The 72,089-nt window shown below is 40.4% G+C and overlaps 2 protein-coding genes across 2 annotated transcripts; both read right to left on the reverse strand.

Annotated features, from left to right (window-relative positions):
* Positions 1 to 21,115: 21,115 nt before the first annotated feature.
* LOC102783979 (major facilitator superfamily domain-containing protein 6-like) lies at positions 21,116 to 41,358 on the reverse strand. The gene is made up of 7 exons (XM_087836439.1): positions 41,096 to 41,358; positions 37,591 to 39,094; positions 32,703 to 32,800; positions 30,522 to 30,683; positions 30,258 to 30,356; positions 29,206 to 29,492; positions 21,116 to 24,348 (listed from the first exon to the last, which is right to left on the reverse strand). The coding sequence occupies exons 2-7, from the start codon at positions 39,090 to 39,092 to the stop codon at positions 24,124 to 24,126; spliced, it is 2,373 nt and encodes a 790-aa protein (XP_087692565.1). The 5' UTR covers positions 39,093 to 39,094; positions 41,096 to 41,358; the 3' UTR covers positions 21,116 to 24,123.
* A 5,706-nt stretch (positions 41,359 to 47,064) lies between these two features.
* Positions 47,065 to 53,824, reverse strand: LOC102783692 (uncharacterized). Its single transcript, XM_087836375.1, has 2 exons — positions 53,715 to 53,824; positions 47,065 to 48,444 (listed from the first exon to the last, which is right to left on the reverse strand). Exon 2 carries the CDS (start codon positions 48,433 to 48,435, stop codon positions 47,368 to 47,370), a length of 1,068 nt encoding a protein of 355 aa, XP_087692501.1. The 5' UTR covers positions 48,436 to 48,444; positions 53,715 to 53,824; the 3' UTR covers positions 47,065 to 47,367.
* Positions 53,825 to 72,089: the final 18,265 nt, after the last annotated feature.

The raw sequence follows: 72,089 nt of genomic DNA on the forward strand, positions 1-72,089 counted from the left end.
GGCTGCACAGAAAGCTGACTGCTGCAAACAAATGCTGTTAATGTCTAAACTGGTCAGAAGTGTTCGTGGTTTTAGAGTTTTAAATGCGCATGCATGTTGAATATGAAAGCATTAAAAAATGGTACCGTTCAGAAATGTGTTGGAAATCTCGTATGTGCATGGAAACTGTGGTGGGATTTATGGTTAAGTATGGTGAAGGTCTGAACATTTAGTGTGTTAGAAAGTTGTATATTTGCACCTTAGGTCTGATTGATCTAGATGAGAGCAGATGCAAATACATATAAACTGGGTTGAGTCATTGTTTCAATTTAGTCATGTTGTTCTAAGCTGCAGTTCTTCTAAAGTCCACTTGAGGTTGGCTTTAACAGTGAGTCACACCACATAAGCTATGCCCAACTCCTAGGCTGTGTCCTTCTAAGGACCTGGCCTTCGCGGTCCACGTGGGCCGGGTCCTTCAAAATCCGAGAAGGCCGGAAGTGCGAGGCTGTGAAATGGGACAGTCTAACCTTCAGATTTGCGTCACCAGTTGTCTCGGTGGAGTTTAATAAACTCAGTCGTCTGCTCCTTGCTTCCTAAAATATAACACGAGTAAATTTTCGACCATCTCACACTTCTGTTTAATCAGTTTTCTGTTTGACGTTTGTTCAGTTGAACTTTAATTTAGCACATATCTGTGTCTGTGTGATGCACTCATACTGTTTATGCATTCAGCTTGCTAACCAAACTTGCTAGCATTACCCAGTATTTTAGCAAATCACATTATCGTCTGGGCACTCCTGGCTCTAGAAAAACCAACATCGCGACAGATTTCAGTGCAGAAGTCTACATGCAGAAGATCCTGTGTTTTACTTATAAGGTGTGGATAAGACCAAAATCCTTTGAGAAGCAAATATTTGTCAGCAAACCAGGTAATGATGTTTATGGCGAGTAACTTTGAAGTCCTGTTCAACAAGATATGAAAACAGTCCAACCAGTGGCAAGTGGTTGCTGGAAGTTGCTTATTATCACTGAGTGACACTGGTCGAAGAGGAAGGAGCTGCACCAAAAACCTCCTTGTGATGGCTTTGGTTGCTAGCAGATTGCTGTGGTCACATTTTTGCATGGGAGAAGCTGGCTTATTTGCAAACACTCGGTGTTTACTCTCTGTGTGTCAGGGAAGCTTGAAATAATACAACACAAACCGCAAGTGTGAAATGTTGCCTTTTAATGCAAAAGTTGCACCTTACTGCTGCCGCCAACAAATTTCAGAACGTTCATCTTTACTTTGAAGAAAAATGTTCTACATTTCTGGTTTGCACTGCAATCTTTAGAGTTTCACTGGTGCTTAGCAAGTTGTTTGTTTTGCACTACTTGCAACTGTGCTAATCTGCTAGCAACCTTGCAATCATGAGGTTTTCCATGCAGCACCATATACCTCTTTGCAATCTATTTGATATTAGCAACTACCAGCAAAAACCAGCAACCACTCACCAACTCCTGGGAGAATGGGCACTTTTCCCTAACAGGTTATGACTGCCAGCCTCTAAGACTGTGTGAATGAAGCATTAGCATTAACACTGTCATAGTGACTCCCAGCAAACTTCAGGAAAGACTCACCAACCAGTCAAATTTGTCCATAGCGGATGCTAATTGCAAGCTAGTCACCGACCAGACTAGCCTGTATGACTGAGGCCTAACTTTGCCCTAAAAAAAAACCTTTTTGTCCGACACTTATAGATCTAAATTTCAAAATATCACTCAAGCTCAGCACATTCAACAACTCTTGCTCCTCGCACGAGAACAAACATGATACTAAAATACAATGAATACAGTTTCCTTTTACTAGCCAAGACAGTTAACTTTACTACATTAACAAGTTGATATCTCTGCCACTGCACACCTGAAACTGGTGAACCTCTACCCTCAATCCAAGAAGGCAACTGACTCTTTGAGGACAGAACCAGGACAACCGCTGCCTTTGCCAAATTCTCTGAATTTCTTTTCAAGAGCTGTTGAGTGCCATCCTTCTCTCTTATACCGGTTTGCCATCATTTTTCACCTCCTTGACGTTATTGTTAGTTTTTCTGTGGTTGTTTTTGTCCGTCTGAAGACATCAAGTAATGCCGACAATAGCTTAAAAAACGGGACTCTGCCCAAGGTGACCTCACTTATTTCAGGTAGTTCATTAAAACTCTTCATAATTAACTATATAAATAGTTATATAGTAAATAACGGTTATATAGTATAAATAAATACACTATAATATTTAATATACTATATTTAATTCCTATAAGGGAGTCTTTCCTTTCCACTTTTGCCAAAGTGCTTGCTATGACTGTTGGTGTTTTCTCTGTATTATTGTAGGGTCTTTACCTTACAATATAAAGTGCCTTGAGGCAATTGTTGTTGTGATTTTGCACTATTTAAATAAAATTAAATTGAATATGTACTACAGCTGCAAAAGTCTCCTCCAGCTGCATCAGATACTTAGGTCTTTGTCCATTTTTGTCCTGAACCTGCAGAGGTGGGACACTGTAGGTGTAAAATCCAGCCCCTTTCTCAGTTCTGCATCATAAATCAATTTATGGTCTTTTAGTAACCACTCTAATGTTAAGCTTAAGTGTACGTGGGAAGGAGAACTAGGAATTCAAATACATGAGCAGTCTTGGGAACAGGCTATAGCGAGGGTACGATCTTCCACCTCCTGTGCTCGTCTTGGACTTATTCAATTTAAGGTCATACACAGGGTGCATTTCTCTAAGTCTAGACTTTCTGAGTTGTATCCAGAAGTGGAAAATAAATGTGATATATGCCATGGTTCTCCTTGTCACCTTAGCCACATGTTTTTTCTATGTCCTGATCTACAAGGTTTCTGGACAGGGTATTTTGCTATTATGTCAACTGTTCTTGGGGTAACTCTTCGTCCTTGTCCTCTGATTGCTGTATTTGGGATTCCTGTTCGCTCACTTACACTTGATTCCACACAAAAGGATATTATAGCCTTCACATCCCTATTAGCCAGACGTCTAATATTGTTGCATTGGAAGTCTGTTAAGTATCCTACTGTTTCCCGGTGGCTTAAAGATGTCATGTTTTTTTTAAAACTTGAAAAAATTAAATATACGTTGAGAGGTTGCACAGCCAAATTTTTTCACAAGTGGCAACCCTTTATCTCTTATTTTGCTAGTCTAGAGGTATTGCCTGTTTAAATGTACTTCTGCTACTGTTATATTCCTCTAATATGTTTGATGGTTGTGTTGATCTGTGTGGGACGGGGGGGGAGGGGTCTTTCTTTTAGAATGCGTTGGGTTTTTTTTTTTCATATATATATATATATAAGTTTATTTACTTAGAAAAATGAAGAAAGGTTGATTGTATTTTGGTAACTGCGAGTACTGTTGTTTTCTTTTTTCAATAAAAATATTTTCAAAAAAAAAAATAAATCAATTTATGGTCATCTTTATATTTTCCACAGAAATTCAGCTTCCAGCGTCCCCGGCTTCAGGGTTCTGCCTGTCACTGTTTCCTTGTCATATCAATGATCTAGGAAGTAAAGCAGAGTTACTTACTGGAAGTTGCTCCAGGTAAAAGAGCTCCAGCTAAGTGAGTAAAATGCAAATGTAAATGGGAACGTCCTGACTGTGGGGGATCAGTACATTTAATCTGCTTTCTGTTCGGTAGAGGAGCAGCGAATGACTAAAATGTAAATGCAAATGTGCCCGCTGCTTGTTGGTTGTGACGTTGGTGCTCCAGGAATGCTCACTGTAATGTCTTCCTCATTAGGAGCCACTCTGAATCAAAGAGTCAGCTGTAACCAGACGCCTAAATTACCCATTTAAAACTCCTTGTTGTTGTTAGATTGTAAAGCTTGTCACCCAGGAAAAGAAGCTTGTTCTGCGTAAAAGACTGAACTGTTAAATGTTCCAGTCACTTGCTTTGTGGCTTTTTCCTCCTGCACATTTTTTTAAACAAACTATAAAAACTATATGAAACAGAATTTAAATTTTTTTCCGCCTCTATGGTTCTCTATATAAATGACTCATTTATAAAAGTTTACACTTTTATGGCACTGCAAGGAAAGGCCATTTAAATGTCTATATGTTGCATGTTTAATTTTAACCTTCACCTATTCTCTTACTGTTTTCATCCACTAACAGATGATCAGTTCAGTGTCAGCAAGGTGCATCGAATACAAAGTTTTTCTGCTGCAGTTTTTTTTATGTTCCAAGACCTAAAATGTGTTTTTCATTATGAATCAAAGCTACATTTCTAAAAAGAAAAGAGTTTTGTGTTGAAGAATAAACATTTTTACAAGCAACTCTGAGATTTTGAGTGTGAACATCAGAAAATAAAAGAACGAATGAACATTAAAGCCGGCATAAGCGAGAAATCTTAAAAAAAATCATGTAGGAGTTCCCAAACTATGAGTGAAATCGTTTTTAAGCATTTTATGAGTGAAATCGTTTTTAAGCATTTTCAGTCTGTGTATAAAAGATGGACATAACTCCCGGGTCTGAAAAGTGAAGCTGACACTGTAGAGCTTTAAAGCTGTATTATTTCTAATAGTCATGAGGAGATGAGACTCTGTGGATGCAAAAGATTTCATACCTGCCACTTTAAGACCATTTCCATTCTTCTGTATGTGACCCTCTGTTACATCCTGTGAGGCTGTGGGAGTGTGTGGGCGTGGTGTTGTCCTCTCCCTCTCCTCCTCCTTTATTGCCCCTCCCCTGTCTCTCTCTGCCCCTGCCTTCTCCTTTTAGGACACACCTGCTGCTCATCTGCCCTCATTTACCACCAATTACCCTCAGAGGTGATATAAGCTGGAGAAGAGCAGTGTGGAGGTGGGAGAGGCTTCTGCTGGTCTTCCTCTGTGCTGGTCGGAGAGGCTTCTGCTGGTCTTCCTCTGTGCTGGTCGGAGAGGCTTCTGCTGGTCTTCCTCTGTGCTGGTCAGTGTGTGAGACTGGTCTAGGTATGGAAAAGGCCTGCTGTGTGTGACCAGCCCCACCGTGCGTGGCTCTTTGTGAGTAGTTCTTAACTGAGCGGTGGTTTCCCTTAAGTGACGGCGGCCTCCATTATTTTGTTTGGCCTGCCTGGTTATTGTTAATAGCAGCGTTGCTGTCTTTTTCTGTTGAAGGCTTATAGTTGTTTTCTTTGTTGAAGTGGTCACTAGCTCTTTGGGTTGACCTGATTTATCATGAAAGCAGCGGTGCTGTCTCTCTTTGTTACTATTTATATGATTATTGAGGTAATTGATTATAATAAAGATATATTTTGTGTTAACTACCTCTGCCTGGTGTTCTTTTCATTTCAACCCAGATCCAACTGTTACTGTCCCCCACTCTCATCGCCTAGATTTTATGTGGGGACGTAACACCCTCACACTTTATTATCAATAATTATAAAAGAGAATTAGTGAGTTTTCTGTGTTCATCTAATGCTACCATTAATTTCCAGTCTACACACTTACAACCTGGCAACACCCAACCCGATTCTAATGTGAGCAGACAGATCGGTGGATACTTAGCTGCTGTTTGACGATCCTAGGTCAGTAAAGAACAGGTTTTTGCAAACAAACAAAAAAATATAGCAGCTTTGATTCACTGCCGTGTGTGTGTGTGTGTGTGTGTGTGTGTGATGGAAGGGTTGTTGACTTTGGTAAAGTTTAATAGTGTCGCCTTGAGGCGACATTTGTTGTGATTTGGCGCTATATAAATAAAATTGAATAGAATTAATAGTGCAAAAAACAATGCAAATACAGAAGCAATGCGTCTTTCCAACCATAGGCAACAAGTGTTTCCATCAAAACTTTCCAACGTGTTGTGAGATGACTGTGAAGAGACAACGTGCAAGATTGTAAAAACTGACATGATACAAAAACAAGACAGCATGGTGATAATTTCAAACATCACTTAAAAGGCGTTTGCATATTGCATATTTAACTTTATTAAATACAATATTTAATAACTGCACAAGTGTAACTTTCATCAGGTCGGGTTTCTCTGTTTCCCAGCTCCACCCTCACTCATCATATCTACTTTTAAAAAGATGATTATGGTCAAATTGGTGATGACAGGATGGTGACGTCTTTCGTATGGTATATATTAACAGCATGGTAGTGAAGGGACCTTTAGATTTTCTTTGGCCAGTTTTCTGGAAATTTTGCTCTGTATTACTTGGAAATCTCTAAGCTATAAAGTTACATTTAAAGCCATATTTCACACTTCTGCAGCCTTTCCCATTGCTGAAAGTATGTCACTGACCTTTCAGTCTTTCATGATTATATTGTTTTATTTATAGTCTATTTTATGAACCAATAAACATATTTACAAAAGTAGAGAATAGGAACACAAGAATATGCAGCAGTACCTTTAATTAATGTATCTTTTTTTCTCTTCTCTGAAAGCTAAAATGCAATTAGAGTTTTTAACAGAGACCTTGTATCTTTCTCCCCCTCACATCTGATTGGTTGGGAGAGATCCCTCCTTCAGCAGAAACTAGATCACAGTAAAAGAAAAGCTGTCCTTCAGTGACTTTAAAGTTCACTGGAGTGCCAGCTGAAAGCTTTCAGATGTAAAGCGTGGCTCTCCTGCTGTGCTGGCCTTGCATGCTGCGGGGGCCGGAGGAGGGCCCAGGCAGGGCTGGACTGGGCTGGCCTGCTGGGCTGCTGGGCTACCGGCCGCCCACAGAGAGGCCTGGCTGGGTGGGCGTCATCTATGGAGCGATTGATCCCAGCCAGGACAAAAAGTCTCCCTGTTGTCCTGCTTGAGCAGCAGCAGCAGAAAAAGTGCTCAGAGTCACTGAAACAATGATATACGACTGCAGTATTTTGCTTACTGAGGTTCAATACCACTGCTAATGCTGCTTCTTTATAGGCTAAACCTATAAAAGAGTTTTTGGGTTTTTTCTACTATTAACAGTGCTATCACTAACATTAAAACTATTCATAAAATTTCCAGAAATAACTACCAATTTACTGTTTGATTGTTTTCTCTGTTGATATTTACTCGATTGCTGCTCATTTCCAGCTGTAAAATTTTACTGTACTCTACTAGAGTAGCTTTGCATGAGTCACAATTCAAAACAATCCTTAATTATCTTATATTGGGCAAGTACTATATATACCAGCTCCTTCCTTTTAGGTTTGAAGCCCCACAAACAGAAAAGATTTGAGCTGAGAGGAACACATAAGGATGTCTCCTCTCAGTGACATGATGCAGGTCCAAGACTAGAAAAAACTGTGTGAAACTGACCATTTAGATCGGTCTGAAGCTTTAGCCTTAAGCTTAATATGCGTGCACACACTGACCTCATTCGTTATTTGAAATGCTGACCTTGTTTAATATAAACTTCCACCAACGGAACAGTTTTGACAGAAAATGAGAAAAAGGAAAGTAGGTCAACTTTAAATATCAGCAGTGAGTTGAAAAGCGTGAATCGAGTGGCTTTTGCCACGTCATAAACAGAGGCAGGAGTTCCCCAGGGCACCTGTTTTAGTCCTCTTGGATTTTATATCTTTTTTTGTAAGACTTCTTTATAAACTGGTTTTGGCTTGTTGTAACACTTTTATATTTCCACTTCCAGCAAGTTTCATTTTGTTCTTTGTACATTTTTCATCACTATGTGGTTTATTTTGTCCTTCTATTCTTTGTCTTTGCTTTTATGATTTTATTTTTGATTAGCACTTTCAGACTTTCTCTATTTATACTTTGCAGGCTTCTTTTGTGTTGTCTTTGTCTTTTTAATGACATGTCTGTCTCCTTCTAAATGCAGAACATCCCCATTACCATGAAGTATGTAATTAGTATTAACATGATTAAAACTGCCAAATGACAGCTGGGATAGGCTACAGGCCTTTTGTGACCCTGAATCGGATAAATAGTTAAGAAAACTGATGAATGAATGGGTAGATGATTACATCAGAAATGTGTTGTGATGCAGTCTCTCATGTTCACCTCCAGTCACCCATCCTTAAATTTACTGACCTCTTAGGGGAAACCTGGTTTGTATCTCATAGATATAAGATTACAAGCGCAGCAAAAGATTTTGCAGCCTGATTGCATTTGTGCGAAACCTCAAAAACAGTACTAGCCGTACAGGTCGAAGGTGAGAAACTTCAGCAGATGGAACAAACTGCAAACCAGTTAATACCCCTTTTGCTAAGATTAACGGTTTCCATTAATGTGGAAAGAGTGAAATGAGAAAGGAGACACAGAAGGTAAACTTTGTGCTGCAGTGCGACTTTGCCATCGCGCCACTCTTCCTCCTTTGAAGTCCAGGCAGCTGTGCCTGGGGAGGTGGGAGGGTGGTGGCTGCTGTGAGTACGGTGTGGAGGTGTTTGCCTGTACAAGGGGAAAGGTCACAGCTACAGAGCTTGCATCTTTTTGCACTTTCTCCTGCACGTCAGAGGTGTTTGTTTAGCTGCTGAGAAAAAAAAAGCACCCGTAGTTTTTTGGCGGTGTGGGCTTTTATGCACTGACAGAGTTTTGGAAACTTTAGGGCAGGAAACTAAAAGCAGCTTGTACAGTCTTTATAAATGACTTATCTCATTTTCTGTTTGCAGGTGCTTTATAATTAGTAAATTATGTCACGGTTTACTCATGTCACACGTTTAAAAGCCTTACCTTTCCTGACATCACCACGCAAAGCACCTTACATCATATCCTGTCTCTCTGCTAGATGCAACCAGAACCTCGACCCTTTTATCCCGAGAACAAAGAAGCCCTGTAATCTGACAACTGACTGTTCAGTCTTTATGTTACCTGTTTGACTAGCATTTCATTTGAAAGAGTAGTCGATTATTATTTTTGCATGTCTGTTAATTGCTTCACTTGATAATTTTATATTATTATATTTTCTTAAAGCGGGTACTCAAGGGTCCACATCAAAAGACACTGGCATCACTAGACCCCATTTACAATAAAATCTCAGGTTCAAGTTTAAAATGTGCTGTGGATTCATTATTAGGATAGCCCTGTGATAGGCTGTTGACCTACTGACCTGTCCAGGGATAACTGGCCTATCGAAGCTGTGACTGAGGCCCCCCACCTGAATTTTATAAACTGATAGATTGATTATCAAAAAAGCAATATTTCGTTTGTGAAGCACAGATTTCTGCAGGACTGTAGGATTATTACTTAAAAGACATTCTAATATAACCGAGCACTCCTGCCCTCTGGACTTCATTTTTTTCTAGCAATTTTGGTCATGTTTTTGATAACACAAGTTAAGATGAAAGAAACTGTTAAATTTTTTTGCGCTTCCAACAGGTCCTCTGCTCATAAATGAATGGAAAACCAAAGGAAAAACATGCTTTGCACCTGATCCGTGAAGCTGGTAAGCCTTTTCTTGATGCTTTTATGAGTTTTAAGTCTTGCACGTAATGTTCCTATTTAGAATATAGTATGACACAATCACCTAACATGCAAAAGATCCCTGGTTCTCAGAAAAGACACAATCCCTGAGAAGGTTTGTGTCAGGAAGGTCATCCAGCATAAAAACTGGTGCCAAATCAAATATGTGGTTCCATCTCACATAGCTACACCTGTGGCAGCAGCTGAAAGCAGCTTTTCTCCAAGTCACTATGAGCTTGCAGTGTCCCTCAGTTTCTTAGTCAGGTCTCCCACTCGCCTCTTACAGCTTTCAAATAAAAAGGTGAACTCAAGGCTTTAAGATGGAACTTTACAAACCAACAGGTGGCATGGTGACTACATCAGATTAGTATTAGCATTAGCATTAGAAAAGCCACTCAAACATTAGATTCCTACACTGGTCAAACTTCATCCGCCTCAAATCCACAGCCAATTTGAAATCACCATGGCAAACATGGAAACTCCCCACAGAAAGGCCCTGAGTCACCACCATGCTATCCTTCAAGCTCTTATTTGCAAAAAAACTTGCAAAATGTAATCACACAAAGCTACGAAAATAAGAAACAATTTGCACTAAACTTAAATGAGAGATAAGCTGAGAGACATATTTTAACTAGAGCGGGATAAAAGGCTTTAAAATGTGGCATGTATTAAGGTAATGTTGTAGATACACTAGATATTCCCTTTTGATGATTCCACTTTTGTGCAGATGTGGGTCATGTACTGCGTCTGACAGCAGCATCTGTTGGAGGCCGCAGATGTTGATACATCTGGAAAACAAGTTTTTTGTCATAATTAGTCCACTCAGTGACACTATGCACTCTGCAGGCTCTTTAAAGCACTTCTTTCTCATCTCAAGTTAATTACTGCCATAATCCATCATTAACCAACCCATTGAAGAACACTAAGCTCACAGGCAGCCTGCTCTAACTGATTTTTAATGATTAATAGTGCATATCCATTATAAGCACTATGTCTGCTCTCTAATCCATATAGTCAGGCTATATCTAAATGGCACAAGCAGCAAAGAGAACAGAAAATGTGACTCTGAATCATTACATTTCAGCTTTTCTCTGCTACTCCTCTGATCAGCTCACAACAATCAATATAAAATGGAAAGAAACAACACTGCCTGAAAACATTAATCTGTTAAAGGTAGAAAAATACCACCAGCCTGCAGCTACATGCCCGTAACGTCCCATCCCAACGAGACTGCTTTACAGACATCACATTTGGCTGGTGAAATGGTGAAAGGCTCTGGCAAAATTTGGAAGGCACCAACTATTGTGGCCGGTGGATGAGAATGTTAATTTCCTCCCTTGATAATGATGCATGTCGTTCTCAAATGTGATTATACAGACAGAATGGTGTGCGGCACGCTCGTAATGTGCTTAAGATGTTTTAAAATACACCATCATGCCTGCACACTGTGAAATATGAAAGGCCCCAACAGAAACCTTTAAGGTTCTCCAGATTAAAACCACAGGGGTACCGGGCCAGTTCCCTGAGGAACTCCAGGATCAAAGGTTTAAGAGCATAAAGGGAATTTGTGGCATTTGTAACACTTAAGAAGATTATTATTACGTGCAGGGTTAAATTATGAGAGGAAGGGGTGAAGAATCACAATTTTTACATGAGTGTACATTTTTACAGCACCTCAGTCACAATTTGTCTCTGGCCAAGAAACAGAACAACCAACACTAGTTGGTTTTGTGGATTTTGCATCTGATTCCAGTAGGCGGGTTTTGTAAATGTAAAATTCCCTTCTTTTTAATTTCATTACAAACCTTTTGGGACAGACAGAAGGGAATGAGGACAGTAACTTCCTTCATGTTTTTGAAGACTGTAAGTCAGCAAGAAAGATTTATAAGCCTTATAAATAAGAATGTATCTGCCTCATTTACGATTATTATTACACATGTAAGAATATTAAAGTTGATATGATTTATTGGACACAGTGGTGCTGAGGTGCAAAATGCAATAACACAGAAAACATAGTTCAACTGTTTTATTCTGTTTTGTTATTGTTGTGTTTTTTTGGTTTGTTGTTTTCTTTTAAACTGTGTTATCTGTGTGTGTTTCTGAAGTGTCGTGTTTTCTAAACTGTTACGCTTTTGATTTGGTTGTTATTTTGTGGTGTATTGTGCTTTTGTTGTTGGGTTTGTGTTTTCTGAAACTTTCCGTCACTGGTGTTTTGTTGCTCATTCCTTTTTGTTACGTTTCTGAAATGTTGCTCTAATGGACACTGTGAACATCCACGGTCACCACTTCATGCATAATGGACCTTCCATGTGTATGGACATGTGCAGGTATATATGTCTGTATATCTATACAAATGTATATTTAGTGTGTACATGTGTGTGTGTACATGTCTATAAATAGGAATAGTAGTGGTACAATAGTTATATCAAGCTATATAGTTTATGTCTTCCATATTTCCAACCATATCCATAATCACGTACTGTGTATGCTACCATTGTATATAGTGTATTATCTTACTTTTTTTCACTGATTGTACTTATTTGTATTTTTGTATTTCCTTCTGATATCTGTACCTGAGCTGAGGTGATGCAAAAATTTCCCCGTTGTGGGATCAACAAAGTCTTATCTTATCTTATCTTAATGTTTTGGTTTTGTTGTGTTTCTGAAATGCCCGGTTTTGTTGTGTAGTTCTTGTGTGTTTTCTTTAAAATGTTGTTGCTTTGTGTTGTGTTTTCTGAATATGTTCAGTTTGTGGTTTTGTTGTTGTTAAAATTTTGCAATATTTTTATTGTTATGTTTGTGTTTTCTGACACTTTTGGTATTTTTTATTTATTTGTGATGTGTTTCTGTCGTTGTGTGTAAGTAGAAGTAGAATTAGTGGATACTGTCTACAAATGTAAAAACATGTGTAATCTTTAAGTCACTGGATGACTTTGACAAAAGAATATAATAACAGATGAACAGAGGTGATTATTAAAAAAAAAATTTATAACAGCAGGCTAATACTGCATACACACAAATATACAAAAATGTATGTCTTCTAATATCCAGTATGCATGTAGATTTGTGAAAGCTGGTTATATTTGCTCAGTCAAAATGGGTTTAATTTAACCTTAACCTTTAAACCAAGCAGCATTTGTACTAGTAATCCCACCACAGTGATTTTACACAGTAACTGTGTGAATCCCAGGTTTGACTGGAATAAACACCTTAAATAACTGAACCATAACCTCCAAAGTAGAGATGACTAAAAGACTTACCCTCCATTTGGCCCAGCTGCAGTCATGAATATGATAAACTGCTTGACTATAAAGCATCACGATCACCCAAAGCCTCCCTACAATAAGAAGACAACCCAATTATCATAACATAAGACTCATGAATTTGACTTTGGGTTATAGAGGAGCAGGGGTGTGCTCTCTGGGGACAGGTAACACTGCTCTGCCCTCACTTTGTGTAAACAGAGGCGAGGTTGTGTGAACGCAGCCAGTGGGTTGATGCCAGACCAACCATGACAGCTGTCTGCTCTTATATATCGTAGTCTGCTGCACCCGGTTCACACTACAGCGCTCTCACTGCTCTGCACACAGATACTGTTAATGTTACAGTAACAGGAGGCGCTAATGATGTTAAGGGTGGGGGTAAATGCCATATAAACACAGGCCTTCAGTTTCATTATGGCAAATGTTTTTCCAGCAAACTGTGCTCATAAACTAGAAAATTATCCATTAGTGAAAGAGACACAACCAACTGTCTGCTTAAAAAAAGCTGTGGTGGATCCACAGCAGTAAATGCCCATGCTGGTCCACTAATGGTAGGCGTGGGTTTTCTGTGGGGCAGCATGGTAGGGAACACCAGATGTACCCAGTGGGCCCAAACATTAACCTCAGCCTGCACACACTTGGTCCGCTTTGAGGCCCAGGTGTAGCCCTAAGTGTGGGCCTACACTGTGGGTATACGGCCACTTCAGAGCTCCACAGTCACATGTCCTTAATAATTGGTGGTAACATTGCTCAATATGGCCAATTTTCTAGCAGCAGTGGCTCCACAGGGGCAGTTAATCTTTTGTAAATTTTTACCAGTACTTCACTAACTACTACTAATACTTGTGTTTTATATAATAAATATTGTAATATATCAATTTATATGTGAAATCACAGCAGCCTCCTAGCAGAGGACCAAAAGAATTCTTGTTAGCAAAACGTCCAAGTATTTTATTTATAGCAATCATATAAAAACCATAATATGAATAACTGAAAGTAAAACAAACAAAAAAGCAAATATTAACTTTTTTGTGTGTGTTTGCTTTTTTGTATAAAAAAAGATACAAAGCATTTGATTCTTGCTTGTAATAAATAAATATTTATTGTAAGATATTTGACCCCCTTTTCCCTTCAAACCAGTTTAAATTCTTCATGGCACAGATTCAACAAGGTGCTGGAAACATTCCTGACAGATTTTGGTCCATATCGACATGACAGACATCATGTTGCTGCATAGTTTGAGGACTGCACATCCATTATGTGAATCTACATCAAAAGGTGTTTAAATTATGTGCAGTTAGTAATAATGGGCCCAAAAAGTTCACCCGTACGATTACACCACCAGCAACCTGAACGCTTGATACAAGGCAGGGTGGGTCAGTGCTTTCCTGCTATAAAAGTCAAATTTAGACCCTACCTACAGTTACAGGAGTGGCATTTAGTGTGGACTTCTGAGGCTGTAGCCCATCAGCTTCAAGGCTGCTAATAATGTGTCATGAGTGTAAATAATATAATATATAATAAGCGACTTCTCTAATTCATGTCACTTTCATTGTATCAGTGCAATATTTACTTTTTTCTTTTGGACTAGACTTTCTCGATTGTTGTAAACTCAAGAAGGAATTGATGTAAGTTTTATCAGCTGTGAACTCATTTTTCTAGTTTATTCCAACACTGCATAAACGCAAAATAAGCCAACCTCTGTCTTTTATTGATTAGTTGATTAGCCAAGCCGCAGGATGAGGGAAAAATCCCTTTGGGATTGTGTCAGGAAGGCCATCTCAGTTAGCACTGGATTAGCTCTATAAGCTGATACAGAAAAAAAGTGCTGCTGCCTCAGGGAATCCCATGTTAAGCTAGTAGATAATGACTAAAAATATTGAGTTAATTAACATTTCTATAATAGTAAGGTTTTAATAATACATGAATATGATAAATGTTTAACTTTATTTTCAACATTTGACAAATGAATGGTGACACGTGTTTAACCTCCTAGGACCTGACGTCCACATATGGCGACATCACATTTTGGGTTGTCTAGACCACAATACTAAATTTGTTCTTTCAAATGAGCCATATTGCTTAAAAGGGGCACAATTGTTGTTTCCCATTTTGTTTTTTGTACTCAGGAAAAATGCTGCTGTGTTCAGACACCCAATAAAGAGGTTTTCACATCATTACTCATTTTTTTTCTAAATGTTTTACTGAATTTCATAAATATTTTCTATATAAAATACTGCAAAATTTCAAACACATAAAGCTGACTGAAGCAGACAGCCTCTGCTAAGTGTTAGCTAGTTTATTACCCAGCCAGTAGTTAAAGCAAAAACAGATAAAGTACAATAATAATTACAAATAATAGATTTAATATTTATACAACATTTAGCTATTAATAGTACATAAATTTGATGAATTGAAGAATCAGAATTTAATTTCAATGACTAACAAATGATGGTAGATATATATGATAATATAAAAGAGAACGATGGCTAGCTCAGCTAATTCTATTACAAATTACTGTTTACATTAGCATAAATTAATAATTCTATTACTTTAATATAGACACATCTTTGAAGGAAATTAATTTAAAATTAATCCTTAAAAGAGTCAGAAGCACAATAAAAAAATGTAAAATACACAAAAATGTGATTTAAATGCTCATCTTTTTAGTTTTAGTTTTAGTACAGTCATCATCTTTATATTTAAGTATTTAGAGAAAAGGGAGAGATTCAAGGTGGACTTTTTAAAAGAAACTGTACTCCGTTTGATCAAATGAGCTCCAAACATAAAGACTATAGAGGTGCTGCTTTGCATTGAAAGAGTTTTCTTTTCTTATTTATTTATTTTTGCTGGAGATTGGTCGTCGTTATTTTCTGTGTAGCATCACATGGCAAACACAAACAGAAACTGGGATTTTCTTGTTATGAAATTTTCTCACGATAAAGAACTGTGGTGCAAACTATACGGAAATTGACCACCTCATGGGACTTCTTTTTGTGTGTAGCACTAAAATGAGCCTGTGTTCTAAAATAGGCACAAATTTCTCAGTCTAAAAAGAGAACAAGAGGCATGCAGCCATGTGATATTTTGTCTGCAACATCCTGCCAATAACATGACTGGCTGTGGTCTTCAGTCTGACTCAGACTTGACTCAGGTGGTCCCGATCACATCGCTGCATGAGGTCTAACCGGGGGTCGTCTGGGGGGTTTTGGAACGGAGTCAGCGCCGGGCTCATCTTTAGCCCGTGACCTACTCTTCTGTCTGCTCAGTTACACTTTACAGTTTAGTCATTTAGCTTGGTGGTCTCCAGCAGTTTGCCTCGCAGGGCCAAGAGTCTGCAGGTTTCTGTTGTGAGCAAACACTGTAGCAGCAGCAACAGCAGCTAGTTTCACTACCTGGTACAACTCAGAGAGCCTCGAACAGTCAAAACAAGACGTGATGGTGTAGCTGTGGCTTTGGCTTGGAATAAATGAGAGCAGTTACTCATTATATGTTTAAGTATCATTAAACCACATTAAAATGTGAAGATTATGAGCATATTTTATAACTGGTAAGGATATTGTCTTCTTCTATTATCTCAACAACATTCAGTCATTACTAATTTTTAGACTTTTCCTTAAATACCAAAACCTGTTCCCTTATCAGGCCTAAAAAGTCCTTCAAATTGTGCCAAATTTTGACAAAAGACGTATTTAATGAGCAGATCTTGCTTTACCTTAAAGGTCATGGACTAAAAATATGCTACTTTCAGCACATTGTACAGTAGGTACTGAAATAGGGTTTCAGCTCAAGATTCCCTCAGAGGATTCCCAAACAATTTATTTCTTCTCTTCGCCCTTCAAAGTTTGCTTATTATCTTTCAGTTTTCTCTTACATACCTCTAAAATTTATATATATATACTGTGTGTGCGGAAATTTGATGAGGCGTTAGGAGCAGATTTTGCTTTATTTTAAAAGGCCACAGGGTTTAAAAAAAGGACCTGGTGCCTCACAGAGGTCGAATGCAAATATAATCTAATTTCCTCAGGTTTCAGTGCATCAAAGTCTGCATTTCTGAAGTCTAATGTTTACTGTGTTCATCAGCAGTGTGCTTGTTTAGGCATATAAATACTGTTGTAGTGAATCTTTGTGCTACGACCCCGGTTGGATGGCTTGATGAATGGATTTTTGGATGAATGGTCACTCTTTGATCACTTTTGGGGAACTTTGATGCGTCTGATACAAAAATGCGCTGCTGATGGTTTCTAACTACAAAATCAAGAGTGGCTGGAAGAATAAAGCATGATCAAACACACTCCAGTTCAATGCTGTAGCTTGGTGTCATTTTCGAGCTTGAGTTGATTTAACTGAAATATTTTAGGGTCTTTTTTGGGGAGGGGATTACTTTCAGGTGTTTACTGTCGTCACTGTTAATGAGAAGCAACCCTACCGCACTACTTCTATGTTTTTAAAAGATGTTTTTTGGAGAAAATCCAGAAACTGCATGTTCTGATAGCATACGGATACAGAGACCTGGTATTTGTCCTTGATCCTTCTAAGGCAGGAGTGTCAAACACAAGGCCTGGAGGCCTGTATGCCCTACAAAGACACTAGTCTGGTCTCTTGGACGGCTTTGGAAAATGTGAAGGATGGCATAAATATTGGACTTAACTATATTTTCATGAGTTCTACAGCTTCCTCTATCATTAAAGACCTCTCCCATGGTCATTTGACACCAAAGCAACATTTTCTGTCTGTAATTATAAAACTCTCTGTTTTATAATTACAGAACAATCTGAGCAATGAGCTTCCAGAACTTCTTCTGTAATTTTACACGTTTATTTATGTTTATAAATATTAAACGCAAAGTCATGCGTACAGATTTCTTTCATTTTCTATTTTGAAGAAAAACTGAGACATACTCTTGAAATTACACTTGTTCGTTTATAATTATATATCTCAGATATCTAATTGATCAAATGATCAAAGTGGACCTTATGTGGAAGAAGGGTATGCCTCTCTTCACTAACCTGTGTAATCAATACTCTTCAGCTGTGAACAGCTGTGCAATCGATAAAAACGCTACAACACACACAAGCGCATGCGCGCACATTTATTTATGTTTTACACTGTTTTTTTGTTAGAAACTCTCTTGTTTTATTTGTGTACTAAGAAAAATGTTTTAATAAGATAATGAGACTGCTTACTCACACTGAATGGGACTCCACATGGGTTTGTACTTTTTGTATAATGACAATAAAGATTGTGATTCAGATTTTTCTGACGTGGCCCATGATGTATAATCAGTTTGAGAGACTGAAACTAGCCAATTAGAAAGCGATAACAGTAAAGGTGACTCAGCATTCGATCACTTTCTTCATTTTGATTTTCAGAGCCTTTGATGCATCTACGATGCCTCTCTAATGAATTGCACCACTGATGGTTTACAACCACTAAAAAGAAGAAAATCAAGGGACTGAAATAAAAATAGTTTGGGGGTAACTCAGATCTGTTTTAGCACCTTTCTACGGGGGCCTTAAAACCACTTTCGAGAGCCTGGTAAACTTCCTTGGTAAAATCATCATAATGATGAGAAGCACTGCTCACCCAAACACTAAACCATAAATTCTGATAGCTCAGGGTTAGAGGCACTAAATGTATTTGCAACCCTCAAATTTCAGGACTGGGTATTTGTCCCTGGTCTCTTAAAGAGGCTGGGAGGACACTGGCTGCACACACTTCATATTTTAAAATGCTGGAAACTAGAATATGAGAGCAGAAAAAGGGGAGAAAAAGAAACCTAAATTAAAGCAATGACAGCCAGCGTGACTCATCCTCTCATTACTTTCTTCACTGCGATTTTCAGTCTCTGATGACATCATATGATGCTTGTCTCACAAATCAAACTGCTGATGGTTTCCAACCACAAAAATCAAGAAAGTCAAGGGACTGGAACAACAAAGATTATGGGTTAATGTGTTCATGCTTAATCCCATGAGGTCTAAGTCACCATCGATCTTTTCTAACCCTGACATGATTTTATTTATTTATGGCTCTTTTAAAATTGCTCTCCAAAGCCTTGGCAATCAGGGGACACATAACCTTTTCTCTCTTTTTTTTGCTTCTCACTAACACTCAGGGTTAGGGATAGACTGCACTTTGATCTCATTTTTAAACTCGGGTTTATTTAAGCCAGAACTTTTCAGAAGATTTTGAGGCTCAAAACTCGATTCATGTGTCTGGGAAACCTCCTTTAACCCTCTGGAGTCGTCATAACAATGAGACGCAACAGTAATCCTAACCCCTAACTCTGTGATTTACAGAAAAATAAAATAAAATAAAAAGAAAGACAATATTTTTACTACTGTTGTACTGATAGCACAGGGTTAGGGTTACTGAAGGCTTGTAGCTTTATTTGCAACCCTTGACCGCGCACTTGTCCCTGATCCCTCAAGGAGTCTCGGTGGACATCGGGCACCGTCGTCACCTTGACTCAACAGTTCCTCCTCAGGGTGTCTGTCTCGCCTCTCTGTGCCATGACAGTGAGGCGAGGGAACTAAAAATAGCTTCAGGTTGTATCTCAGCAGCAGCTGGCCAGGACTGAATGCTCTTTAATATCAATGGTAATTGGTACAATTAAGGCTCTGGATGAGGCTCTGTAGCATGTAAATTAACGTTAGCTTTTGTTCTTCAGCTCAAATGGAACAAAGAAAGGGCAAAGGAGCAGGTTAGGGGGAAAAGAAAGTAGATGCTAAGATGGTGAGGCGGTGGAAAATGACCTTCGGGGTGTGAGGGCCTTATTTGACTCCTGATAATTAGGAGAAAGCTGTTAGTTTACAGCAAAATGTGTTTTAATGTGGCTTTTAGGGACCAAAACTAAAAATTGGCAGCATTTATTTGCATTTTTACCCCCTCCTCCCATTAGTCAAATAATCAAGTTGCAAGATGCAGTAATGACCAACATACACGACTCTCTTTGTTCGACTAATTGGAAACGTCTGCAGGTCAGCGCTGCAGTAATTCCCTGCAATTTTCAGAGACATGTCAGGGAACAGAAGAGCCGGCCTCTTCTCGACCTTCCGCGCCATTTGAATTAAAATGTGTGGCATTGTTCTGCAGCTCGCGGTCATGACACCTCAGAAGAAAAACAACACCATTATACTGTTCATTATTAAGGACCACGCAAGACAAAACAACAACAACAGCATCAACAGCACCGGGGCTGATGAAATTTCTCCACGGATATCAGACAGGCTGAGCGTGCCAAGACGGGTTTTGATTTTATTATTTCTTTTTTTCTTCCTTTCCTTTCCTTTCTTTTTTTTTTAAACAACAGCACATAGTCTAGTTTTTGAGGAAGCCTATTACTGTCCTCCCACACACACCCATCAGTAGCAGGCTCACCACGACCTCAATAACCCTCCACACACATATAGAGGCTGGCAGAGTCCATTTAAGACTCTGTAAATGCACCAAAGCGCTACTGCCATCAAGTGGCTGCTTTAGCACACAAACGCTGAGCACCAGTGCAGAAATACCTCAGTGTGAATCCTGCACACTTACACAGATGAACTATGAAACATTAAAGTATTTAAATGAATCACAACTCCCCTCATTTAAATAAAAAAATAGTCATATAGATTACACTGGAATAATGTGGGCTTTTACCTTTGGGGTACTTTTTACTGGAGTAGATTTCTGAATATACGTTTCTACTTTTACTCACATGAAACCTACTGCAATAAAAATTGCACTCATTTTAGCCACATTAAGGCATGCTCCTTAGAGGAATGTTTGGTTTTTCAGGTGATGTGGTCTTTCTGGCTTCATCAAAAGGTAGATCATCTCCAACTCAGTCAGGGCGTCAGGTCAGCAGCAGATGTTGAGGTGATGGTTTTCAGCCGGATTAAGTGTGGCGTATCCACTCTAGGTTGGGATTAGCTGCTTTCGCGAGACGAGGAGTTTTTGTATCGTTGGGTCTTGTTCATGAGCAAAGGGGAGGTGTAAGTTTTGATTTACTGGTGGAGTTATAGTGCTGTGCAAAAGTCTTGAGCCACCCCTCATTTCTTTATACTCAGACTTTCCTGTCATTGTTTTTTAAAGCGGCCTTGAGCAATGGCTCCGGAGGTCTTTTGAAGTTATTCTTTGGACATTGGCTGCTTTTCACTTATTTTCAGTCCAGTCCTTTTACCCGACCAGTTTCAGAGAAATGACTTGTTGATTGTTAAGCCGTTTAACACTGACCTATGAGTCATTTAAGTATTTTTAAGACTCCTAACTTAACAGACATTCACAATTTGACTCACTCTCCAGTTTGTGTCTTTAGAGAAATTTGGGGCTTATTTTCATATCTGGTTTTTGATTCAGTGCAGTTCATATACATGAACAAAAATAAAAAATACCCCAGAATATTTCAAATTACTCAACACCAAACACACCTGTGAAAGAAAAGCAATATAAGGCTTTGTTTTTAATAAGACAACACACTCATTTAGATCAAGTTAATTAAAACTGGATGATTACTGTAATAAAGGAGTGATATTGGCCTTTTCAAAAAGTCCTTTAACTGACTGCACATCATTACAGTACATCGAATAGCTTCATCTTTAAGGCTTTCCTACACATACGGCACAAAAACACTCAATACTGAAAACTATTTGGCATGAAAATAAGGAAGCAGAGAGCGTGTCAGCTGTTGGCAGTGTAGTGTAGCACAGTAAAGGGGTCTTTGCTCAACATCGCATCATAAGAAGTTAGAACAATAATGATGATTAAGAAGTTTAAAGAGGCACTTCATCGTCACAGCTCCTTCAGTGAGCTCTGACGAGAATTAACAGACTCAGCAGTTCCTCCCGTGAGACTTCAAAAATCTGATTTGTCAAGGACCAACAAAGGTAGAGGATGTAACGTCTTTATGTGGACCAATTCTGCTTTTCCTACATTTTTGCATCCATCTTCTGTTCCAGTGGCCAAAACTCAAGTTAAACATGGGCAAAACGTATGTACAAGCAACCCTTTTGAGCCGCAAACTCCAAACGCCATCTGATCAGTTCTTATAATAGTAAGAGCAGACGTCCTTACATATTGTCATCCCTACTGGGGATACACTAGGTTTGAGTGTGGGATGCTGCAATGTCTTCAAATCACATCAGGAGTGTTTTAGAAATGTAATCTTCAGGGTCTTTTATTTTGAAACTTTATCTGATTTCTATACCCGAGCATAGAGACACTTCTGAAACACGTCTGCTGGAATCAAAGCGCTTAAGTGAGTGCAGTGTATTCCCAGGCTGGTCAAAGGGAGGAAGTGAGACCCATTTTAAGATAAATACGGATTATTTTGAACTGTGAATCATACAAAGCTACTCTAGTAGAGTCTAAGAATGAAAATATTCTTGCCATTTCCAGCTCTGTCCATTTTTAAGGTACCACAACAATTAAGGAATTTGAAAAATACAGTTTTAAGTATTACAGAGATTCCCAACAGACAGACCACAGACGTAACCAAATTATTGCAAGCTTATGTAAAAAATACATTAACAACCAACAGTACTTGTTTTTGTAATAAACAGTTTTTCAGATAGTTCTTCTAACCACATTATAGCTACATCAATGTCAACTGTCATATGAGGGGCAAAGTAATTTACCATCCACCTGAACGTGACGGAGCTCGTTCTTGTTTTCTTTTACGTCTCGGTTATTCGCTTTATTCCCGCGACATTTGAGACATGAAATATGGAGATCGTGTTGACACCACACATAATAATCTTGCAAATAATACGGTGCCATTAACTACCTGAACTGTAATTATATTTCATGTGGTTGCCTTTTCATTAACCTGAATCATTCTCATTGTACAGTTATGGTTACAGACTGTCTACACTCGGATTTTCAGTCGGAGGTTATTTTACGCTTGAATGAATTAAACCCAATTTTAATAAGCACCAGTTTATATATTTGCATGTCAGAATCAGAAAAGATCGCACAGGAGAAATCATCTTGATATTTTCAAGAAATTTCACAAATTAATCTGGAGACAGACATTTACTCACGCACTGTGAAGGTGTGTCGTCACAGGCTGTGCATATTATTATTATTTCAAATTTTTTATCACCAAGGTATTAGAAACTATTTTGGTCCCGCAATTAGCAGTTAGTAAAAATCAAATTTATTTTATTCTTATACTTGTCCCTAGAATCACGTTCTCTTTAATAAACTGTATGTATTTTTACCTATTTTACTGCAACTAGATTTGCCTGATTTTTATGCACTTTTTCACCAATATATTTGCAGTATTTGCAATTTGATTCATTATTTTATGCAACTGTTTTATTTCTGTTTCCTTTTTTTGTGCAACAGTGGAAACGTAGGGGAAGAACACACACAAAAAAAAAGACAAAACTTTGGTGAAAGTGTGCACATGTAATGTATAATTTACTGTTTGTTATTTACCTCTAAATTTACATTGTTGTGCCTCATCATGACTCTACAAAGACAAGGAAAAAGGAGAGGTCATTTCTATGAGGAGGGAAGAGAAAGGTGACCTTTTGTTTTATTACAGAAATCTTTGGGGATCGTAGAAAGAGCTTCAGAACAACAGACATTAGTTAACTTTTAGAGAAACATTAAAATGATACATTAACTTAAATGGGTTAAACTTCCCCAAGAAAAAAATAAACACTGATTTTTAGAAAAGCAGGCCCTCAGTAGAAAAGATAGCCTCTGTTTTATGTGCAAAGAAAATGTTTCCGATTTTATTTATATACTAAGTAATCACAGGTTGAATTTAAACTTGTTGTAAAGCTTTTCTGTTTGCTGTATTTCTCATTCAGTATGTGGTAGTCTTCACGGTTAGTTACTTATGCTGCTGCTTCAAATTAAAAGCACTCAGCCAGACACAACTGAGAGGCTTTTATTGTGAATTTAGCTCCACACATTCGAAGCGTGGCCATGAAAATGATCTACGGCACAATCAGATTGGGAACTCTTGTATTACAGTAGAATTAACAAAAAAAAAAAATCCCTGCCACAAGTTAAAATCCCATGAAGTCATTTGTGCTGTCGTCCAGTCAAAGCTGCACGTTGTATCATTACTTCTTTTAAAAACACTTCAACAGTTTTCTTCCCATTTTAAACGTAAATTAAGTTAAATAACATATCAAGAGGCACATTTACAAATGAAGGAATTTCCTTCACAGTCCACCGGAAGGTGTTGCAGTGCGCAGAGATCAGTTTCAAACCTGCTGCAAAAACCATCCATTAATGAAGTTTAGAAACCACTCCACCTCCAGAATTAAACCATTTCCAGCTTGCTTCCAGTTTTCAAGGATAATCCCCCATTTTACGATCATATGTACACACTACACTAGCTTTTAGAATAATCTGGACACACAGTGTTTATAAACTGCAGAGGAATCACTTCACCACACAATAGGATTTTAACACTGAACTGGAGGACAGATGAACTTGTTTAGACAGGTCACTTTGCAGTAATGAAACACACCACGGTTAAAGCCCTCTGTGTGTGCATTCAATAGTTTTTAAATGAATACTCAATGTGCGTTTTCTTCTGTGAAGACCGGATTGTTTTTGGGCGTTCCTCCGTCTGACGCAGGGTGCGTTTGGTCTTTGTCAGAGTCTGTGTGTGAGGTGTGGGTGGTGTCTGCTTGCGTGGGAGTTTCCGTGGTGGATTTCGGCGGGTGTGCGCCGTCATCGCTCGAGTTTCTGTGCGAAGTTGCCACCGCCTCGTACTCGGCCACCGCCCGCTCATTAGGCACCTAGCAACATGAGAAACAAAAACATTGAGAGCGGCTGGCAGGAAGCCAGTTGAACATGTGGCACAATTGCCGAACAACAGTTTAGGTTACATCTGCTAGATCATGTCTAACTGCTTCCAACAAAATGCTAGCAGGAAAAACCTGCCTGAGCTGTTACTAGCCAACAAAGACATGGATACAATGGTGCTAATGCTAACACTAGCTGTTTACATAACGTGTTAACTATGACAAGTATTTAAGAATTGGGTAACCTTCCCTGAACTTCCTCTGCTACTCTGACTGCTTCCAGGTCATCTTCAGACCTCAGCTCTCTCGTCCTGGCTCTGTTCCAGGCGCTCTAAGGAGCCTGCGCGGTTCAGGCTGGACGCCAACATCGGTGCAGTCTGAACGTGTTTGTCGGTGGTTAATGAATAAAAAGATTTCCTGCTCTGTTAGCGAGGCTGCACGACCGCAACCGACACCTCTGTGCTTAAATTTTAAAGATTTGAACCAAATTTCAACCTCGATGAGTTTCTCGAGTGATGTTAAAACTATTATATAGAACATGTCAGTACTGATGTTGTTTCTACATTTTAGAGCCATAAGCAATGCTCAGTGTGTTCAAATATGACTACATTAGACATTTATTCTGACCCAGGAGGAAAAAAACTAGAAGATGGGTCTGGTACCAAAATGTAGGTAAAAAAGAGACCCTTCAGATGCTAAAGACCCTTTAAAGTTTACCTGAAACTTTAAAGGGTCTTTTTGATATTTTCTCTGTTAAATTATTGGAAAACAGATCAAACCTCCAGGGTACCAGTTCTGGTTCCTGTTCCCCTGCTGGACACACATTACAATGTTGTCATTTAACTACAGATGATGCTTTTCCATGAGATCAGATTTTTGGCTGTGGATGTAAAATTGATTTGGCTTCAGTTTTTAAAAAGGGCATAAATGTTTTTTTTAATAAGTAAATCTCATTTACTTGAATGTATTACAAATTGTGCATCTGTATGTATATTGAAGGCCTGTAACTCACCAAATAGTCATAGTATACGCAACTTCATTAAATAGCCTGAAGTTATTGTACAAAAATGACAAAAGTGGCTCCTAGATGTGAGCTTGTGTTTACTCCCAGAGCTTACTGCAGTGTTTTACAGTTTCATAACTTCAGTATTGCAAACAGACTCTCACTCCCACACTATTTAACTTGTAAAAAAGACATTGACTTGTAACTAAAAATGCTAGCCCTTCATCTGGCAAAGAGAAGCTGTCTTAAATAAGAAGCAGCTGCAATCACACAGCCACTGAATACTGCACACAGGTTTAATGTAACTTAAGTTTATCAAGGACGGATTAATATAATTTAATGAAATGCTGTCATATGATAGTAAATATTGTGGAAAAATGATTAGTAGCAGCTTTAAACCTCCCTAAAAACCGGTGAGGATACAAAAATGAACAAATTTAACTGCATTAAAAAAAGGATCAATATATTAAACAAAGCTAGCTTTTCATTATAAAGTAAATATATGTCCACCATATGTTTCCCATTATTTTTAACATCATTACTGTTTGTTTTCGCAGATGTGGGTGGGTTTTTTTTTTTGTTGTTGCAGTTTTACAGATTTTTTTTATATCTGTTTGTAAAAATATTTTAAAAACTGTTAAAATTGAATTTAGTGATACAAAAGCTGTTATAATTTTCATCCTACATTTGTTTAGCAGCTTTAATGAAAATCTTGTGTTTTATCCCCTTATAGGGGATTTACTGCTCAGCATGGCTTTTATTTTTTTATTATTTTACTGTGTTTAAACTAAACTCAGAGCAAAGTTCAGCTACGAGCTCATTTGCATCTGCCATACCTTGGCAGGTCACATTTTTACCTACTTTTATGGTCACACAATAAAAAGTCTAAATTGCTTAAACAGTATGTGAGTGAAAATGCACCAACGTTAAGAAAAGAAGCATGCGATTTTTATAACACAAGAAAGAGCTGCAAAGCAAAAAAAGAAGGCAAATTTTATTTTATGCATATCATCTTCTTTTCTCAGCAAAGAAAATGATATAAGTATTTTTTTAACTATGAAAATTATTAAATGCATTTTGGCCAGAAAGTCTATAACAGTTGTGTTTTAAAGATATATTATATTTAAAAACAGAATATATTATTTTGGGAAATTCTGCAGACACCAGTAGTGCCATCAAAGCAACAAAAGACTGAAGTAGCTGCTTTACCGAGCACAGATTATCTAAATGCCTCATCAGTCAGGGGTAAAGCTCAGAGATCAGCTCCCGGCCACAAAAGCAGACCTCAGACCCCGCCCCCAGAGGGTGGGGTTGGAGGTGACATCACCGGGGAGAAACCCATACATGTAAGCGCATCACATGATGTCAAGAGTCAGGTGTGGGCGGTTCACAGACACACACAGACGTACATGCATGTACACGCCCACAACCCACACATACACAGGTATGCCTGAGTCACTGTTATCACCCCATGCATGAAAAAACACACACAGAGAAAATCCTGAACTACACCTCCACCTCACAGACGCACACACACACACACAGTAGTTTTCCATCAACCTTTGCACGCAACACCATCTCACCTTTCTTCAGTGTGTGTGTGGGCAGCCAGTCAGGAGGAAGTGTCAGATTAGTGAGTTAAAGCATGAAGAAGAGACATTTCAGACACAACAGATGGAAACAGTGAGTTACTATTACACAACGCCTTGTAATACAGCAGCTACAGCGGCATGTGGCTATTAAAAAAAAATTACACACTGTGTAAAATGTCCACAAATCAAAAGCCTGCCCTGATTTAAATCGTGCTGATGTCTATAACGGACCAAGCTCATTTCTAACCGTTTTCTTATTTTTATACTTGTTGATCAGTCTGATTTGTTTTCACTCCTGTTTGGATCGCCAGTAAATTCATCATCAGGAATATCCTCTTTTATCCAGACAGGCTGGCTGCTATTTTTAGATCTCTTCCTGAAAGTCCCAGTCTGACCACTTACACACTACAAAAAGCAACTCGTGCCTCGGGCCGACCCGGATTGCATCTAATAATGAATGCCAGGTCTCGGGCAGTTTTCAGCTTAAAAGTCAACAGTTTAGAAGCATTAACGCTGGCTTTTGGCTATGTTGAGTTAAGGACTGTTCAGTTCTCACAAAAACAACAGGGTATAGCAGATGGTGATGATAAATCATGCAGATAAGATGCTGCTGGTTTGAAAATGTGCTAGAACAAGAGCAAAGATCACCCGTGAGGGGAAGAAACATGAACAAAACATGAATAAATAAAACAAGCTCCGACAGGCTTCAGACTTTTAGGTTCTTGTGAGTTTTTAAACATGTAAACTGATATACAGAAAATATAGTTTTGAAATTTGCACTGTTAAAATGTTTATACAAGTTAATTCTATAAGAATTCGGGACCTGGACCCTTTAGTTTCTTTCTTTTTTTTCTCTCCACAACGTTTCTAATATTTACGGTAAAATAATTTTAATCTGCACATCTTTTTCCTTTGTTTTCACAGGAGTCAACGTATGCACACAGGAAACACACTGACCAGTCGTATGCTTTGTAACACAGAGCATGTGTGAAAACAGAAACCCTGAGGAGACGAGCTGCAGAAGTCTGAAGAAAATCAGGGGACAGGACATAAAAGAAGTTGAAGCTAAGAGTCTTTTTTTAACTACATTAAACTAAGTTCAATTAAAAAAATAATAATTAAAAGGTGTAGTTTTAGTTTTGTATTTTCTTGACCCTCCAGGTCAATGAGAAAATTAATAATAAGCACTGCTGAAAAACTGCTGGATTATACTTTCTTTGTTTTATTTGACAGCCAGTTGCTGGCTTCATACAGACACCCATGTCCAACTGTTAGGTTACTTCAGTTATACTACTTTGAATATGCCTGCTGTAGGCTCAGATGCACTTTAACAGGCTGAGTTGGATGATAATGACAATCCTTTTGGTTTAATTCTTGAGGATCAAACCATTTGAGACCAAAATTGAAACCCAATTTTTCTGCTCAGAATTCTTTTGGACTTTTTAACTTGGGTTTAGCTGTTAAAAACACTTTCAATTGAAAATGAGTTTGCTTAAACATTTCATCACAACATTTAAAGTCAATGTCATGAAGCTTGGATAACTTTCATTAGTGAACTATAGGACACATTTGAAAAGCACAGACGCAGAATTTAAACTGTATTATGGTGGAGGAGGTGGTGGAGGAGGAGTGAATCCATGAAATGAAGACCTTACTACAGCGGCAGCTGATTGGTGCTCCACTATTTATTATCACTAATTAACATCTACACGGCTACATGCAGATCCTGCCTCGCCAACAAAAATGATCTACTTCTCTGGGAAACACATATTTGTTATATGGATGTCAAATTCTCAACTATGCAATCACTGATTTTAGTTTTTCTTTAATGTGGAAATCTAAACGCTTCAGCTCACCTCACTGCTGACAGAGCTGTTGCTACATTTAGCCACTTTTCTGACCCTTTTTGCTTCGTCTTTCCTAAAAAGACTGAGCTAAAAGTCTATACACTCTCTGAAGCCTCTATACTGAGGCTTCAGAGAGTGACAGACCTGCTGTGGCTTTTAGATTCTGTCAGTATAAAGTACCTTGAGGCCCCTGATACTGCGATATGGCGCTCTACAAATAAAACTGTATTAAATTGACTGCAGAAGACAGAGAGTCCCAGTTTAATATTCCCACAACTTGAACCAAACATAACATTACTGTAAGTCTTCCGAAATGACTAGTTCTCACATTTTTAGTTCCTAAATCAGATTTTTGTTTTTCTTTTCATGTGCTCATGACTAAAACTCTGCTTGGCTACTGTCTGTTCACCTGCAGTGGGTGAGGGTCTCGAGTGCTGTTCTTTGCCAGGCTGATCATCTCTTTGATCTGGACGAAGGCGAAGGCAATGGTGACCCAGGGGGCACCGGAAAGCATCCAAGCCGGCCTGTTCGGGTCCTCCTGATCCTCCTGATGTTTGGTCTTCCTTACTGGCAACAAGGGAGCCTGTCGCACTGGGGCCGGGCTGCCGTCGGGGGCGTGACTCTGCACCAGGTCGATGGTGGCGATGGGGACTGGACTAGAGGGCACAGGGATGTTCTCTGCTAGCATTTTGTCCTCTGGAAGAAGGTGCAGAGGGAAGAAACACGAAACGACAGGCAGAAAAATATTGATTTTAAGGATCTGAATGTGTATCATGTCACAGCAAAAGCATCAGTTAAAACAGTTTGTTCTGCTAATCTAGAGCAGGATATTCCAGACATACTTTTCCAGTTTTTCCTCCACCTCTCTTGGTCACTCTCCAGAGCTCATGACCACTGGTGAGGGTTATAATGTAGACCTACTGGTAAATCAGGAGCTTTCCTCTCGATCAAAGCCCTCTCATTACCACATTATCTGTAAAACTGCACCAATCCACGTGACTCATGAACATCCTGACACACTTAGACCCAACCCCGAGGGACAAACCCAGCAAAAGCAGTGGAAACATGACCAGCCCTGATTCAACATCTGGCTCAAAATATCAACAGGAAGCACAGCTTTTGTTTACTGCGGATCACATAGTTTTAGCTTTAATTTTTAAGCTGCTCCTTTATCCACAAGGGGCTAAGGTCAAGGCATTAGTGTTTCCTCCTGGGATCAAACCAGGAATCTTTCACTTGTTAGGCAAATCTGTACACCTCAACACTATGGAGCTACTTTTCATCGATTTCCTTTTAGAAGGTGATTATTATGCTGTGTTCTTACACTTCTTATTAGACAAGATTAGTTAATGCTTTTCTAAATATTGCAGATACTATAAACCTGCAATCTACTTAGTGACATACAAAACAAGCCTAATGTGCATATCTGCGATCTTGTTTATTTGTATGCATTTTTCCAACCTTTGCCTTCAGTGTCTCTGGTCAGACACTGGATGAAGGAGAAGATGAGGAGGATGACGAGGGAGGCCATGCCGATTCCTCTGAACGTCTCTGCGGCACCTGCAGAGCAAACAGAGAAACCATTAGCAAGGCGAACTCATATTTTTCCTGTGTTTCCTACCCTAAAGCAGCTCAAATAAAACCACTTACACTACACCGGTACTCCATTTAAACATTAGCCAGTGTGCTGCAAGGCAATCTCCGCCTCACATGCTCGTTTCATACCAAAATAATTGACGAATACTCCTCCGACCATGGCTCCGCAGCCGCGGCCCAGCCCGAGGTGCAGGCCCTGCAGGATTCCCTGTGCAGACGTCCTGAGAGCCGGCGGGACCGCGGCGCTCAGGAAGGAGATACAAGCTGCCCAAACTGAGGCGTGGGTCACACCTGGAGGACAAACAGGGACATACAGAGGGTCATAGCTGAATCTGGATCTAAATAAACTCAAGCATCCTGACGTATTCAATTAACTCCAACATCTCAGCTTTAGAGTCATTACATCAGCAGCATGTGTTGAACATATACAGGCAGAGCCTCTGAAATTGTTATGTTTTTTTAACAATTGGCCAGATTTTCAACTTAAAAACACTTTCAGTTGAAAATGAGTTTGCTTAAACATTTCATCACAACATTTAAAGTCAATGTTATGAAGCTTGGATAACTTTCATTAGTGAACTATAGGACACATTTGAAAAGCACAGACACAGAATTTAAACTATATTAAAGCTACTAACACCCCTATTAGCAGACCTGCATGAGTGTATGATATTAAACATGCAGAGTGTTGCCTCCATAATGCATTTGTGTACCTCGCAGCATTAATGTTCACACATTAAAGCCTCCTCTTAGACAAAGATTGGCTCTCTGTGCTGCCTCCAAACTCCAGTCAAGAGTCAATAACCTGCAGCTATTGACTGCTGCATTCTTTCTTATTTATTTTTCTATTGTTATCTATTATCTAAATCTATTTCTAATTCACCTTTTTCTTCCTGGCCCTTGAGCAAGTGAATTGCTCTACTGTGGGATTAAAAAAAAGTCTATGAAAATTTGGCTTTTCATGCATTGCAAGGTCAAATATCACAAGTTAAATTATATTTCCTTACTTCTCCACTGCCAAGTGTCAACCATTTGTGGACTCTGGAGAATAAATAAATGCTGACATATATGTTTAATTAACCTGCAGTGACAGTTTTATTTCTTCACCTCAGCTCAGCTTCCTCTCTGCAGACCAGCTAATCGCATCAAGGTAAAAAGCAGGCTGCCTCAGCCCTCCCTGTTTTTACACCGCATGTGTTGCAAATGCTAAATCTACTTTTAGACTTTTTGAAACTGTGTCATTCTCAGTGTAACGCTGGACCAACAGGTGGAGCAGTCAGAACAGAAGCCCCGATGCAGCTTTCACGTGTTTATTCTGCGAGACTTAGGTGTTTTCTCAGGGCGGATGTCTCATGCAAACCAGTGAGCCACAGAGAGCAGCTGTTCACTGCTCAAGTCTTCACTGTAGTTTTATTGTACTATAACTATTAAAAACAGAAAATTAAAAAATGTAAAAACATAAAAACACAAAATAAAAAAATAAAATTTAAATAATTATATTTACGAAAACACAAATAAAAAAATGGTAAAATTAAAAATATAAAATGTATATTTAGTAAAAAAAAATGTATTAAATGTATGTTCAAATCCGTGTTGCTGCTAACTGTGGCTTTAGTTTCCACTAACTGTGAATCTGAGCACACAAAGGAACTGAACTGACTGAGTGAAGACTGAAAAGCTCATTAATGTGAACATCAGAAAGACAGAAGACAGATTACTGCTAAGTGTTCTGTAAACCGCAGCAGCTCCTGAACAGGAAACAAACCGCTCATAAACAGGACCTATGACATAATATAATCAGTTTTTTCCTTTTTAGAACTGATCAGCCCTGTTTTGAGAAAGCTGCTGCTTGCACAGAAAAGCCAGCGTTCATTATCCAGGCTGAAAAAAGTGACACATGGTTTGCAAGTTTGCATTCGACTGATTTGTGACTCAGAGAAAGAGGACTTTTTCTCTGTTATTTTTAAGTCCGGCAGCGCCCTGCACATGTGCTTTCTGACGACACCTCTGTTAACATCCTCTCTGTATATTGCAATGCTGCTACAATAAAGGAAATAACACAGAGTAATACAGATCGCGCGGTTGAGAATCCGGGCCGTTTCCCTTCCCTTCAGTTTTTTTCTCGTACTTTACAGCTTTCTGTCATCTGCTGCAGCCCTGACAGCCTTCTGCTAACCAGCGATACTGCAGGAAGAGAAATGCTGTCTGATAAGGCGCCATGCTGGACAAACAAAGCCATTTCCTGGCCTGTCCTGTCCTCTGGGTCCTGAAGTCCCAATACTCCCTGCAGACACAGACAGAAAGGGTTACCTTGAAGGATCTCCATGGGCAGGACGATCCAGGCGTTCTCCAGGTAGGAGATGTACAGGTAGCGAGCTGTGTTGCAGGCCAGCCCGATGTACAGCACTCTAAGGAAGGAAAGAGAAGCAGCATGAGACTTGTTGCAATGAATTACCAACTCAGTCCTGAGCTGTTGTTTCTTTGCTTTAGTGATGTTTGGTAAGACTGATATGCATTTTTAAATCCTAATAACATCTTTCCAAGCACTGAAGAAATGTCTTCAACTGTTTCTATCCTGTAAGCATCCTGATTCTTAGTTTTACTGGAAGTATGACCATTAGGATGAACTGGTTGTGATAAGGCCACACCTTCAGTCAGTATAATCGTTCATCATTTGAATCTTTGTTTAAGCTTTGCTCTCTTTTTTTCCACATCAGCAAAGACAACAAATTCATCCTGTAACTAAAAATGAGCAACAGTTCGTCTGGATCTGCTTGCCTTTCTTCTTAAACCCAAACCTGCTGCAGTTTGTTTATCAGACAAAAATATTTTGTGCTATTTACTGTTTCTTTATTGCAATAAATATTGAAGTTATGACCCAGTGGTACAGAGCATAATGCTGAAAAACTGACAAACACTCAAGCTGGTAAAAAGTCTTTAAAGTCAGCTGATTGATTTATTCTGGTGGTTTTTTGTTGCTACAAAAACAGGAAAAAGTATTTTAGTTATATGAGCCTGTATATAACTGTTCGCCTCATTAATCTTTCTGCTCTTCCTCTGTGGTGCTGTTCGTACCCGTCAAGGAGGCTTTGTGCTGCTATTTTGAGAACAATACAGCACAACACGCACCGAGTTCATCGCGCTCATCACCGGGATTATTTTAATGTTTGTTCATCAGCTGAAGCGTTACTGAACACACAGACACACTCTGTTCTTTGGGTGTGTGAACACTGAGCTCGACAAGCTCTCTCGCTGAAAACAACGTTACAGGGAAAAGTCGTGTTGTCAGTATTTCCCAAAGAAAATAACAACGAATGAGAGCTGTTAGGCCTGATAGGAGATTGGACCGTCAGTCCTGGCAACCTCTGGCTGATGGGGAAAAATGTGTATCCCCAAACTGGTTGGCCGCCTTTATTATGAAACTAGTTATAAAGAGCGCGCTACACCAAAAATCTTGTTTCGATTGCTTTGGTTACATAGATGACACCAAATAGTCTGCATTTCAAAAACATTTCAAAGGGGCACAACTTTTATTTATTTGCATCTCCTTGTATGGGTCGCTTCATACTTTTCACAGCTTCACGGCCGCTTAGAGAGTAGTTGGCAAGTTTTTGCAGACAAGTCGGCATCTTCCATGCAAACTACAGGCAACCACAGTAAACTGCTGGCAACCAAAGCAATTACAAAGAAGTTTTTGTTGCAGCACCCTCTTTGTGCGCAATATCGCCTCTAGACAGTAATGCATTTCCTGCACACAAGCACAGGGATCTAATAACGTTCAGCGCTTGCTGCAGTGGTGCAGAGCGACCGACCAACATCTGACCTGATTAACATTTAGCGTCTCTCTCTCTCTCTCTCTCTAAGAGCTTAGAAACTGACTAGCAAACCCAGACATGTTTTAAAGATGTGAACTTGGAAGTATTAAAATGAAGAAGTATGAATTTTAAGTTGTGATGATGTTTTCAGGCTGCCTTGTTGTCTGATAATGATCTAAACCTCCAAAATATTTCAAGTGTTACAACATAGCACAGAACAGAAACTTTAAAAATAACAACAACATTAAATACATAAAGCTAATATTTACTGCACCTCTGTTTACAATGATTATCTGATTTGGTGTGGTGGGAAACTGCGATAATCCTCACAAGAAAGATTCTGGACATTACAAGTTAAGTCTGTCCTCTAAGATGGACTCCATTAAGTGCTAAACTGAGCACATCTGAGCAGTAGCAGATGGGCTCTCTGTGCTAACAGGTCGGTTTAAAAGGGTCAACACATTAAACCTTCAGCCTGAGGTCACTTATTGACGTGCTCTCATCGGTTAAAATGAAAGAAAGTGACCACCAGAGAGGAAGCTGCTGCTCAGACGTTGCAGTGAAGCAGGAAGTGTGCTTACTAGACTGAGTCACATCCTGAAAACACACAGGAAGATGAAGGGCGTGTTTGCATGAGACTGAATATACACACACAGAGTCATTAATGCAAATTAAGAGGAACCAGACAGCCTGTGGGCCTGTAAAGGCTGTAACTGTCTTCTGCTTTCAAAAACAGGTGAAATGTTCTCATTGCTTTAAAATTCATAAAGGTTTCAATGCACATGAACAGAAAGGAGCTACTGTTAATATATTTAACCAGTGTGTCCAGATTTTACACATATAATGAAATAATAGCACAGCAAGCTGCTTTTGATTGGCTAAAATGAAACATGGAAAATGATATTAGGCTTCACAGCTTCAAGAAGCAAAGATGACTTCCAAAAACATTTCTGCTAATGCTTCTAGTCACTTAAAAATTTACCATCAGGTCTGAAAGTGAACTAAAAGTCCCCACTGTGATCACAGAGAAAGTTATGGTCTGTCACATCAATGCAGCCGCATGGTGGCCAGCAGAAGTTCCCAAGGCGCCAATTCTGGAAAGTGCTTACAAGCGTGGACATTTGTCATAGGACTGTATGAAGGAGGAAGATGCTGATCTGATCTGAGGAATGAGTTGGATCAGAAAAACGACAAACCGATCCTCAAACAGCTGAAGCTCTCCCTCTCTATCAGCTTCCTACTCCTCGTCTCATGTTGATGTAAAAATTTGAAAACTATTGGTTTTAAATTGCAAAGGCTGAACAGAAAACACTGCTCTACAACATGTTACAACATTTAAAATCTGAGATAGCGAGCAGCTGGATGGTTTTTCATCCTATTGTTGCTTTTTTCCCTGTTTGTTGACATTTACGGCGATGATGTGCCCGATTTGTCTGTCAGAGGCACTGAAATCAAACAGCTTCTGACCTGTGTCCATGTAAAAATCCCCACTGATGTCTTGCATAAGCACCTCTTCATAGTGAGCATTCCTGTTCAGTTTATTTAGATTTTTGCTTCTACTTTGAAGTTAAATCAGTCTAAATATTCCCCAGTTTTAATCTTCTAACTCCCAGTGTAGAAACAAAGACATTACTGCTTTCATGCCCTGTGTTTTGCTCATGTACTAACTTATATTACATGCTGTATTTTTGTTATTCTAAATAAAGGAACAGTGAAAAGTGTGTAGTTTAAGATAATCAGCAGCCTTGAGGGGAATAGAAATACTCTGAAACATTATGAATAAAAGTTTCGTTGCTAACTGGAGGTCTGGTAACCACAGTCAGTCATTTCAGTTAGAGTCCCACTATTTTCTTTTTGCCAGTGAACAGGTGAGTAAATTCTTCTCTTTTGTTTTACTTTTAGAGGCCTCAAAGGACAGAAAGTACTCCACGTCTGACACCAGAGAAACGGTGCTCATCATTCATTATTCAGTTACATTATAGACCTTGTCTAGCTTCTACGACTGCCTCATTTTGTCTGAGTAATTGCTGCATGCTCCCAACTATCAGTGGCTTCGTACAAGGCTTTTGATTAATGCGAGGAACAAAAATATCAGCATGCCCAGCAGGTGTATTTATTAAGTACTTCAGCTAAATTTGCTCCATCTTCACCTTGCGTAGACTTGAGAGCTCTTTGAAAGTCAACAGCAGAGATGGATCTGTGAAATCTAACCCCTTGTTCTCAGATGTCGAAGCTACCCGAAGGGTCCGACCCTGAATTCAATGGCCGCATTGTCCCAAAGAGGAGCGCTCACTTGTCACGGCTCTGACACCAAACACAGCGAGGCGGTGACTGAACAGTTTGGACCCACCATTAATGCTATGAATGCACAGTTTAAACGGTTGATCAAGAGTTTTTGCTTTTAAAAAGTCTTTAAAGAAAGCATGGAGGTTGTTTTTGGTCATTTATTTGAGAAGATGGATTTTTTTTTAAACAGCTCACAGATTTCTTTGATTTTATGGTGGAAGAGTTAGATCAGAGGCAGCTGAACACGAGGAAAAAGGAACTCATGCTCCAGCAATGGTGATACAGATGAACTGGCTCTTTAAATAACCCAGAAGGAGAGATAGTACTGTGTATCTAAGGGGGAACATCACCTATGTGAAACCTGACAGCATGATAATAAATAATTAGTAAATAATTCATTAGTTCATTAGTTAAATACCAGATGTTTCTGTCTTGGTTCCCATGATTATCAAAAACAAAAATATTTGGGACAAAAAAGTCAGAAAAAAAGTTCAAAGTAAACGTGATCTCCAAGAAGCCTTAACCTCTTAGGACCTGGCGGCCACATATGTGGACATCACATTTTTGGTTGTCTAGACCAAAATACGAAATTTTGCTCTACAAGGGCCTGATATCCACTTACGAGGACGTTATACTGCCACTGTTCTATCAAAATTATAACGAATGTCTTCATATGTGGATCTCATTTATTTTAGGTAAAAAAATTTTTTAAAAAAATCTGCTAATTCTTTGTTTTTACATTCATCATATCCCAATCAGCCCAAATAGCAAAGAAAAATTAAAAAAGCATGCCATGAATGAGTTTGGGTCTTAGGAGGTTAAGGGATAGCAACACAGGAAGCAGCTAGCAGCAACATACAACAGAAAATGTCAATGACAACAAGCCACACAACCACTGACGACGCAAAGTGTGCACAAGCAACAACCAATGAAAGTGAAGGATACACTGGCAGTGAGAGAGTGGTATTACGGTTAGCCAGGCAAGTGGAACCTGGGATGCTCTTTAGCGACCAACTACCAGCTACTAACTGATGTGTGATGAGAAAATCTCTGTATATGTAGGAGGAGCTTTGGTGCTTTGTAGTGTTTGCTCTTACCTGATGTGTCCCACGAGCTCGATGAACTTGTGGCTGGTGAAATACGCAGCGAGCTCTGAGATGTGGCTGAGGACGGAGCAGACCCCAAAGAGCGTGGTGGTCCCACCCAGGTCCTCCAAGTGCCAGTACAGGAAGCTGAAGACGAAGCCGTAGCCAAAGCCCATGAACCAGGCGACGAAGAGGACGGAGCTGTAGCGCACGCTGCACAACAGCTTGAGGAGGTCACTGTAGTGGAACTCCTGGGTGGTGTCGGGGTTGCTGGGGGTCTGGTCTGAAGCGACTGACTCCCTGTCAGTGTTCGCCGAGTCCTCCACCACCTCTGGAACTTCCTGCTGGTATTCACCGCCTTTCTCAAAGTAAAACTGAGTGGCCACAATCAACGCCACACCCATCAGAACACCAAAGACAATGAAGGCGAGCTGGTAGTTGTGAAGGCGAAAATCGGGCACAGCGCAACCAGTGCCTTCGATCGCCACGGTGATATGAGTGTGGTCAATCCAGATGCCCACCAGCAGCATTGCCAGACCCCAACCCAGGGAGCCCCACATCCTCTGCAGGCCGTAGCGGTCGCGGGCTTTACCGAGATACTGCAGGGTCACCGTGTCCACGATGGTGACGGCGGGAGCGCTGAAGAACTCGCCCACGATGATGACAAGTAGGATGAGCAGGAAGATGGACTCCACCTGGTCCCTGTTGTAGATGATCTGGTACTCTTTCTCAGGTGCTGGAGCAGAACTGGTGGTGGTCTGCAGAGTGGTGTTTGGTACAAGCTGGGTGGTGTTTAGTAAATTAAATGGAGAGTATGTTGTGGTTATGTTGGCATCCACACTACGTTCTAGCCTGTGGAGCACGTGGGAATGCTCCACATGCAGCTCCAGTACGTTTCGCCGACTTCTGGTGTGGTTGGTGGAGTTGCTTGGTTGTGTTACGTTCTCCTGAGGCTGGACCGTTACCGCGGGCGGAAGCGGCGTGGTGAGAGAAGCTCCCTTTTCCTCACATATCATTTCTGCAGGTTTGACAAACCCGATGCCGCAGTTGAACATTAACCAGCACAGAACGGAAAACAGCAGCACGACTTTTCCTTTCTTGAAACGGTCCGCCACTACACCCCAGAAGGGGGCGCTGCAAAATTCAATGAAGTAGCGGATGCCAACGAGCAGCCCGCTGCGGCTGGCTGACATGCCGAGCTGCTTGTAATACACGGCCAGCAGGGGGTGCAGTGAGCCGTAGGCGGCATAGAAAAAGAAATAGAAGACTTTGGAGATGAGGAGGTGGCTGTTGATGCGGAGGCACGTCCTCTCGCAGCAGTCCATGGAATTTGGCTGCGAGGCCGCCACCGCTGCCGCCTGATCATGTGCCATGTCAGAGCCGGGTCCTGGTGGCGCTGTGACAGCCTCTTGCTGGGCCATGGAGAGGGTGTTGAATGGCTCAGCGAGGACATACTTCCTCTTCTGCTCCTCCTCATCATCTGTCAGGATGGCAACCTTGTCGTCAGCTGGCATATCTGGAAGATAAGAAAATGAGGGTTAGGGTAACGCCACAGTAACCAAATGAGGCTAAATTCATCCTGTAACTACTTCACTGTGAGACATCATTAGTAGTTTCCTGCTAAAATATAAGTTATACCAGAAATCTGCTAATAACACCCAGAAATAACCCAAAAGATTAAGAGAAATGTTTTAATATTAAATATTTTTAAAACAGAAAAAGAACATTGTGGATAACTTGTTTGACTACGAGAGAAAACAATAAAAAGAGCAAACCTTGATCACGACATGTCTTTGTCTTTCTGTGAAAGGGCTGAGTTCTCTGGAGACTTTCCAAAAACAATACTTGTCTGACTGTGGCCAAAATCAAACAACCAGTATAAATAGATCTGCCTCTGGAGGAACATTTAGGCAGTTCTGAACACTGTAGACAAGCTGCTTTAAAAAAAAACCTCATCTATTCAGAGTGGCATTATGGAATATTAACTTAAGGATTACGTCTTAAACAGAGCTCCTAACCTGAACCTATGTGGGGTAATATAATCCAGATTATGGCTGCCCTCTGCCACCCCTGTACACCATCACCAGGTCCTCCTGTCTCGGGAAAGCCAGGACCATCACAGGTAACCCCTGCACCCCACCCACCACCTGTTTGACCGGTTGCCCTTTGGTAGTCACTCAGGTCCCACACCACCAGACTCACAAACAGCTTCTTCCCCTAAGCCGTTCGGACTGTCAGCTAACACCATCCCCCCGCACCCCATCCCTGCACACTCACCTCACCAGCCATGGTCTGAGTAGCCCTCATCATTCAGACCACTAACAAATGGACTCTATACTCAGACCAAGTCCTTTGCACTACTTCTATGCACTTTGTTCTCTAACATGTAGTCATTTTTGATCTACACCTGGTGTCAAATACAACCAAATGGTTAAAAGCTATCAAGTAATCTGGTTCCAGATGGGACAAAAGTCTCACAGAATCTGAATTTGAAACTCTCCTGGATGTTTTCTTGATTACATAATCTATAGATTAAAAGAGTCTAAATGCAGCAGGTGATGGTCTACATCTAGTCTCATGTGGTCCAGGAGCCAAAAGAAAAAAACCCCTCTATAATCACATTTTTGGGTTACAGACATGTCTGAAACTGTTTTTCAAAACATTTATTGAAACGGTTTGGTAATGAATGATAATCCAGATTAGAACAGTACCAAGGTAGTGGTCCATGGTGTAGACATGGTGTTGTGAGGTCTACATGATAGAAAAACTGTGAATCCAAGCATGCTGAGGTTCAAAGAATCTGATTCTGTGTTTTAAATGGCCCTGATGGGTGCTAGGTAATATAATCCATACTAGAAGGGGCTAAATGTGTAGAGTATGGTCCAAATTGGTAAAAAGCAATGAAATCATCATATTTCTGTGTCACAGTATTCACATATATTAAAATAATATGTACACTCTCCCTTGTCCAAATTAAATGAGTCTAAATGGACGAGTTCCTGGTACTATAATCCGACCTGTGTAACGTCAGTGTTTGTGGATGTACTTTGAAGGTGCTGCTATTTTGTTTTTATACAAAGACGGCCAGGTTAGACTCCCTGACGGTCCCTAAGCCTTACTTTGAGATCCACTTGTGTTTCGTGACAACAATAAAACTGAAAGCTGAGCAGCAGTCACCAATACAGATATTTCAGCAAAAATACGACCTCTGGAGGTCCTCAGACCTCCGTTTGTAAGCCGTCCATCTATCAGTGATGGTCTCCGCGGAAGTGTCAGACATGTTAAACAAAACTACGGGTTATCTAAATTGTATAAAACAAACCAAAGTCGGAACGTTTAAGGGGCAATTTAAGGAAGTGCTGGCGCTCATTTAAACCCGGTTAAACACAAAGGAAGTGTCTCCGAATGTCAGGACTTCTACCATGTAACCTAAATTAAACGTTATAAACATGTATTTCACGAGACTTAATTTAAAATAAAGGACAAATTTAAAGACAACGCAAACTAATGTTCTTACCTGCTCAGGTCACCGCTCCCATTAAACTATGACTGCGCAGTTTCTCTTCAATTTTCTCTCTTCTCCTGCGGACATTTTTCACCAAAAACGTTCAAACTACCGCTTTTATTTTCTGTAAAATATTTATAGTCTCCGACATAAGTTCATGTTTTAATTCGGGGGGAATTTCAGGTCTTTCTCGTCTCCGCCTGTCTTTGTATTGAGAACAACGGCAGCTCGTCAAACCGGAGCTTCCACCTGTCCAGAAAACAGAGACGCCGCGGTCAAGCCCGCCATTGGGACCTCTACGACAGCAGGCCGAGACTTCCAAAATAAAGCTCATGCGTATGCGCTACCTTATTTTGTTTTATTAAATTGTATTTATTTTTAAATTATTGAATAGTTTGGACTAATTCCTCTCAGAAATATAAAATAATAACCTTTAAATTAAATTTCACAATTAAATGAAAGACTCTGAATAAAGTTAATTTTTGTTTTTCTATAATTTACTGTTTGTTTTGTTTTTGAATTATTAAGTCTAAAAAATGTTGTAATCTGTTCAAGTAACACATAATAAAATTTTACCATAAGCACATTGGTACAGTATTTAGAAATAAGGGGAAAACACTTTAAAATTAGAAATTAAAAATTTCTTAGTGGATCTTGGGGAAGAAATTGTTTTAGAAAAGTTAACATGTTCGGTTTTAGAAAGTTAAAAAAAAAAACATTTGTTCATTTTATTTAACAAAAATGTTGCTACTTTTGTGGGTTTTGGGAGCCTACTTTTTTTCAAAGCTGATGGCACCGTTGTGCTTTTAAGTTTTCGTCACATCCGGTAGTTGCCTGGTGTAAATTCTGGCAACTTGATACCACAAAGCGACTCCGCCTAAACGTCTCCAGTGCCTCAATTAAAGGGGAAAGTGCCATTAATCGCAGTGAAAACATACAAAAACACAGCAATAATTCATTTTTAAAGAGACACAGGCAGTTCAAAATGACTGTAGGACTCCCTGAAGGCTTATTAGTCTACAACAATAAAACATTTTTCACCATAAGGAGCATTTTGCATCTTTCTTGTGATCAATATCAAATTATTATCCAATAATCATACAGAAACTCTCTTGTTTAACGCACTCATGCCCAGTTTTAGACGAGCTGTAATCAAACCTTCCTCTTTAAGAGGCTTCATATTATAATTTAGCTGTAAAGATCATGAACTGTGTAAACCGGCTCTATTGTTAAGTCAGAAATGTTCCTTCATGATCACCATCAAGTCTGAAAGGTGTCATGTCGTTTTCCATTTTTCTTTGTGACAGAAATTAATTGGTTCAAACACCGTGACAATCAATAAGATGGAAAGGACTTTATTTGTACACCTTCTTTGCATTACAGAACAAACAGAGCAAATGCACAAGAACATAATTCATGCCGTATTTAACAAAGGTGTACAGACAGGTGGGTGAGGACTGCTGGCTTTAAATACAAGAGCAATGAGAGTTCCTGGAAGGCATCATAAAGTTACATCACCAGGAAACCACACACTCCACCCAGCCGCTTGAAGTAAATAACATCTCATGTCACACAGTCATTTTCAGAGCAGTAAAAATCTGCACCTGAGGAGCTGTAGTCATACACACTCATGATTATTGATTTAAAGAACAAACGACACACATTCACTGCAGCTTTTTAAGAAGTGGGTTGGTTTTTTGTTTTTGTTTTTTTTTGTACAAGGGGTTCCTTGAACTTTAAATGTGATTGGATGAATGGAGATGGAGGAACTGCATCCAGACAGAATGAGGCTACCTTCATCTACTGTTAACTCTAGGTGGCCACTGACTATATTCCTGATACCTCGAAACTCGGGAGTGATGTTCCAGATGAAGCTAGTTTCTGTTGTTCTGGTTCTTTGTCATTTAGATATCACTAAAAATACATCACTATATACTTAGATACAGCTTATTTAATGAGCTAAAAACACAGTGGCAGTACAGACGAAAAGTTTACAGCTTAACTACTGTTTATGTTCAGTGCCGCCATCTCTGATTGCTTTTTTTTCCCTTGGTTAATGGCCATACCAAACTTAAGGCCATACCACCGTGAGCACACCTGATTTCATCTGATCTCAGAAGCTAAACAGGGTCAGGCCTGGTTAGTACTTGGAAGGGAGCCATCTCTGATTGCTAACTCGGAGGATGTTGGTCTGCTCCAACCTTCCGAGTGGGAAATCCAAGTTGAGGGGATGTTCCACAAAAAATTTCCAATTAGGAACTTGGAATTTCTGACTTCCAACTAATTCAGGAGCCCGATATAAGCCCCAGCACACATAAAGACCCCCGCATGGGCACCTTACAGCCAGCAGCTGCAACCATTGGAGTGAGAGTGTGTGTGCAAATGTTAGACAAGGTGCTTAGGCATAGAAAAAAGCACCTGTATGACTGTGTGGGTGGTGTGGTGAATGAGGCTTGTGGTAAGAAAACACTTTGAGTGCTTAACCCTCTACAGCATAGCGTTGCCCTGAGGCAACAAACCACATTTTCATGCCTTACACTGGCCCTTCAAAAAAAAAAAACTTTTTTTTTTTTTTTTCAAATAATGCTACCAGACACATCTCTTTACAATAAAATGATGAGTTGAAGGTGGTGTGACTTTCATTTTGGTGGGGGAGGACCCCTTTCTGCAAGCTGCACTACATGAGGGACATCTCCATTAGGAGGCAAGATAAAGATCACTATTTTACATGTTTATAGTGAAATAAATGTATATTAAAAAAAATACCTGTATGTGCATGAATATGTTAAGAAGCATATTTGATTGTTTGTTCTACTTTTGTAAGTTTATTTATACAGTAAAACTGCTAATTTTCATTCGTTGCCTCAAGGCAACACTGCGCAGTTAGCCCAATTTCTTTTCAGGCAATATAATGCATTTGCATATGTGTGTAGAGATGTGTTTGTGTGCATTTATATGATCATAGTCAATGTTTTTTACTTTACAATCTACTCATAATTACAGGACATGGATGTAAAAACCTTTTATGCAAGGAAACCAAGGGAATGTGCACTTTCTGTCCTCGGAAAGTGAGGACAGTGAGCTTTCAGGGAGTGACATTGAAGTAGAGGAGTGGATCCCTGAATGAGGTTTGGGGGATACTTAGGAGCTCAGGGATCAGTTGGTAAAGTAACTGTGTCTGTGTGTGTGTTAGTGCCCACATAGCAAGCAGGTCTGGCCAGGATCTGGTATCAAGTCGGCACTGCTGGCCGACTTCTGGCACGATAAGACGTATGTCATCAGGCCTGGCATAGATGGCACTGTCTATGTGATGGCATGCCATATCTGTCTTGATTGTGGCTTGGTCTACAGAAAACAGGTCTGGCCCAGATCTGGCATCAAGCTGGCACTTCTGACTGTGTCTGCCAACCAGATGTGTGCCAGGTCTGGCAATGACGCCACTGTTTATGCGATGGCATACCATATCTCAGGTGGTAGAGCAGGTTACAAACTGATCGGAAGGTTAGTGGTTTGATCCCTGGCTCCTCCAGTCTGCATGTCAAGAGTGTGAATGTGTATGAATGTAGTTAGGAAGCACACAGTTAAGCAAAAGTGGGTGAATGTGGCATGTTGTATAGAGCAGTTTGAGTAATCTGGGAGAGTAGAAAAGCGCTATATAAAAATCAGTCCATTCACTGTCTGAACAGAGTTTCGGCATGTTACTTTTGCACTGTTTTCCATGTTCTGGCACATGTTGTTATTTCATGGCTTGATTAAGGTACACATTGCTGACATCTGGGGCCAGAGCTGAAACCGTTCTGGGCCAGCACAGGGCCACCAGTGTGTCTGAAACTGGCCTTGTGCTGGCCCATGTGTGGGCCACCTCTGGCAAACCAGGTCTGGGCCACTAAAGAGCCGTCATTCTTTGCAGTATGTGGGCCATGTGTAGGCACATTGTGTGGGCCAGATCCGTGCCATACCAATTTTGCTGTGTGTGTGTGTGTGTGTGTGTGTGTGTGGATGTGCATTACTTATTGTTGTGGGGACACAAATTTGTTTACATACTCCCATTGTGAGGTCTCGCCTACTTTATGGGGACAAATTGCAAGGTAAATCATTTAATTTTAGGGTGAAGGCTTGAGTCAGGGTTAGGTTCAGGCAGGGACTTGTGATGGGTAGAGTCAGGATAAATTTCCAGGAAATTAATGTAAGTTAATGTAATGTCCCCAAACGTGATGGAAACACAACGTGTGTGTGTGTGTGTGTGTGTGTGTGTGTGTCGCCTTGAGGCGACTTTTGTTGTGTTTTGGCGCTATATAAATAAAATTGAATTGAATTGAACTGAAAGTGTGTGTGTGTGTGTGCGCGCGCACGCGTGCATGGGGTTAGGGTCAAATGTTGGATGTATTTTGGTGTTTTATTGTTCTGTGAAATGTTTACATAGTTTATTTGTTGTTTATTTATTTGTTCATCCTTGTTGTACTAATACAACTTATTATAGAATAACTTGGCATTTTACTACCCTTGTCGCACAGTGTTGCCTTGAAGAAACAAACCAATATCTGTTTTGGGGGGGGGCAGGGTGTCAAATTTTATGATTGATATATTATTAGGGACCCTAAAGCTCCCCCAAAATAGGGAGAAATATTTTTTTCCCAAAAAATTTAAAAGTCATGCAGTAGAGGGTTAACTAGAGTAGGAAAGCAGTATATGACTACCAGTCCATTTACCATCTGAGCTGATGGGAATGAAGGCTACAACCAACAGGTTGTCTGGAGGATGTCTCAAATTGCCTACTGGAAATTTAGTGCAACTAAACAAATGGCAAAGGGCATGCCTCTTTGAAGAAAGGTTGATTGACTGGTACTTAAATAGTGCTTTTCTACTCTATTTGGGCAGTCAAAGTGTTTTCTTAGTGAAAGCCTCATTCATGCATTCACACATGCGCTAAGCTAACAGTCAAATAGGTGCACTTCAGAGTTCAGCATCTTACCCGACATCTACTTCAACACGCAGAAAAGATAGACTGTAATGGATTATCTCTAATACAGCTGTCAGTCAACTGGACCTTTTGATTGTGCTTATGCTGTTGGTGCCTTTTGGAGCATTTTAATGCAATGATCTATTATAAGCTAACTGAATGGATAAACACATGGGTTTGCTAATCTCAGCAGATAATGGCTGTTCAGTACTTACAATTGCTAAATGGTTGTGGAAATCACTTCTGTTCTCTGTGTGTCGGCAGGCTTACCCACTGGCTGGTTTTTGTATAAATCGATCCTTGAGGTGGTTCCCTCTTATCTGTGTGCATGTGTAATCAGCAACCTTCCCTCCAGTCATAACAGACATGCTTTAAAGGGCGTTTTGGGAGTTTTTCTGGGAGGGAACCCTCCAAAGCTGTGAGGAGACCGTGGGGAAGATCCAGAACATTACTTGTTTCAGATCATCAAATACATTTAAATAATTGACAAAGATAATCCAAGTATGAGCATCTACCCCCCCCCCCCCCCCCCCACACACACACACACACACACACACCCAAGTTGCCTCTGAGTAACCACATTTTTTTGGAAGGCTGAATTCAATGTCACTAGTTACACCCAGACCTGATTACGACCACACCTGCTGAATCAAGAAAATAAAATAGAACCTGATTTCAATATTCTCAAAAAGAAACACATTATGTCATGATCTAAAGAAACAGCTGACAATCAAAGTCACTGACATCTATCAGTCTGGAAAGGGTTAGAAAAAGAACAAAAACAAACCTACACAGCATTTCATAAAAACAACATCATAGCAACAGTCAAACATGGTGGTGGTAGTGTGATGGTCTGGAGTTGCTTCGCTGCCTCAGGACGACTTGCTGTAACTGATGGAACCACAAATTCTGCTCTCTACCAGAAAATCCTGAAGGAGGATGTCCGACCATCAGTTCATGCCCTGAAATCCTCAGTTAAAAACAGCATTTTATATCTACTCAGGTTTTCTTTGTCTAAAATTAAGATTTGTTTTCTCATCTGAAATATGTAAGTTAAAATGTCAGGAGATCCAGAGCACAGATCCAGATTTGTTGTGACCACAACCCAACTTCACATAAGTAGAATGCAATGAATGGATGGATACAATCCCTTCTTGGCCAAGTCACTTTTGAAATACAGGTTTTTAATCTCACTGAGGCTTCTATCTGGACTTTTTTAACTCCACTTCTAGTCTAGTTATGAGCACTCTTGGTTGAAAATACTACCAGACTACAGCGTGAGAAAAGAAAGAGTGATATATTTAAGTCAAAAACAGAAGTTGCTTCAGTAGTCTGACTCGTCTGAAAAGTCTCCCTGCTGCGTCCAGTGGAATCCCTTCTTCTTCCTCCTCCTCCTCTTTCTCTCACCCATCAGCATGGCAGCCAGCAGGGTGATGATGACGGTGATGGTTATGATGAGCACAGTGACCGTCTCAGCAATGCACAGCTCATCATCCACGTTTATCAGAAGGTAGCCCTGGAGGTCAGGTGGCGAACTGCATGTCAGGTTGTAGTAGTCATCCAGGAAGAGCCGCTGGATGCTGCGCAGCTTCCGGAAAACTCTCTGCAGGTCACAGTCGCAGTTCCAGGGGTTCCCCTCCAGCAGGAGGTGGGTGCTGTAGGTGTGGATGCTCAGGAAAGTCTTGAAGCAGATGGTGGTCAGCTGGTTCTTGGCAATGTTGAGTAAAGTCAAGCTGGCAAGTGGCTTGAAGACACCAGTCTCCACCTCACTGATCTGGTTTCCGGCCAGGTTGAGGACTTCGAGGGAGCGCAGCATGGAGAAAGTGCCACTCCTCAGAGACGTCAGCTGGTTGTCCTGCAGGTGGAGCTGTCGGAGGAGGCTCATTGAGGAAAATGACCTCATCTGAATGGTCTGGATGCTGTTGTTGGTCAGGTTTAATCGTTGGATACTGTCCAGGTGCCGGAAGGTCCGGCTGCCCAGGGTGGTCAGTCGGTTGTGGGACAGCTGCAGCTCCCGCAGTGAGGCTAGGCCAATGGAGAATCCCTCAGAGAGAGTGGTGATCTGGTTCCAGCTCAGATCCAGCTTCTGGAGGAACTCCAGCTGTGAGAAGGCACCATCCTCCACCACGCTGATGTTGTTGTTCTGCAGCAGGAGTACCCGTAGTTTGCGGGTGGTGTTGAAGGTGCGCTCGGGGATGATGGAGATCCAGTTGTCAGACAGGTCGAGGAGTTCAGTGATGGGAGGCACTCGGCTGGGGAGCCGTGTGAAGGAAGCCCTTGAGCATATGGTGAACTTGAGGTCTCCACGACAGTCACAGCCCGTCTCACACCCAGAGCTGTGAGATCTGCAGGATGCCTCCGTCACCAGCAGGAGGAGCAAAACCAGCTTCATGATGGCTCTCTGAAACAACAAGGAAGGATTTTACCACTCAGTGACCTCTTTCAGGACTGTGACATGGATACACAAATCTCATACTGTGCAGGAAATATATATAGATTTAGTTTGAAGATTTGTGATTGTAGTGATTAGAAGAGGAAAAAAATGAAGCATTATGTTTCAACTATGTTTTCAACTTTTTACATTTTGAACAAAGAGTAACCCTTTAAACTCTTTTGACTATTTTTCTTTGCAGAATTGGTAGGGTTTAAATTGGTTGGTTTCCAGTCATGGTCCTGGCTTTTATGCATCATCCGCTTTGACTTTGGCAAGGCCAGTCCAGAAGTTTAATGTGAGGCTGCTTTTTCCACACCAAAACCAGTTTTGATGCTTGTTTGGTATCATAGTCCTGTTGGAACACCCAACTGTGTCCAAGTTTCAACTGTCAGGCTGTTGATTTGAGGTGAAGTTGAAGAATTTGGAGCTAATAATAATTATTATATTATTCCATGAAATTTGTTCAACGTACATTGTACCAGTACCACTGATAGCAAAACAACCCCAGAGCATGATGACATCACCACCATGCTTGACAGCTGGTATAGTGTTCCTAGGTTTGAAAGTCTCACCTTTACTCCTCTAAACATACTTGTGGTCATTGTGGCCTAAATCAGCGGTCCTCAGCCCCCGGGCCACGGACCGGTACCGGTCGTTTGGTACTGGACCGTGAGAGTTGAGATGTGAAATTTATGGTTTTTATGGTTTTTATGGTTAACTCGGTTTCCCTGGGTCTTTTCCAGTGTTGTAGTTGTGTGGCTTATTTTGAAAGAAATTATGCATTACCATAGCGACCAGAGAGCATTAAGGGGCAGAGAGGAGGAGGTTACTCTCAATGTTGTCGGCACTGCTAATAAAGTTACACAATTACACAGTGAATTCGCGTATTATTATTAAATGTACAAAATACCACAGTTTTTGTCTTGGTCGTATCATTTTATTTTGTTGTATTTATTCGCAACAATACTGTGTGACATTATACTGGTCCGTGGTGCAAAAAAGGTTGGGGACCGCTGGCCTAAATAGCTCAATCTTTGTCTCGTCTGACCTTAAAGCCTTAGGTGAGTGTATGTACATATTTGAGCCTGTGTGGATTAGAGGAAATCCAATATAAATTCAAACTTGTGCAGCCAATTCTTGTTTTTTAAAGTTATTAAAAATGTATCCTGTACAATCAGCCCACGCCTGAAAAAGACAGTTTAAAGAAATCATTATAATACCAAAATTACAGTTACATTCTCGCCCATAAGGAGCAGATGTAAACTTTTGACTACAGCTGTATATTTCTGTGTTTCTGATGAATCGACATTTTTATAACTGAGAAAAACAACCAAACAAACAGATAGCTTGAGATCTCTACCTGTAAATGCTGTTGCCTTCATTTGTTCTTGAATGTACAGTGAGTTAGACCTGAATCTTCATTGTTTTTATAAAAGTTGTAAATGCTGACTAAAACAACTGTGGGAAAAAAATAATCCTTTTTTTTTTCATTACAGGAGCTCCTAAACTAATCTTGTGACCCTGTGTGGGAGCTCGACTTCAAAGTATAAATCCACTAATCTACAAATGACAGCTTTCAGCAGGACTTCTTTACAGCACTGAGAATTTAAAATTTTCATAAAGACATATGCAGTACTATCTGTGATGAGATAAATCAGAAATCCAGCCTAAAAGGCTAAGAGAGAGATCCACTATACCTTGATGAGACTGCAAACTTTTTAAGATTTTCTCATTTAAATTCATTCAAACTCATTTAAATATCCTCCAATCTGATCTATGATCAGAAATGGGTCAGGGAAAATATTCATTTATTGTAAAAAAACAGCAGTCAGATTTAACTAATCATCCATTTACAAAACAGATGTTAAAAAATCTGAGATTTTTCCCCCACATTCAATCACAGCTCTGCCATTCAACCAGTGGTGTTTAAATGAACATCCATTTAAACACCACTGAGTGTTAAAACCAAATCAGACAACTCTAACAGAAGCAACAAACCCTTTAATAACTGTCCAAATAGACAGACCACCTTTGCCATAAAGAGGTTGCACAGGAGTAACAACGATGGGGGAAAGGAGATGATGAGGCAACACATGGGGGAAAAAAACATGAACATTTACAGGTGACAAAGAGGAGGACAGGACTATTTATACACCGAGGGCTGATTGAGGAATCACTCAGACAAAAGAAGTAAATATAGCACAGGTTCCAAAGAACTCTAACCCTCAAAGTAAAACAGGAACTAGTCAGAGACAAAAAGAGTTGCTTCAACTATGAAGACATACACAAGAGGACTGGAGGACAAAGGCATCAAGCGTATGAGACACTAGAAGAAAAAGGTCAACTTTACACGCAGTTAGAACTTCACTAATACAGAAAGTAATGCTCAGTAAAACCTAAACTGAAACGCAGACTCACTTAAAAAAACACCCTGAATTATGCCCCACTCTCATTAGTCTGCAAAGCCAGATTGGGTCGCGCCTGGTCTAATCTGTCACATTGCGTCAGAGATCATTTAAATAAGAGCTGCTGCAGCTCTACGGAGTTAAAGAGATGCTGTAATTACACATTTCAGAAGGTTTAGTTATACTGAAGCTATTTTTTTTGATTATTTAATAATGCATACTGGACGTCTGAAGCCTAAGAGGTTTTTATCTTTTAAAATGTTCAGTAGTTTTGATTTAATTTAATTTTTAATATATTTTTTCACTTTTGATTCTTGGTTGCAGTGTTATATATTATTTTGCAATGTTATTCTTCCTAATATCCATCGATCCATCTTCATCCGCTTTATCCGGGGCCGGGTCGCGGGGGCAGCAGCCTAAGCAAAGATGCCCAGACCTCCCTCTCCCCAGCCACCTCCTCCAGCTCATCCGGGGGAACACCAAGGCGTTCCCAGGCCAGCCGAGAGATATAATCTCTCCAGCGTGTCCTGGGTCTGCCCCGGGGCCTCCTCCCGGTGGGACATGCCTGGAACACCTCACCCAGGAGGCGCCCAGGGGGCATCCTTACCAGATGCCCAAACCACCTCAGCTGGCTCCTTTCGATGTGGAGCAGCAGCGGCTCTACTCTGAGCCCCTCCCGGATGGCCGAACTTCTCACCCTGTCTCTAAGGGAGAGGCCAGCCACCCTTCGGAGGAAGCTCACTACCCACAGCTCGTGGCCATAGGTGAGGGTAGGGACGTAGATCGACTGGTAAATTGAGAGCTTCGCTTTTACACTCAGCTCCCTCTTCACCACGACGGACCGGTGCAGCGTCTGCATTACTGCAGCTGCAGCCCCAATCCGTCTGTCGATCTCCGGCTCCCTTCTCCCATCACTCGCGAACAAGACCCCGAGATACTTGAACTCCTCCACTTGGGGCAGGAACTCATCCCCGACCCGGAGTGGGCACTCCACCCTTTTCCGGCTGAGAACCATGGCCTCAGATTTGGAGGTGCTGATCCTCATTCCCGCTGCTTCACACTCTTCTTCTTCCTAATATTACAACACTTTTTGTAATTAAAAATATAATGAGAGAAAAAATAAATAACTAAAAAGTTGCTGATTAGTTCTGGAGAAATTTTGCAGTAAAAACACAATTTTTAAGTGAGCTTCTGCCCCCTAGTGGGTAAAAAGGCACTGCAAGTGGACATTTGGAAGTAATTAAAAGTTAGTACATTAAAAACAAAATCTAGTTTAACAAATCCAGTGGATATAACAGGAATCTCTTGGTTTTTCACTATTTTCCTGAACTTGTTTTGCAGTATTTGAATGAGAAATATGTGCAGTGATTTATTTAGTCTTCAGACATAGTTCTCCATTTTGACAAGATGTTCAAGATATCAGCTTCTTCTCCCTGTTTCCCTCCTTAAGCATGGCTTCCTTCCACTAACACCATCTCTGAGGCTTCAGTGAACAGTGGATGAAGGTCCAGGTGCATCTCACAGGTCCTGCTTGTTTTGTATGTCTCAAGGACAAGACTTTCAGATACGGTAGATAGTTTTCTTTAGACCTGAGACTTGTTCTTTTGTTATCCACTTTTGAAGTTTCCTCAAATTTTTTAAGGTCAGACTGCACACCATGCAAGTTTTCAGCTAAAAGCTCTCTGAGAATCACCTTGTTGGTACAAAAATAATATTTTACTTCTGTCAAAATTCAATTAAAGAAATGGGAAAAAATTATGTTTTTAACAAACAAATAAAAAAAACATTCCTCCAATAACAGTCAGTTACAAGGACTGAAGTAAAAGTGAATGAAAAAACATCCGATGTACAACATAAAACTGTAAAAACCATCAGAGAACTTTTGCTCAAGACCACTTTAAAAAAAGACAACAAAGTCTGGCTGCTTGGAAGCAAAATGCAAAGACATGACAAGCTGTGGCTGTCGGGAGGCTAAAGTGAAGCTGTTGATGGAGAATCACCATAATTAAACTAATTGACAAAAATATTTATCATTAAAAAAAAAACATGGAAAAAATGTGATTGAAGAGAGTTGTGATTAAAGGATTTTGGGAGTTTTCCAAGAAAGATTTCCAGGAAATAGGCTGCTGACTGTGGAACTGAAAACTATTCAAACATCTGCCTGCAGGTGCAAAACACAGAGTAAAAAAAACAAAAGTCCTTTTGTCCAAACTGTCAGACTTTGTAAAGCCATCAGGGGGCCGGACTGATTCGTCATAATTTAGTAAAAGCTGCAGCGTCTCTGCACTACTCATCTGAAATGGACAAACGTGAATTCAGACTTCATGTCAAAAGTAGTCTGATAGATTTTAATAACAACAGAATTTGAACATAAATCCTATAGAATAGAGCACTGAGAGGTTTAACAACAGCATGTTATAACACCAGAGAAGCATCACTGCTCTCCTGTGTCACCAAAACTGATTTTGTTGATAAAAACAAAAAAACAAATAATCATTTATTCATTAAAAAAAATGGAGTTTATTGATTACAGATGTGGGAATGAATAAAGTTCATCTGAGTATAGAAAACTGGATGCAGCGAGAAAGCAAAATCACATACATGACTCGAGCACTCTCACATTTTTAAAAAAGGATCCCCATCAGGGCGACGGCAGTAAAAACATCAATTAAATGAAACAAATGCTCAGCAGACTCATTCACTATGTTGTCCTCTAATAAAATTATACCTGAACATGAGAAATAAGAAGGATGAGGAGCAGATGCAGCCTGTGAGATAAAAACCTCCAAAAAGTCTGTGTTGTCTGACCGTAACAGAAAGGTTTCATCTTACCAGCAGCTGCTGCTCCTGCCTGCCCCTCCGTCCGTCTGTCTACCTGCTGACAGTCGTCAACATCCAGCCAGCAGCAGGTGGAGAGTGGACGTGATGGAGCAGAGGGAGGGGCGGGTCTTCACGGTCTGGAGAACCCGGCGAGCGACAACACAAAGACAGAGTGATGGAAAGAAACACAGAGAGGGAGGGAGAGGAGGCAGGACTCGTCAATTATTCACCACACAGCGCTGTTGGTGTGCTGTTGTTGTGTGGTGTGGTGTGGGTGTGGGTTAGGAGATGGGAGCTTTAAGAGATTGAAGCCAAACTGGGCCACAGAGCAGAGAATTAGGAGGTCTGGACAGATTTGATTGACCGCAGGCGCCGCTGTGTTTATCTCCCCGATGTTCCTGCACGTTTACAGCAGGGTTCGTACACACAGCTGCATTTAAGTGTGGAAAAAAATGGATCATCAAAGAAAAAATGGAAAACATATGTCTTCAGTTGTAGTATTTATCAGTATAACCACCCTGAGGAGGCGTCGGTGCATCCACATACTGACCATATACCAAATGAAAAGAAAACAACTGAAAATAAACCGAATTAAAAGCAAAAAACTCAAAACTAAATTAATATATAACAAATTTGTTTTCGAGATTTTGAGATCAGATGTTCCATCACAAGAAAGGGTGATTTGTGTGCTTTCATGATCAGCGTCTGTGTCTTTTTTAAAAACTGGATGCAGAGAAAATTGCAAAAACACTCTTTGCAGATTTGCTTTAATTCAGACACACTGGATGATTTTCCAGCATGAACAGCCTGTTTAAGGTCACGTCAAAGCTTCTCAATCTGGTTTAACTCCAGACTTCGACTCATCCACTCCAAAACCTTCATTTTGGTTTTTGGAGCGATTCAGAGGTCGACTCTGATCATTGTTCTGCTGCAGAACCCAAGTGCTGCTGAGCTTCAGAGCATGAACTGATGGTCCCACATCTTCCTTCAGGATTTTCTGGTAGAGAGCAGAATTCATCGTTCCATCAGTTACAGCAAGTCGTCCTGAAGCAGTCAGCACTCTGGGTTGATTAGGTGTTTTTGGTAAATATGACACCAGCCTTTGTAATCTTTTTGGTCAGCAGTAGTTTTCTCCTTGAAGTCTCCCATAAAGGCTATTTTCCCCAGTCTCTGTCTTATTGTTGAATCGTGAACTTTGACCTTAACTGAGGCAAGGCAGGCCTGCAGTCCTTTACGTTTTGTTTTGGGTTGTTTTGTGACCTCCTTGATGAGCCATCAAAGCTCTTGGAGTAATTTTAGTTCTCTGGCTGGCTGGAGCAGCATCTAATAATCAGCTCGCAAAATAAAAACAAAACAACAAACACGAAAACACCAGATATTATGATACAGACTTATAATTTGCACCGATGTTTTTTCGAAATTCTATATGCGAAAAGTGAGCACAAGAGCCCTCGGTGCGCCTGCTCGGTGCTGAAGTCAAAGTAAACTTTATTGTCATCTCCGCTACATACAGTCCAGTATAGAGAGAGACGAGACGACGAGGCTCCAGTTACAGCAGTGCAAGTAAACAAACAATATATATAAGAAGAGTAAGAAAATAAATATACACTTTAGGACTCGGGGTAAAGGGATCAATAACAATTTAAAATTTACAGTTTGCTGATTTAAAGTCTCACACAAGCCGTCGAAAGGGGAGTGGGGCCTGCTGCTTCCAAATAGAGCACATTTCATTTATAATGTTGTAAATCCAAGCCCATTATGTATTGATGATTTGAATCCTGGGTTGTGTGAAATCTCGGAAATGCACCCTAGAAAAAGTGAATCTGTGAACTAAGGTGTAGGTCTATTAGGTTATGTTGTGGTGATCCTTGGGTTGAGGGATTTGTGTTCATACTGGAGTGCAAAATTAAAAACCAATGGAAGATGAACAAGAAAAGTTCAAAGCCATCAGGTGCGCAGTTTAGAAAAAAAGAGAAAAGAAGAGGAGGAGAAACGAGCAAAAGATGCAGGTAAGCAGATGTGTCATTGGATAATGGCAGGTCATCCTGAAACAATCAGAGTCAGAATACTTTATTAATCCCTAAGGAAATTATGTGGGTTACAGTTGCTCCAAGAAGAAATGGTAAAAAATAGCAACAGTAACAGACTAAACTCCAAACAATACATTATGTTTGTCCTGTTCTCATTGTATGATGAATTACGATGGGTAAATGGTCTGCATTTGTATAGCGCTTTTCTAGTCCTTAAGGACCCCAAAGCGCTTTACACTACATTCAGTCATTCGGGATGGCAGCTACATTGTAGCCACATCTGCCCTGGGGCACACTGACAGAGGCGAAGCTGCCAGACACAGGTGTCACCGGGCCCTCTGACCACCACCAGTAGGCAAATATGGGGTTAGTATCTTGCCCAAGGATATTTGGCATGCAGCAAGGAGGCAGCCTGGGATCGAACCACCGACCTTCTGATTAGTGGCTGACCTGCTCTGCCACCTGAGCTACAGCCACCCATGTTGGTAGCTGTTTGCATACAATGCATACTCTCTTTCTCTTCATGTGTGTGTGTGTACAACAGTTTTATGTTAATGTACAGTCCTTAATATGTTTTGTGTGTGTGGGGGGGGGTGGGGGGTGGGGTGGGGGGGGGGGGTGGGCAAGAGGGAGTGTTCGCCCAGGGCGCCAAACAGGCTAGGACCACCACTGATCCAAAGACATGCAGCTTGTGGGGATAGGTTAATTGGATAATCCAAATTGCCACTAGGTGTGAATGTGCGAGTGAATGTGAGTGCGAATGGTTGTCTGTCCCTGTGTGTTGGCCCTGCGACAGACTGGCGACCTGTCCAGGGTGTACCCCACCTCTCACCCTATGACAGCTGGGATAGGCTCCAGCGCCCCCCGCGACCCTGAAAAGGATAAGGGGAAGTGAATGGATGGATGGATGGTTTCTTTGTCTAATATTAACATATGTTGATGGGTTGAAATATGTACGCTTGATAAATATGCAAAAAAACAAACAAAACCCAACTAAAATGAGAAAAGGGGGAAATACTTTTTCATTCCACTTTGTTAACAGTGCACTATAATTTATATACAACGACTCAGCAAGTTCACTTCAATAGTAACCAGAACTGTACAAAGAGCAGTGCAAACTATCAGCCCCAAACCCAGCAGACCCAGTGAACAAAAATAATACAACTTGAGCTCAGGTTTCTCTCTGAAAACAGTAATTCAGGTCAATGAGACAAGGACGAAGGAGCATCAGTGTGTTTTGGTATGAGCGATAACTCCCTCAGGACTCCCAAGATGTCCTGAGGACTGAGACTCGGGTGGAGAGCTGGTTTTATTTTCATTTAAAAGCCAAACAGAGTTTCATGTGGTGTGCATTAACCTCTATCTTGCTAGTTTTAATCTGCACAGAGCAACAGTTTGTGGATTTTAAGAGGTTTTATGTAACTTGATAGAGTCACCAGAGGTTGAAACTTCGGAGATGATCGTCTGTTCTTGATGTTATCAAGGTGGATCACGTTTTAAGCTGTGGAGCAGATTATGTTCCAAATGAGACATAATCATGTACCAAAGCAGTGACCAATCAGATCTGTGTAAAACAGCGGCACCGTTCCTCATAGAGCCCTCAAACCTCAGAGTCCAGAAACGATTACATCAAAAATCTCTGTAGAAACTTCACTCCCGTTTGTTTCCTTCTGAATAAAAACCCAGCATCTTTACCAAGAATTTTACTTGATGATCTTATTTAAATATTCCAGGTAAGTCTACTTTGTTGGTGTGTGTGTTTTTCTTTTTTTTAAACAGTAGAGATGTGATGCTGTTAAGTGTTTTAAGTCTGTATTTTTTCAGCATGCTGACATATTTATTTAGCAGTAGCAGAAGACCACATTAGATGACACTCCCATTAGCTAAGAACAGGAAACTGAGAGGATCCAACCAAGTACAGTATATATATATATATAAATACACTTTTTTTCATTCATATATTTATGAAAATACAACAACGACTACGTCTGTGATCACTGTTAAATCTCCTTTAAATCTAATTCTGCTATCAGTACTTCCTCTGTTCCCAGTACACAGTACTACCAGTACCAACACTCCTTTCACCTATATTGAATTTACTTTTACTTCCTCCTTCTCTCACAAATGTGTCCAGCTGATTGGGTGTCTGTGTTAACAGCTGTCAGACTATCATGGAGCCGGAGGATTACAGTAAGACAGAAACCCTGACAGTGGAAGATGAAGATAATCCCTGAGGAGGAGGATTACCTTTATATTCTTCCCCTGCTGCTGCTGCTGCAGAGAGGAACATTAAAGTCACTCTTTATTTCACTAACCAATTTAGTTTGATTATCACTATTTTTCCCTAGCTGCTGTGCTCATTTTTCATTATTCTCTCTTTTTTTGGTAAATTGCTTTCAAACGGTTTTACAGCCATAATTTCTTTACACTGTATTCATTATTTGCATCAGAAGCTGTAAGTGAAACACGCTGTGATATTTACTGTAGGCTGTGAGCAGATCTGGTGTAGTTTCTGCTGCTGGCCACCGGAGGGCGAAGCAGGTTTGTTAGAAAAGGATGAGACCGCAGGTGGAGCAGCAGCACGAGTAGTAGCGGTTCTCAAACTGTGGCTTTTACTTCAATAAAACTAAAATTGGATCCTTTTTTAATTTTTAATGATAATTTTATTGATCATGATGAAAACTGTGGGCTGGTGGGAGTGAACGTTTTTGGCTTTGAGTTTGAGGACCACAGGTTTAGATCAAGCATCAGCCTCTGGGGATGAAAAATTAGAAGAAGCTGACAAAAGTTGCAGTTTCACTAATCACCACCTGGGGTTCATTAGTAAACAAACATTTTTACAGCCCAATGTGAACATTTGTTTTGGCCTCTATTGATAGCTTTATTGAAACTCTTTCTTACTTAGGACCGATTAGCAGATATGTGTACTTGCATGATCTTCTCATTTACTTGAAGGATGTGGCTTTCTTGGATAACTCTGTTGAACTGTGTTCAATCGTCAAGTGTGATAATGTCCAGCTCCAAGAAAACCGACCTGATGGTGTTCAAATCTGATCTTTTATACAAAGAGCAGGTCAGCTGATCACATCATGTGCACTAAGAAAACCTACTGGAGCTCATATTAGAAATTATTGTGAGTTATGATTCTTTTCCCTGAGCTGAGCCTGTATTTCATCCACCTGATGAATCCCACTGTAACCCCTGGCTGAAGGCTATTTACCTTTTATGTGTGAAGGTAAGGTCACCCTCTACAATATAGGCAGCAGAAAATAGTTATTTTTTAAATTCGCTTTCGCTGCTTATGTCCTACAAAATAGATCAAACTGAGTACACTTATTAGAGTTAGAATTTAAATTTGAAATATTTTTATCCTCATTTATTAATATTATTTTATTATTATATTAATACAGCACAAGGTTCAGTTAACTTAACAAAAAGGGTTATTAGACTACTTTTTACTTTCTTACTTTGAGGACATTTCAGAGCCTGTACTTTTTCACCTTTACTCGAATAAAAATATTTGCTTGAGTATTTTTTAACACAGGTATCTGTACTTCTATTTAAATAAAGAAAGTCTCTAATTTTAGCCACCTCTGGCTGGAAATGGGAATAGTAGTTGTAGCACAAATATGGCAGCCTCAGCAATGAATCAAGTCTGTTTTAGTTGATGCCTAAGAAGACTAAAACCAAACCACTTCTTCTTTGAAGGAAACACCAAACCAGCGTTCTTAATGTCCTCAGCCTGCAGCACATGATGGACCTGAATGATGAGTTCACCAAAGCCACAGAGCAGAACAAAGACTGCTGCTGGAACCTGTCCTCTGAGGCGGTGCCATCGTCCACCTGTGAGACGAGGTGAGTACTTATTAATCCTTTTAAAAATGCCTGCTTCCAGCTGTGGAAAGAGGCGCTAGATGAAATTAGAGGGCTTCACACACTCAGTATAGACACACAACTCTACAGGACAGGACCGGCCCATCAGCCATCACTCGTCGCTCTTATTGTCAAAACACTAACCTGCAGGTGTGTGTGTGTGATTCACTGAGGTGCCAACAACTCCGACAATGGCAGAGTGACGTGGCGGCCTGTTCACGCCCCTCCTCAGATCCGCCGTGGCAGCTTTGACTGGGTGACAGGAAGAGACTTGGAGAGGTTGTGGAGGTCAGGAAAACATGGGGTGTGCCAGCGGGAACAGATTGTCCCTGCCGCCGTCAAGTCTTCAATCAGGTCCTCTGATTGAAACACAGCGAGTGGACGCCCAGGGAAGTGATGACGAATGTCTTTATTTATTAAATACAAGTGACTGTTAATTACTGCTGTCCCCCTAACTAGTAGGCTGAGTAAGGGCGTGAAGAAGACAGGGTGTTACGTGGAGTTAAAGTAAATAAATAAATTTAAAAATAAAAAAAATTAATTAAAAACACAAATTAATTATAATAAATGCTAATGAAATAAAATATGTAAGAATAAAAATAAATAAATTAACTAAACATTGAAATTGTGGGACGAGAGGAAGAAATAAAGTAATTCTAACTAATGATCAGAAAGAGCAATATTAATAGTAATGAAACAATTGATATTTAAAAAGATACATTTAAATGGGTGATGGAAAAAAAAGATAAAAAATAATCAATAATAATGACAATATAATGTAAATAAATACAAATATAAAAAACAATAAATAAATAAATAGCAGAATAAATAGTGAAATTTATTATTGTTGACAACTGTTGGAGTCAAATTGTCAAATGTTGTCATTGTGTTACTTAAATGTGTAAGTCTTAGTTCAAACTGTAGGATCAAAGACATTCCTTTGTCTCTGACCACCTCTCCAGCCAGTTTGTTGGTGGGGGAGGCTGAAGTGTTTTATTACAGGATAGATAAATAGATAAATACTTATAAACAAGTTAAATTTGTGAGGCAGTGGAGAGACATAAACAACAATAAATAAAGCATAAAAATAACAAATATTGATAATAAAATAAATACAAAAAATGTAAAAAAAAAATATATAACAAACAAAACAATAACAACCCCATTTTAATTTTGAGGATTGATCAACACAGTGCTCTTTTAATTAAAAAAAAGAAGAAGAAAATATTTAAATACAAAATTTTAACCACTTAGTTCTTTTATCTCGGCTGCTGAAAAAAAAAAAGAAAGTTTAAAATCCTTTGAAATCAGATCCCACTTGTGCTGTACGTGCTGTGATGATGTTAAAGAGTCTGATGGAGGCTCCTCGCTGAGTGTGAACCCATTCCTCTGAATAAACATCATCACTTCTGTCATCATCACCATCGCCACCTTCATCATTTGTCTGATACTTAATTACTGCTGAGATCAGAACTTCATAAACAATCTGGCAGATTTTTACACACATCTAAGGCTGAGTACTCGTGCTGATGTGACTGGTTTCTGCTGCTATTATTATTTTTTAAAAACACTGCAGTACTCGTTCTGCTATCAGCACATCATAGTCACAAGCAGAGATGGGCAGTAACATGTTACAAGTAACGGGTTACTGTAATCCGATTACTTTTTTCAAGTAACAAGTAAAGTAAGGGATTACTGTTGCAAAAACGGTAATTAGATTACTGTTACTTTCCCGTAGGAACACTGCGTTACTGCGTTACTAAAACCATGATTTTTTTGCGAGAATGTCTCATGACAGTGACGTAAGCGAGTGCCACGTTCGTGACAACAGCTGTGTGCAGATCAACAATGGATCATATATTGAGTGCGGGAGAGAGTATGAGCGTGCAGCGTTTAAAGCGTGGAAGTACTGACCTTACTTTGAGTTTGATTCCGTAAAAAGTGACAAAAACATTAGTGTCCGTTGTGCGTGGGAAGAAAACTTCTTTTTACAGCGAAAAAAACCCTAAACTTCCAAGCAAGCACCGAGTAGCTACGACGTAATGGGAAACTCACAGAGAAACTTGCGGATTCTTCCACTGACTTTATCACCTATACAGGTTGTAAATCGTGTTTAAAAAAAGTAACTAAGTAACTAAGTAATTAATTACTTTTGAAAATAAGTAATCAGTAAAGTAATGGGATTATTTTGGGGGGGAAGTAATTAGTAATTAGTTACTGATTACTTTTTTCAAGTAACTTGACCAACACTGGTCGCAAGTAAGCTACAATAAACCTGCAACCACAGTAAAACTACTGCTGCTACCTTTGAAAAACTACTACAATGGGTCAAAGTGATCAGTCTAATAGTAATGCTGTTCAGTGAAGGTGTTCCTCTGTTCCTCCCGTCTGGCAGCTCCATCTCCAACATCCTTTTTCAGATATATCCACTATCCCTCCTCTGCACATGCCCAAATCATCTCAGCCTTTGCCTCTCTAACTTTGTCTCCAAACCACTCAACCTTTATGTACTCATTTCTAATCACGGACATTCTGGTAACTACCAATGAAAATCTGAGCTCGGACTTCCATGTTTTCATCAGCATCACTCCAAAATCTCCAAACCGTGCACCGTAGAAGGTCTCTATCATCTTGCAAACCTTCACTTTGACCCTGTCATAAATCATCTCCACCCTGCTCTCTTCTTCTCTCCTCTTGTGCACTGTCTGTTGCTTTGAGTGGCTGACCCCAGGAATTTAAACTCATCTACCTTCACTCTTGTCCATCACCACTGCAAACAAGAAGGGATTCAGAGCTGATTCATAACCCATCTGTCACTCCTTCTGCACAGCTCACCAATGTCTTGCTGTTCTCATACATGTCCCGCATCACCGTCACATACTTCCCTGCCACCCCATGGTTTCATTATTCATTCATTACTTCCAAAAATTATTCCTTTCACCTTCCAAGCGCACAATCTTCACTCATAAGTACATTTGCGTCTCTATCCTTAATCATCCTAATGCTGGGCTTACACTGTACGATTTCTGGCCCATTTTGAGCCGATTTTTGAGTCGTGAAACCGTTTTGGCGATCAGCCCGATTTTAGCCTTCATCGTGCGTCGTGCATTGTGTAGTATACGTGGGGTAACGAGAAGCGATTAACACCTCACGACCAGCTCCCGATCATCAATCGCTTGGTCGTGAGGATTTCAAACAGGTTTGAAATCCTCGCGACCGTCGTGAGGGTGTCACCGCAGTTTCTCACACAGCGCACGCGCAAACACAAATGTCAGCGAAAAAGACGGCGCAGCACGGCAGCGATGGAGGCACTTGTAGAACTTTGGAAAGCTCATTCGAGCCTTTTTGATGTGGCCTCACAAAATTATCACGACCACAACAACCGTGAAAATAGGTGGATAGACATTGCTGCTCATTCACAGCTGCCTGATCAATGTTTTTCATTAGCAGTTTAGCAAAGTTGATGGCGGTGGTGTGCGTGTCTGTGTGAGTGACAGACAGAGACCGAGAGCAAGCGACAGAATTTCTGTTATAACCTTCATTTTATGGAGGCACAGTGTGAGCACTCGGGTCGCATCAGAGCATCGGGTCGTATAGTGTGAGACCCTGCATCGTGACCTACGAACTTCTAACCCCTGCGAGTCAATCGTACAGTTTGAGCAGGAGCTGAATCGCGCGACTGACAAAATCGCACAGTGTGAGCCCGGCATAACCTGTTGCAGATCTTTTTCAGCTTGATCTCTCAGTCTAATCAATGACTACAGGTTCTTTTCTCCTTCCTTTGATTTCAGCTTCCCATACAACTCACTATAGGCCATTTCCTTTCCTTTTGCCAGCTTTCTCTTTGCTGTACGCCTAGCCTCCCAGTACTCATGTCTACTTTCTTCATCCACTATGTCCTGGATCTGCCCCAAGGTCTTCTGCCAGTTGGGTACACCCAAAACACCTTATCTAGAACAGCGGTCCCCAACCCCCGGGCCTCAGACCGGTACCTGTCCGTGAGTCGTTTGGTACCGGGCTGCGAGAGTTGAGGTTCAGGTGTGAAATGTATGGTTTTTAAGATTTTTATCGGTTTTCAGTGTTATTTTGTTATCGTTTGTATCGTTAACTCTGTTTTCCTTCACGTGTGTTATGAATAAATCTTTTTTTTTTCAGTACCGGTACTAGTTTTATTTTTGTTGTATTTATCCGCGGCACCTTAAAGGCCGGTCCGTGAAAATATTGTCGGGCACAAACCGGTCCGTGGCGCAAAAAAGGTTGGGGACTGCTGATCTAGAAGACATCCTAACCAGCTGCCTCCTTTCAATGTGGAGCTCCTTCCAAATGACTTGATGAGATGAGATGAGATAGCCTTTATTTGTCAGTTGCAGGTCTTTTGCCCACAACCGAGATGACAGACCTTGCCGACCGTACATACAATACAAACATCACATTGGGGAGACAGGTCAGGCTAGGTAGCGAGGAAAAAAACATCGAAATGTGCAACACAAAAGGATAATACAGGAATGCACAGATATCAACACACCATAGCACAATAAACACAGACAAGCAACATGGGAAAGAGTTCCAGTGTGCACATCTGATCTGGGACCGCTGCAATCTTTCGACTGCGCCTCCAGCTGACCCGATGTCCACATCAGAGGGGAGGTAAGCGTTGGAGGTGGCGTTGGATCCGGGGTAGGGAGGGTGATGCGTCGGTGAGTGCTTATCAGTATCAGTATATGTATGTGTGTGCGTGTCCATAGTTCAGCTGAGACAGTGTCCTTCGCCCTGCCAGGCTAAGTAAACAGTCTTCCAGCCAACCCAGGTGGCCTTGCATGGAATTGGAAGGAACAGACTAAACACAGTCGTTATCAGGGTGTTTTGTTCAGCTCCGGCCTTGCAGCTGGCGCCGAGAGGGTATCCGCATGAAGTGATGTTATTTTTTACTTTAGTGCAAACATCTCATATGAATTTCAAAGCAGTTCTACAGTCCAACACTGGTCTCTCAATCTCCCGTTGGAGAGCCGCGAGCTTCGCCATACTTGCGTTCTGTGATGTTGTCATTTCTTGTGCTCAAGGAGCCAATTTCTGAGAACACACGACAGTGTGCCTCCCTGAGATGTCATCCAATTTTGCACCCAGAGATGTTATTCCGAGCTAGCCCTTCGAGATGTATCCAGTCTGCAGTCAGAGATCTTATTCTGAGTATTCACAGCAGCCGTAGCCTCTCCAAGATCTTATCCGTGCTGACTCAATGAGCCCATTTTGAGAAACTCACGCCTCTCCCATCGTTCCAATCCCAGCGGACAGCCTTGTTGGGGTTTGAACAGTCGGTTCTGCTTTCTTAATTCTTTGATAAGTCAGGGCCAAGCCAGCTCCGATCCGCCAGAACCCTGTTACCATGGTTCCGAATAGGTAGATATCTTCAGCACTCAGGCTCACCCACCCCAAACTTCTCGTTGAGAAAGCGGTGTCAATTGCATTTAGGGACCAGTTGATCCAATCCATAATTCCTCTTTTAGGTTTTAGAGAACAGACTGTGAGAGAATGTTCCAGGGAAAATACAAAAAAACCATGAGACTAGACAAGGACATAAGCAGGGAAGATAAGGGAGAGGAGAAAAAGTGCATCCGCCTCCTCCGAGAGCCAAAGAAAGAAAGTTCCTCATTCTACCACTTATGCTGCTTGTATGTTCTTATTATCTCAGTTTCTACCCACTGTTCAACCAGTAAATGGACAGCTATGGTTTCAAGCTCCATTCTCTAAGTCTGTAGGGGTGGAGTACATTTACAATCCTTAGGGTGGAGATTTGGATCGTTTTCGTCAATGGAAAACTTCATGAAGTGTGATAAAGGAGAATTCCTCATAAGCACTTAGGAAAAGAGGATCCAGCTTCATTCACTCTAGCCACTCTACTAACATTAATCAGGGTTTTGTTTTATTCTATTTGCAGCCTGGTCACGGATCTCAAGTCTACCATCTGTAACAACCAAACAATTCTTGTGTGACCTCTGACCTCTGTGTGCGTGCACGTTTCCAGACAGGGGTGCAGGCGGTAAAGAAGAAACCCCCCTTCCCCCCACACACACAGTCTGCATCTCCAGTGGTCTGAGGTTGTCAGGGTGGATCCATCAGACCAACAGGAGGGAGGCGGTGACCTCCAATAATGCTCCTCACTTCATCCCTCTCCCAGCTCCTTGTTTTATTCCTCCTCCTTTGCTTTTTAGCTTTCCCCCCAAATCCTTTCCACTTTCCTCCTGTCCATATTCTTTTCCTGCTTTCCTCCCTCATTCTATTTCCCAACCTCATCTGTTCCTCTTCAGTCATATCTGCTGCATCGGCTTTTTTCTTCCTTTCCTGCTTTTTTCTTCTCTGATTCACCCATGCTTTTCATTTTTTCTTCATATTCCTGTTTTCTTCCTTTTATGATGCTTATTTTATTTTCCCCCCCCCTATGGTTTCCTCTTCCATCTCTTACCATAATTTTCTTCTCCTTCTTCTTCTTCTTCCTCCTATTTTCCTTCTCCTCTACTCTTGTGCTTTACTCATTTTCTTCATCATCTTCCTTCCTCTTCTTCTCAATTTCTTACTACTTTTGTCATCTTTTTTCTTCATCCTTCCCAACTTTCCTCCTCTTCTTTCCCTTTTCTTTATTCTCCTTTCCTCCTTTTACCCCTTTTTCTTGTGTTTTTCTAATTTTCTTAATCTTCTTACTCCCTCCTTTCCTTTCCTTTTCCTCCTTGTCTTTCTACTTCTCTCCTTCCAGTGTTCCCCATTTTTCTTCATCCTTCTTTCCTACTTTTTCCTATTTTCCTCATTTTCTTCATCCTCGACCCTTCTCCCCCCTCTTTTCTGTTTCTTTCTCATTACTCCCTTATCCTCTTCTTCACTCACCTTCTTCCTTTCTTTTTTCATGTCTTGGATTTGCTGTTTCTGCTTCTCAGTTAACTTTTCTTTGACTTCTTTCTTCCTTCTGGTTTTAAAACTTTCCTTCTCTGTGAAAACAACTCCATGGTCTGTTAAAATCTCTTTTTTCACAGTTTTTAATTTCTTCCCTTCATCTTTGTTTCATATCTTTTCCCCCTTTTGTTTCCTTTCCTCTCTTACTACTTTATCTTGTATTATCCCAAAACTCATTTATCGCTCCACCTTTTCTTTCTTCATCATCTCTCTTCTCCCCTTGTCCTTTTTTTCCCTCTTCATCTCCACCTTTCTCTCTTTCAGCCTCTTCTCCTCTGTCCTTGTTTCACCTCTTTATTCTCCATCCTTTAATTTCTTGTATTGATGCTCTTGTCCTTTTCCTTGAATCCTTTTCTTCTACTTTATCAACTATCTGGGTCAAGGTTGTGTAGCTGCTCTCTAGTCTGAACATGTGACACACACACACACACACACACACACACACACACACACACACACACACACTGCTTTGATCGCCCCTTGAGATGTCAGAGCTTTTAGGTCAGCCTGATCTGTGAGCTTCAGCAGCTTCCTGGAAAACCAAAAAGCAGCAGGATGCTAAAAACTCTTCTGAATTATTCAGCATCATCGTATCAAAGTCAAGACAACAAACAGCAACAAAAAGAGAAGCTGTCAAAAACGGAACAGCACGTTCACCTGTTGGTGCCATGAAGGATTTATGGTTCCACATTTTTCATATTTGAGTTTAAACTCTCTTATTTAGTGCAGGGAAATCATTCACAGGTGGATTTGAGCATAAAAGTTGGCACATTTTAGAAATGGCCACCAACTCCGGCCATAAAATATAATTTCTGCTAAAATAGTTAGAAGTGGACTTCAGTTTTAAGCTTTAAGGCGATTCCCCACCAGCTTGCTCAACTCTGGGCAATCTTCTCCAAATCCCTCCAGGAGTGTCTCCAGTGCCAGAATTCATAGTTTCTCTTCATATTTTTGTTTCTCCTCCATGGATAAATGATCCGAGTAGTCTTGGCTCAAAACACTTTTGTCCTGCAGTACTACCGACTGTCCACTACTGACCATCATGAAGAAAGTAATGTTTTGCCAAGTCAGCAAGTTAGTCATGTGACTGTAAACTATGAACTATGAAAGTTTGTCTGCAGTCTTCACTTGTAATCTTTTGCACAGACAGCTTTCAGAGTGTAGTATAGCTTTCACACCGGTGTTAAACATCCTCAGCTGCAGAATCAGAAAAGCACTTTGAGTTTGTTGTTTCTTTCCATCACATCTACATCCATTCCACTCATGCGTGTCCCCCATGCTCCCAGTAGATAGGTAAATGGGTGGACTTCTTCTAGGGAACCTCTGCCTGTCTGCTTCATCCTCATGATCTTGGTCTTACTCTTGCTGATTTTGAGACTTAATAGTCTGAAATTACTGAGAAGCTTCTTTGAAACTCATGTGTACACATTTTTTCAGAGCACCACAGAGTGGGTGTGTGGTTGAGGGAGAAAAACTGGTAAAACAATAAACAAAATTGGTAGGAGAGACAACCCAAAGCTGGATTTATGTAAGACAGCTAACCTAGAAACTGTAATGAGATGCAAGAAAAGAAATGGAAGGAAGTGGACAGGTAAAACCAATGAACTCAAAGGACTTTCTTGTATGCAGCTTTTAACCTAATGTTCACAGACCTGGAGTTCAGCACCTTGCCCGAGGATGCTGCAGGTTGGAGGAACCTAACTCTTGATCTGAAGTCATTGATTAAATGGCCTCTATGACCTGGATAAAAGGTAGAAATCTTATGAATGTCTGGACTACAATGGGGAAAAATGTCTTTTTCTGATGTGTTCTATTTGCGCTGTGCCATCATGTGTTCATTAAACGCACCCTGAGAATTGAGTCCACTCTAAAACTGAGAGTTTCAGAGTGAGCGAGAACTTTGTCCAATAAAGAAAGTCTGTGTTTCTTCTGAGGGGAGCAGAAGGTTTGGTTTTATTATCTGACAACCTCTCTACACTCCTTGCTCGCTGGGGTCGCCAAAATAACGCGCTGGTCCAACCCGATTTGTCACACTGATGTGAAAGAAGATGATGAGAGCCATGTCACACAAACTGGGTGGTGTGTGAGCATTTGAGGCTGGGTTGAAAGTCAAAGCAGGGAAAACGCAAACACGAGGTCCTTCTTTGTCTTTCTTTCTGGTCTCCTTTTACGTTACTGCATGGATAGATAACACAAATAACATGAAGGGTGTACGGCTGCATTCAAATATCTATTTTCTAAAACTGATCTACCATCTCAGCTCGAGAGCATGACACGTCTCTCACTCTCAGCAGTGATCGTCACGCTTCACTTCACCTCGTTACAGACTTTGTCATGTAGAATTAGTGACTCTTCATTCACTCTGAAAGCAAATGATGTCCTGCCTTTAATTTAGACTACTGTTTGAAAATGACTCATGTATATTGAATTATCTGTGCTTTTTTTTTCCACATACAGAGAAGTCTTGATGGGCATATTTGCTTCAGTCAATACTTTTGACGTGATTTTAGTAGGTAAAGAATATTTCTGCACTAAGAGCTCCAAAGAGTGATGGGAATGTTTACCTTCAAAGCCTACATTTAGTAATGCTGTTCTTAGACTTGGATGTATAGTGAAGCTTTCCATGGATTGTTGGTCAGGTAACTCATGAACAGTGTTGGGGAGTAACGGAATACATGTACCGTCGTTACGTATTTAAAATACAAAATATGAGTAACTGTATTCCGTTACAGTTACCGTTTAAAAAGGTGGTATTTAGAATACAGTTACTTTGTTGAAATAAATGGATTACACGGCGGTACTTCCCTGTTTCATATTGTGGCGGGTCAGGACTGTTTGGGTTTTGTTTGACAGCTACGTTCTGTTGTTCCAGGCGGCAGCGTTACGGTTGCCATGGTTACAGGGTGACGCTCTCGCTCTGCGTGTTTCCTGGGTGAGAGAGCGCCTGTTGTTGTTGTGCTAAGCTAATAGGCAGAATGCTACCGGTATAGCTCTAAAGAATGTAGCATCATAGGCAGTGTAGTCCGTGCTGCAGGGAGAATGGACTGCCATACACGTTATGTGTCTGTGAGAGAGGGAGGGAGAAAAAGGAAAAGTATGAGCTGTCATCGAGCAAAAACGGGAGCTGGAAGCATGTAAATATAATAATAACCACTGCAGCCAAGAAGAGTGCCTGACGAGCCCAGTTGTAAGTAAGCTATTAAGACTCGACTGTACACCGTGTTCGTGTTTTCCTCCGAAACAATAAGTTCCGTTGGAGCAGCCTTTCAACGCCTCTCTCTGTCTCTCGCTAGCAAGGTTGACCCAGACAACAAAGTAAAGCTAGTTTTTGGCTACGAGCCCGACACAGAACCCACCGTATTAGCCAGAGGTCCCTTTACTACGGTTCGGAGCCGCGGACCTTCAGTAACAGTAATAAATCACAGCAATAATACATTCATGTAGTTGTAAACAGCATGATAATATATTAAGTAATCCAAAGTATTCAGAATACGTTACTCTCATTGAGTAACGTAACGGAATATGTTACAGAATACATTTCGGGGCATGTATTCTGTATTCTGTAATGGAATACATTTTAAAAGTAACCTTCCCAACACTGCTCATGAAACAGAGTTCCTGTAACAGTGCGCTCTATGTACCACAGAAATCTGACAAAAACTCAGACCTCTGTTTTGTAGCACATTAAGGAGAAGTTTTTATTCAGTATAAGTACTCTTCTAAAAAAAAAAAAAAAAAAGCTCTAGGATATTGAAATTGACATTATATATATTTTAGAGCCTTTTTACTTTGGTGTATTGTTAGGTTTATGTACAGCACACTCAAAATACACAAGCTAGCACAAACTCCATTTCTTGAGGCACAACATTTTTTTTTACAGTGTTTTGTTTTGTGTTTTTTTAAAGGTTTTTTTTGTTTCAATGATTTAATAGCTTGTAGAAACACCTCCACTGAACTTTTTTTTGTTTTTTTACAGTATATAGCTTCTGATCACAATAACAATTGCTTCAAGATGGTTTATATTGTAAGGTACAAACCCTACAATAATACAGAGAAAACACCAACAATCAAGTGACCCAATATGAGCAAGCACTTGGTGACAGTGGGAATGAAAAACTCAACAGGAACCTAAGGCAGAACCAGGCTCAGAGAGGGTTAGCCATCATCTGTGACTGGTTGAGAGTGAAACACCATCAACAGCAATAACTACTAATAATTTTCTGTATGAATTTTTCAGTCGCTCACATTGTTGTGGAGGAATCGTTGTCTTTACAGCATTGTTTCAGCTCCTTGAGGTTCATGCACAGCACAGCTCTCTTAAGGTCCCACCTCAGCATTTCAATCAGGTTGACGTCTGGACTTTGTGACTCTTTGATTCTTTTCTTTTTCAGTCATTCTGTTGCAGATTTGCTGCTGTGCCTGGGATATCAGACAGATGGCCTTGCATTAGAGCTGACATGCTGTGTGTGGTTTTGTGCATTACGACCATACGTCTCCACTTTGGTCTTATCTGTCCAAAGGATAATGTTTTCTGAAGTCCTCTGGTTTGTTCAGATGCAGCTTTTCAAACCTAAGCTGTGCTGCCGTGTTTTTTTGTTGTTGTTTGTCCTGTTTTTTGTAGAGAGTAGAGGCTTTCTCCTGTCAGTTTTTCTGAGCATGCTCCACATCTCCAGGTCTGAATGCTCCAGACCATCCATCCATCCCTCCATTTGCTTCCGCTTATCCTTTTTCAGGGTCGCGGGGGGCGCTGGAGCCTATCCCAGCTGTCATAGGGTGAGAGGCGGGGTAAACTCTGGACAGGTCGCCAGTCTGTCGCAGGGCCAACACACAGGGACAGACAACCATTCGCACTCACATTCACACCTAGTGGCAATTTGGATTATCCAATTAACCTATCCCCACAAGCTGCATGTCTTTGGACGGTGGGAGGAAGCCGGAGTACCCGGAGGGAACCCACGCAAACACGGGGAGAACATGCAAACTCCACACAGAAAGACCCCGGCCTGATGTTGGAATTGGACTCAGGACCTTCTTGCTGTGCAGCAACAGTGCTAACCACCGTGCTGCCTGCTCCAGACCAGCATAATACAAATATTTCTTCTTTTATACAGGTTCCCACTTTTGCTCATTATTAATTTTAATTCCTTAGGAAACATTAAAGGTGTAATTGGTTTTTCACTAAACTGCAGTTAAGTTTATAAAACACATCTAAAATAAACTTAAAGGGTCCTCCACCTTTAGCTCTAATGACTGAAGAACTTTGAAGTAAGGTATTAATTCTGAGTATCTATCCTCAGAGGCACTTTTTGTGATTACCCTCTGTGGGACTTAACTCTATTTTCCACCATTAGGAGCAGTGTTTTTCCAACAGGTTTGATGTTTTCAGATGTGCAATGCTGTTGAAATTTAGATATTTCTTTTTATCTTTTGGTCCCTATTGTCATTCTTTGTCACCAACATTGCTCCACATATAACCTTACTCTGGGAAGTCAAGCCTTTTGGACCCATGCTTCATGCTTAAATCACCTTAATAGGGCAAATT

This window comes from Neolamprologus brichardi, chromosome 23 (genome assembly GCF_056152115.1).
Source record: "Neolamprologus brichardi isolate AB-2024 chromosome 23, ASM5615211v1, whole genome shotgun sequence".
In the NCBI taxonomy this organism is placed as follows: Eukaryota; Metazoa; Chordata; class Actinopteri; order Cichliformes; family Cichlidae; genus Neolamprologus; species Neolamprologus brichardi.

What these genes read in the sequence shown, in the direction of transcription:
- LOC102783979 (XM_087836439.1), bottom strand. Translation starts at nt 39,092, where the DNA reads ATGCCAGCTGACGACAAGGTTGCCATCCTGACAGATGATGAGGAGGAG. An exon ending in GAGCTCGTGGGACACATCAG is followed by an intron (nt 32,801 to 37,590) that starts GTAAGAGCAAAC and finishes TTCCTTCCTTAG; the next exon opens with AGTGCTGTACATCGGGCTGG. An exon ending in GAGACCCTCACCCACTGCAG is followed by an intron (nt 24,349 to 29,205) that starts GTGAACAGACAG and finishes TCATGTTGCTAG; the next exon opens with GTGCCTAATGAGCGGGCGGT.
- LOC102783692 (XM_087836375.1), bottom strand. Translation starts at nt 48,435, where the DNA reads ATGAAGCTGGTTTTGCTCCTCCTGCTGGTGACGGAGGCATCCTGCAGA.